This window comes from Ceratotherium simum, chromosome 9, assembly GCF_057802395.1.
Source record: "Ceratotherium simum simum isolate JZ-2026a chromosome 9, ASM5780239v1, whole genome shotgun sequence".
In the NCBI taxonomy this organism is placed as follows: Eukaryota; Metazoa; Chordata; class Mammalia; order Perissodactyla; family Rhinocerotidae; genus Ceratotherium; species Ceratotherium simum.
Genome location: NC_141908.1, coordinates 75,970,721 through 76,042,809, shown reverse-complemented (window position 1 = coordinate 76,042,809; position 72,089 = coordinate 75,970,721). Strand labels below are relative to the sequence as shown.

Genomic DNA, 72,089 nt, shown 5'->3' with positions numbered 1-72,089 from the left:
TTGGGGTCTGCCGCAGCTGGGGATGGGGGGAATGAGGCCCCCTAGGGCCTGAGGTCCAGCACAGGAGCTCCTCTCTCCCAGGTCTAAGGGCCATTCAGAGAGAGAATCAAGGAGTTTGGTTTTACATGTGTCAAGTTTGGGGAGCTGGTGAGAAACCCACGTGGAGATACCCTGCAGGTCTTTAAAAATGTGGATATAAAGTTTGATCAAAGAACCACGAACAGTAGAAACTTGAACATCACTGAGCTAAAGAAATACAACTAAATGGGATTTCCCACATCAGCTGACAGATGGTGGGAAGTTGTTAAAGGCAGCAAAGCTTCGAGTGCCCCTGACATCACCGCTCTGAACACTGCCAAGGTGGTTGCCTCGCCCTCTCTTGGTAAGGCTGTTTTAGTGAGGTATGCCGCTTTCCAGGGGCATTAGGGGCGTTTGAAAGTATCCTGAGATAGATTAGCTTTGACTACAAGTGCCAAAAAAAACAATGGCTTATATAGTGTCAATCCAGGCTTCTATCTTAGTGCCACAATCTTTAGAGGCCCAGGCTCCTTCTGTCAATCTGAAAAATACTTTCAACCTCATGGCTCAAGCTCCAGTCATCACATCCACCTTCCCGCCAGCAGGAAAGAAGAAGAATCAAGTGTATACCTTTCCCTTTGAGGATATTCCTCAGAAGTTATACAGGGCAGTTCTACTTTCATCTCATTGTCCAGAACTTAGACACATGGCCACACCCAAATGCAAGAGGCTAAGAAATATAGAATTTATTCTAGTCAACTAGGATCCCCCCCACATACACCCTAAAAATTAGAGATTCTATTACTAAAGAAGAAGTAGATAATGGAAACTTAGGAACAATTAGCCGACTCTGCCACAGGTTGGAAGAGAAGACATAACAGAATGTGTTGCCTTAGCAACAGCCTCTCTTTGCTTCTGATACACTGAAAAGGGGCATCTTTACGTCCTGGTCCTTCTGCTGCTGTTTAGGAGAGGGTGGAGAAGCCTCCCCAGCTCCCTAGTCCCATTTCTTTTCAAGTAAAGCCTGCAGCAGCAGGCTAGTACCTAGATACTGGCTGAGAGTCACGCCTTAATTTGTCCTTGCACTGCTCATCAAAGGCTGTTTCTCTCTTTGAATGAGCTGTAGCTGTAGCCGTTATTATGCCCAGAAAGGCTGTGAAGTTTCCACGGATCAGCAGTTTTTGTAGTTGACTCTGCCTGATCAGATGTAGAGCAAATCATAAACTATTCAACGTGCAAACACTGAGGATGTGCTCTGCATGGGTAACTCACAAGGGGTTTGGTTTGGCTAAATGGGTCCTGGGAGGGCTTTAATCCAGTCTAGGGGGGGAGGGCGGTTCTAAATCCTATCAGCCCAACGTGGCAAAGTTGGGCAGGGAGAGGGTGTTGAAAAGGGGGAAAGGGATAAAAATAAGGAGCATGGGATCTATTTTCCATAGATGAGTCTCCCTACGAAAGTCTGCCCTCTTCCCTCCTGATCAGCCCCTGTAAGTCAAGGACTTCCTGGGAGGCCCTTGAGGACAGTCTTCTGAACGCGGTCACACAGCAGTCTAGGGAAGGAAAGATGGCATCGCAAGTCCCTTGGAGCACGAGCCGAGCTGCCACCCAGGCTCACTCCTAGCACGAACTTGCCTCACCTGGTGACTCTTTTACCAGAACAGCTCTCACTGATCCGTCCTCTCCACCAGTCACCACTCTCCGAAGGCCAAGGATGGTGGAGCACCATTCTGGCAAATGTGTGAGATTTGGAGCCAGGTGGATGCAGGTTAAAATTCCAGATCTGCTATTCACTAGTTACATAGTCTTAAACACAGTAACATTTTGAGCCTCAATTTTCCTACCTGTGAAGTGAAAGGGAGGGAAAAATATCTCACAGGATTGCTGTGGGACTTAAGCAAGATAATATGCATAAAATCCTAGACCAGCTCTGGCCCGTTCAGGTCCACAAGCTGTAACCTCCTTCCATCTCTCCTTCTCCCCTACTGGAAACACTGAAGCATATGTGGGACCTGCCCAGGAAAACCTGCCACATCTAATGATCCTTGCCCACCCCCTGCCCCCAGCAACACGTCCGCTCTCTTGCTCTTCCCAGCTCTCTGGTTGAGCCTCACCCTCATGCAGTTCTTTGTCACCAGTCACAGAATGTCCTCTCTCAACAGCTGCCTGGCCCCCATCAAGTTCTCCCTGTCCCAGAGACTGATGGAGGAAGTCTTTCATTTCTCCTACCCCCAAAACTGCTTGTTGGCTAAGACGGCCTGGACCTGGCCAGTCCAGGCTGTCAGTCACCCCGCAGCTGTGCAACATGCCGCCCCGCGGCTGAACGTCCCCTGATTTTGAGGGCCCTCCGGAACACCCCCACAGTGACCAAAATCTGCTCTTGGATCAGAGCAGCATGCAAGACTAAATGGAGAGACTGGAACCCCAACCTTGCTTCTTGGCTGTTGCACCTGTTTGCAGTTCAAACCCCCTTATTCGCTTTTCATGTGCCTCTCCGCAGGTGATATTAGCAGCAGCCAGAGGAGCCTGGCCACACTGAGTTCAGTTAACACTGGAGGCCTTAGAGTGGCAGAAATAAATAGCTCACTCCTGGTCCTGACTTGCTTCCTCGATAAGAGAACTTGGTGAGACCTGCATCTGCCTTACCACACTCCTCCTCCTGCCACATGCAAGGTGCCCCCTACAGCCAGCCCTCTGCTTGGGCACAGGCCCCAGTCCTTTATGCTGTCTCCTTGTTATCCCCCCTTTCCTCTTTATTATCAACGCTTCCCTCCGGACTGGATCATTCCCGATACCATACAAACGTACTTCATCATTTCCCAATTAATAAACAAACAAAACAAAACAGAGGCCCTCTCCCCACCCAACATCACCCTCCAACCACTGTCCCATTTCTCAGACCCTCTTAGAAGGACTGCCGGTACTCTCTGTCTCCACTTCTTCACTTTCCTTCCCTCCACACACAATCCAACCTGGCTTCCATTCCCTTCTCTCTGCTGACACCATGATAATGAAGACCTCCAACTGTCTCCATATTGAGAAATCCAGGGGAATGTTTTTTGTCTTCATCTTGCTTGACTTAGCATCAGCTTTCAGCGAAGTTGACCACCATCCTTTTAAGCTGTTCCTCTCTTTCTTCCATAACACCACTGTCTCCTGGTTTTCTTCCCTTCTCACTAATCGCCCTCTCTTTGGCTCCTTTGCTAGCACACCCTCTTCTATCCAACCCCTAAACACTGGAGTAGCTCACTGCTCAGCCCAGAACCTATTTCCTCTTTTTATACTCTATCTTCAATGGCTATATAAGTCTCATCCATTCTTGTGGGTTTAGATCTCTTTAAATACCATTTCTATGCTGGTTACTCAATTCATAAATATTCCCAGACTTCTCTTCTGAAATCCAGACTCAACTTACTACTAGAACTCTCCATTGGATGTCTTCCTAGGTATTTTCAAATGGCCAAAAGGGAACTGTGGATTCCCTTGACCCTCTCTTTCCTCCTCAGCTTTCCTCAACCAAGAAAAAGGCATAACAATTCTACTCAGCTAGTTGCTCCAGTCAGTGATCCCTGTTGAACGTAAGCTCCACAAGGGAGGGAGTCTTTGTCGGTTTTCATTGTTGATGTATCCCAAACAAGTGGAACAGGGACTGACACATTGCAGGCACTCAATATTTAGTTGTTGAATGAATGATTTCCTTAATTTTTCTCATGTCCCACAACCAATCCGTCAAGAAATCTGATTAATTATACTTCCAAACAATATCCCCCACTGGCCACACTTCTTCATCTCGTGGACACCATTCTGATCATCTCTCACTGGATGTCTGAAATAGCCTTTCTTTTTGCCTTGCTGCTTCCACTTTTGCTCCTGGCCAATCTGTTTTCTTTACAGCACCAGATGGTGTCACTCCTTTGCTTAAAATCCTTCAGAGGCGTCCCACTGGGCTTAAAAGGAAATATAAACTCCATTCTTTGGCCTACTAAGCCTTGAATGGCCATTGTCTGACTCTTTAACCTCATTTCATATCCCTTTCAAATCTTCTCATTAAGTTTTAGTCATCAGTTTACTACGAATTCCCAGAAATTTCCAATCTCTTTTCACCCCAGGGCCTTTGCACTCACTGCTCCTTTTTCCTGGGGCATCCTTCCCTTTGCTCTCTGTATGGAGGGTTCTTTCTCAGCTTTTACATTTCAGCTTAAATGTCACTTTCTCAAGAGACTTCATTGACTATCCTACCTAAAATAGCCCATCTTGTTATTTTCTATTACAGTACTCCCATTGTTAACATTGAATAGAATCTATCATTATTTTGGACATTTGTTTGTTTAAGTGTTTATCATTTCTCACCGTCTTTTCTCCTATTCCTCCTACACTAATGTAAACTCCATAAAGTCAGGGACCGTGTCTGTCCTATTCACCATCACATGCCACTTGGTCTGGTGTATAGCATTTGCTCTATATTTATTTATTTATTTTTAAATTTTTATTTATTTATTTTTCCCCCAAAGCCCCAGTAGATAGTTGTATGTCATAGCTGCACATCCTTCTAGTTGCAGTATGTGGGACGTGGCCTCAGCATGGCCAGAGAAACAGTGCGTCGGTGCGTGCCCGGGATCCGAACTTGGGCCGCCAGTAGCAGAGCACGCGCACTTAACCGCTAAGCCACGGGGCCGGCCCTGCTCTATATTTATTGAATGATGAGTAAATCACTCAGATGTACTTCACCCGTCAAGTTACATTTGCATTCTTGAGATACCTGGTCCTACCTTCAAAGTCATTTGAACGTTAAGGAACTCAGATCCCAGCTGAGGTAGCCATTCTTTCAATTTACATAGAGTTGAAAGGAATTCCCTTTCCTGCAAATGTCCAACGCCCTCCTCAGGATGTTTGTGAATTCCCCGTGTCTTCTGTTCTCAAGAGCACTTCTGGCTTTAATTTTCTGCTCCTGTAAATTTTCAATCTCATTCACATCTCTTCTCATGCAGCTGTTCTTAGTTTTCTGCTCCAACATGACTCAGATGAGAAACTGGGCTTCTCTTTCTCATTGGCCCCAAACACCACCCAACCAGGCACTCGATTGAGGACAGAGCAGACCTTCTTGAAGTGTTGACGCAGTGGTCGGGATGGAGAAGAGAAAGCCAGGCAAGAACAGTGTTTACACTATGGCTCTAGGAAACAAACAGCTTTAAATTTCAACACTAAACTTTCCCATCCTGAAAAGTCCTTTAGTCACCTGCACTGCCACACTGCCATCGCTGATTTCTCACTGGTAACATTTTTCGGCCCCTCTTCTCCTTTCCCTCTGAGCTTCCTCTCCTTTCTTTTGGAGAGCAGCTTAATGCTCTCTTCCTGTTCTTTCAAATCAGATGAGCGGGGGCGGGCAGGACGGGAGGTGAAAAGGACACTCGCCTTTCAAATAAACAGAGAGCAATCTACTCCTAGAGAAATAGTCCAGTCCTTTAGAAACAGAGTGACTTCAGGTTGTTGTGGTTTTAAAAAGCACTTTTTTGGGGGCTGGCCCCGTGGCGCAAGCGGCTAAGTGCGCGCGCTCCGCTGCGGCGGCCCAGGTTCTCGGGTTCAGATCCCAGGCGCGCACCGACGCAGTGCTTGTCAGGCCACGCTGAGGCCACGTCCCACATACAGCAACTAGAAGGATGTGCAACTACGACATACAACTATGTACTGGGGCTTTGGGAGGAAAAAAAGGAGAAGAATTGGCAATAGATGTTAGCTCAGAGCCAGTCTTCCTCAGCAAAAAGAGGAGGATTAGCACAGATGTTAGCTCAGGGCTGATCTTCCTCACAAAAAAAAAAAAGCACTTTTTTTACTCCACTTTACTTACACGTTCTGTGCACCAATTAAAGGAAGTATATTTATTGCCTTAAGTGCCTACATTAATAGTGATATACAGAAAGAGATAGAGATATAGAGATAGATAGAGATAGAGAAAGAGAAAGAGATAGAAATAGAGATAGAGAAAGAGATAGAGAGAGAGATTTGGGGCAGTTGTTTTGGTTGTTTTCCAAAGAACTCCTGTGGATAGGCCAGAATCCAGTGGACTTGATTCTCCATGAGTCTCGACTTTGGAGTCTGAGCTAGAAGTCCACTCGACTGGGTCTGTAGCTACCCCTCCCCCAAGCCCTTCATGCTGATACCTGTTACACCTTGGCTCAGGTAGACCAAGTAACCAAGACTGGTAGAGTGAGCTGCAGAAAGGATTTAAAAACATTTACACAAGTTCCAGTTAAGATTGGAGCCAAGGAAGAATAAGAATCCTCATTTGGACGTAAAGTATGTAACACCAGCGGGAATGGTCTCACCTGATTTCCAAAGAACAACTCTGAGCGCATAGGAAACCTCACACATCTCAGAAACAAAAGAAAATGATGAAAGGACTATGTTCCTCTGGTGAAAGAGATTGAAACCATTGTCTCTGGATGAAAACATTTGGAAAGGTCATGTTTAGATTACCCACGGAACACAAGAGCTGACTCCCCAGGGCTCAGGGCAAAGTGCACGCTCAGACTTCAGTCTGGGATTGTAGGTTCTCTTTTGTTCCGAGTACAAGTTGATATATTCTAGGCCATTCAGGTCAAAAACACTTGGTCTCTGTGTACAGCAGAATTCATACTTCAGAGAGAGCTCTGACCCATTGCTGGCTTGCTTAAATTATGGGGAATGGTACTATAAATGAAATGATCTGCATTAATTTTTCTGTGGATTACTAAGATATAGGCCAAATATTCTAGAAAGAGTAGAGGTAGGACTGTCCCGCCATCCATGGCAAAGCAGAGAAACCAGAGGTTATTGCTGTTCCTGTGGCTCTCCTCTTCCCCACCGATGGCACATAGGGCTGATCCTCACCCCCAGCTCACTGTCTTCTCCCAACACGTCTCCAGAGATGGATTCTTTGCCTTTGTTGAAGGAATCTGGGGCTCCATTGCAGGCCAGCTGCAGTCCCTCTGATGTAGACAGCTGCATTCTGGTTCTCTGCGTGGCTTTTACTGCCAGCTCCTCTATCACACCCTTCTTTGCCTCTTGCCTTCTTGAGTCCCAGCTCCCTGGCTTAGGTCAGTGGAATTCACTTGGTCAGAATTAACAACCAGATGAATTCCAGCTCCTTCTCTTCTCCTCCGCCTTCAGGCATAACTCGCTGCGGAGATCCAGAAGTGAGGATTTAGGGGGCTTCCGGCCTGATGTTTTCGGTCAGTAGGTGACCCAGAGTCCTTTTTTTATCCCCTCATTGACTGCTTTTGTGGTACAGGCCTGGATATAATTCCTCCCTTTCCTCAACTTCCTCCGAATTCAATCTATAGGCAAGACATTTAGAGAGACCTCTCAAACCCACCTCCTTGTTTCCGCCCCCTCGCCACCAGCCAGCCCAACCTAGACTGCCGCCCCAGCCCATTCCAGCCTCTTCCTTACCTTCTCTCTTCTCCGTCTGTGTTCTCCACACACCAACCTGAATGATCTTTTAATCAGATGATATCACTGCCCTGCTAAAGCCTCCAACACAGGCAGGTTCAGAATTTCTATATAGGATGGAAAAGGGACTGTTGTGTATCATTTACCTAATATTTCAGAAATAGCAATTAAAGAATGAAGGGAGGAAGGATAGATGGGGATTATGTGGGTGGGGGAGGCCCCAGATCACTTTGAATAAAATCCACTGTTTCCTGGCTCTACAGGACCCATATGGTGTGGCCCTCCCCTTTCTCTCTGCCCTTGGATTGCCCCACTTTCCCTTTGCTCACCGTGAGGTGGCCACCCTGGTCCCTCCCATAAACTGAGCTTGTATTGGCCTGCAGTCCTTTGCACATGTTCTCCCCTTCACCTCTGCTTCTGTGTGACTGGATCCTCCTTGGTCAGAATGTCACCTCCTCAGAGAGGTTTCCTATCTAAACTAAGAACCAGTTCCCATTCTCCCTTCTCCCTCGCTCCCATTATTCTGTATCACCACACTCTGCTTTCTTTATAACACTTTTCTCAACTTTGTCAGTCTTCCTGACTAGACTGTAAGTTCCAAGAATGCAAAAAGCATATCGATGTTATTCATTGCTATTCCCCAGCACCCAGCACAGTGTCTGCCAGAATAGGCACTCAAAAAATATTTGTGAATGAATGAATGAATGAAATGTACACTGGCTGGATGTATTATTTCTTTTCTGGCCAAATTAAGAAGGCAGCAAGGAGGGCGCTCCCTGTGGCTTAGCGGTTGGGTGCGCGCGCTCCGCTACTGGCAGCCCACGTTCAGATCCCAGGCGCGCACTGACGCACTGCTTCTCCGGCCATGCTGAGGCCGCGTCCCACATACAGCAACTAGAAGGACGTGCAACTACGACGTACAACTATCTACTGGGGCTTTGGGGAAAAAAAAAGGAGGAGGATTGGCAATAGATGTTAGCTCAGAGCCGGTCTTCCTCAGCAAAAAGAGGAGGATTAGCATGGATGTTAGCTCAGGGCTGATCTTCCTCACAAAAAAAAAAAAAAAGAAGGCAGCAAAGATTAATAGCAAATTTGGGCTCTGCACATGCAACTTCAACCATTCAGATGCATAATCCTAAAAACAGAAGTTGAAAAATGATATATTATCAAAGAATAGTCTGATGGTGCCTGAACCCAGAGAACAGGTAGCAAGGATCTGGGAAGGCACGTGTAGAGATATGACATTGCTGTATTTAAGTGCATCTAGAATCATATGGTCTAGTGCAGGGTTTCTCACTCTCGAAATTATGGAAATTTGGGGCTGAATAATTCTGTTGTGAGGCGAGGTCGTGTGCCTTGCAGGATGTTTCACAGCATCTCTGGCCTCTATGCACTAGCTGCCAGTAGCACACCACCTCCAGTTGTAAACAACCAAAAACGTCTCCAGAAGTTACCAAATGTGCCTGGGAGACAAAATGATCCTGGTCGAGAACCACTGGTCTAGAGGAACACTTACCGTCTTCAGGCGGATTGCAGTGATCTGAAAAACCTAGGGTACCACAAAAGAAATGAAGGAGAAAACTAGATTGGTAACAGGTTGCTTTTAATTCCTGGTGTGATGACTAGCACAAAGTATTCAAAGGCCAGAATGTGTAATAGATCTAACTTGAGCTTCAGAAATACACAAAAGATCTACAGATTTCCAAAAGAAGAAGGAGGTGAATTAAATATGACTAGATAAAATAATTCATGCAACGGCGACAGGATTTAATTATGGGTGACTGCAGTCTATGAATGTGAATCAAAAAAGTGCCACAGGCACAAAGTGCAATGATGACTGAAATGATGCTCATCATAAATGACTGGCTTATAAACCAGGGCTTGCTGGATGGAACATGTGGAATGAGCTGCATCTGGTAGCGGCCTTCTTAATCAATAGGCAGGTCCAGGTAAGCAGTACAGAAGGCGCTAAATGGATGGTATCATTGCCCATGGCGCTGGAGTAAGAGTGCTTTATAAATCATCTCGACATCAGGCCAAGCACTAGAAAAGCAGAACTGAGGTTTCCAGTCTTAGGTTTGGAAGGATGGGGCATGTGCCCAGATAAATTGAGTGGAGAGAAACGATACGGATGAGACAGAAGTGAAATGAGCTCTACCTGTATGAAATAAATGCCAAAACTATATTGCAGAAATGCAAACGTAGACACAGAGAAGGCGTGAAAACAGTTAAGTGAATCAGCCTTGAAGGAACTTGAAATGGAAAAACGATTACAATACAGAGCCCTCTCCAGGAAAGCAGGAAATGTTGTACGGGGGGAAAAGCACCAAATGTTTCTCAAACAGGCAATCTGACATGCAAGTGGGAACTTGAAAGGAGATACGGAGCCCCAAACTCCCACACGAAGACCCAGTACCCACATAACAGCTGCCTGACGAAGAGCAGAGTCTGTGAATACGTCTTTGAAATTATCAGTGGCAACAGCTGAACAGGACAGAAGCTGTGAAGGCTTCTCTTCTCTGTGAAAAGAGGTTTTTAGAAAAGATCTGGGAGACCACGGACTTCATGATTTCAACAGCAGGGGAAAAATGATGTGAAGCTCTAAGCCACAGCTTGAATGTAAGAATCGTGAAGAAAGTTATGTTTAATTACAAAGAAATCTGCACGAATTTTCAGTGTGGAAACTGTCCTGCAAACCCGTGAGGTTAAACTGCAAAGGAAAATGTTAACGGAAGAAGCAGCCCATCCAAATAATTTAAACATCTTTCCGGAAAGCATTTGACACCATTCTTTATAAAAACCCTAATCTGCAAAAATATATTCTGGCATTTACAAGGCAAGCCATTTTAACCACAATGAGAAAAAGAATCCCTCACATCAATTTCGAGATAGGCTATCTGATTACAGTCAATATTCTGGCATGGCAGGAGGAAGAGTGAGGCTCATTTGAAATACTGTGTGCGGCTCCGATAACAACATAAATGTGGAGGAGGTGGAGCAGAGAGCAACCAGCTGATAAAAAGACTCAAAGGAGACATCCTTCACATTAACACGTATCTTGCGAAATCAGCAACTGCACAGCACTTGGTCAGCAAGGAAGGGGATTTATGAGGGAATTTCATTGAGATGTTAAGGAAAATCTAAAGGGACTACAAATGATAATGCAACAGGGCTGCTAGACTTTCAGTGTAAGACCAGCGTCTGCAAATTCAGGTGAATAAAAATATAAATGAAAAAATTTTTCTGGGCTGTTTGTTTGTTGGAGGAGGGTTTGAGGTTTTTGAGGTGGGGAGAGGGGCCTTGAGCGGTGTTGAATGGGAAAGAGGGACAGTGATGTAATTGTCAGAACTGTGGAAAGGATAAAGAAAGAAGAAAATGAATTTTATAGCATCTTGGACACAAGAGTATAGAATCATGCCACTCTAGACTGGAGAAATCGACGTTTCCTTCTCAGGTCCATCTCATGGTGGATGCTGTGTAATCCTGCTCCATGATGCAGAAGGGAACTTGTTTCCCTGTGATAGAGGATCCAGATCACATTGGGCAGACCTCTTAATATTCTCTCTGGCTTTTCTGTCCTGTTATTTCAAGTCCAAGCCATCCCTCAAGATTCAGTCCAAATTCTTTCCCCTCTGTGAAGTCTTTGCTGCCTTCTCTAGTTGAAAGTGATTTCTTCCCATTCTGAACTCTTCCAGCACGCAGTACCTTTCATGTTCATTTGGCACTGCTTAACTGCCAGGGAGAGGAACCACACTAGATCACAAGAAATATAAAGGCAGGAACAGTATCTTGTATGTTTTGTGAATACCTCTCCCTGTACTTTTTGGGAAAGAGCTTAAACATGAGTTAGGGTTCAGTCAATGGAGTGTACACAAGCATCTTATAACGAGCTTTTTGTGCCTTATTATCCCAGGGCTTGGTTTTCAAGGAGAGCCAGGCAGTGAGGTTCTGTTGTGGTAATAATAATAGCCACCATTTATTGTGCACTTACTGTGTACCTAGCATCAGTTATGTCAAGAGCAAAGAAAAAGATGAAAGAGTTGAGGGGAGAGTATGGCATTTTGAGTGGTGAAAAGAAGCCATTTCAGACTAAAACTGGAGAACTGGGATCTAATTCTAATTAAGATTTGAAAATGGAAGAAATCAGTTTTCTTAGAAAAGAGAAAAAGGACTTTAAAATGCTAATGTATGGTTATATTTATGCTACATAATTTCATTGTTTTCATTAGATGATCAGACTCTGCAATACATGAGTGTGTACATATATGTATGTCAATGTATTTTCTAAAGTTCTGGAGGGACAGACACCAGCTAGTAACTGTGATTTCCTCCAGGGAATGGAGTAACTAAAAGAAAGTAAGGGAATGAAGTAACTAAGTAACTAAGACACTCAGAGGAGACCTAATTTGCATGACCACATCCAGTGTGGAGTGTGAGAAAGGCAGCAGGTGACTGCAGACTTTCCATTTGCCTTTATTTGTGGATTATTTTTATAAATGCATATTCATGTGTGTATCAGCCAGAGTCTCAGTCAGAAGAAATAAACCACTCCAATTAATTTAACAGTGAGAATTTAACCTAAAGAATTTGTAACTAGGTACTAAAGAAGAAACGGCACAAAGAGGACACTGAAGCATCGCAGAGGCAGTAACTGCACAGAGCAACCACCACCTGGGGCTGGGGAATGAAGGGAGGAGATGGGGATTATTAAATTTTAGGAGCTTGGAAGGGAGCCTGGCGGGTGGTGGTGCCTCAGGATCTCGGAGGGTAGATTCAGATCTCTGACAAGGGGGTGTCTGCAAAGGTCGGGAAAGCTGCAGACTGGAATCGACTGCCTCTGGAAGGGTTAGGGTGAAGGGCCATCGCCGGGCAACCAAGACAGGAACAGGAAGCAAACAGGAAGCGCTAGTTCTTCCGCTTCCTTCCACCTTTCTGTCTCCCTTTGGCGCCCCCTAATGGAGACAAATGACCGAGCTTCTTCCTCAGTTCCGGGGGCACGTGGAGCGTTGAACCTTATTTACAGCTTATTGATTAAGCTGTGCTGCAAGCTCTATGATCTTGGTGGATGAAATAAACGGTTCAGCTCTGTCGTAATCATAGGAGTCAGAAATGGCCTCAGAGAAGTCGGAAATGACCCCGTGCTTACGTGTAACTAGTTTCCTCGGGGAGGAACATTGGTTTGGTAGAGAGTACACACAGTTAGGAGCCAACATTTTTTATTCTATTTCCGGCTCTGCCACTACGTGGGCGATCTTATAGAAACCACATAATCTCTTTTAAAATAACGGTAGTAAGAATTAATTCCTGTGTGGCACTTATTATGTGTCAGGCACCAAGGGTTTTACGTATTTTAACTAATTTAATCCTTGCAACAGTTCTATGAGGAATAGGGACGTTAGCTAATTCACCCAAGGTCACAAAATAGGAAGAGGAAGACCGGAGTATCAATGCAGTAGTCTGGTGTACAGATTGTCTCTTCATTACCAAGCTTTGCTGCTTCTCAGACATTTACATGAGGCTTATCACATGCCAGGCACCTTTCTACAGCCTTAAAATATAAAAAAAACCCTCCAGGGTAAGGACTGTCATCCCCATTCTACAATGAGGAAATGAAGCCTAAAGAGGCTACAACTCTCTGGCCTCTGTTTCCTGTCTGTCAAGTGAAGAGGTTGGACCAGCTGACACTGAAGGTTGTTTCTGGAAGATGCTAGGATCCCAACACAAAAGAGCCCAAGGGTCCTGGCTAAAGCACGACTAGAAAGAAAGAGTCCTCTTCCATATTTACAGACCCCCTGATCTCATGAGATTGATAATAGCACAGTCTGGTACATAAGTACAAAAATGGCCAACTCGACACAGGTTATTATTCCCCCTTCTCTACTCTCCTGCTAGAATTAGGTGGGAAATACAAGGAAGAAGATCCACAGCTTTTTAAAAAATTTCATTTAAGATAATCTGTTTCTTGCTTTTGGCAAGTAGATCTGCAGCCATATCCGCATCTGACTGTAACCCTTAATATTAAATTGGGAAGGGGACAACACACACTTTTTATTACTTTGCTTTTTCCCATTTTTATATCCTGTTTGACTTTTACATTTTCAGTCTACCACAGCCTTTGAGATGGGTTAGTATTTTCACAGCGGAAAGGTTCAGAACCCACGGAAGCATGAGAACTTGCCTGACGACACCCACCTGTAAGAACTAAGCTGGGATTTGAACTTGGGATGAGTTTTACCTAAAGCGACAGTGTCAGCACTGCTAAGACTAAAATTGATCTTGCCTTAGAAATCCTATTTTTTAAATAAAAATTCTCCTGTCAGTGTACAATCTTGTAACTCTTGACAAGCCAGGGATAGCGACATGGATAAACTGCCAGCCCCTCAGTCAAGTGACCTGACACCACTGAATCCCTGGCAGCATCACTGTAGCAAGTCACAGGCCAGCAAAGTGCCATGCTGACACCTTCCGGGGTCCACAGGTGTCCAACGTCCCTGGGACCTTCACTCCACACCACAGGGCCTGGAATGTGGAATATGGCAAAACCTGCAAGAGCCTCAAGAATGGGCTGATTTTATGAGGACAGACACCCATTTTCTTCAAAATGTTTCTATGAAAAAGTTGCGCACCTGGGCGAAAGCAAGCCCTCTCTGTTTTCCAACAGATGACTTTAGCCAGCACTTTTATAGCACCACTTTGGGCTTATAAAACTGTTCCTAAGAGCATTTTGGTCTAATTTGCTGGGAAATAGAGGACTTACTGTGGTAACAAGAGGCCTGCCTCAGAGAGAGGTCTTGAGGCCTCATTTGAACATCTGCAGAGCCGCCTGCAATCGTTTGGACAGGAACAAAAGTGAAAGGAGGAGATGGATCCTGGAGTCCAAGTTCCATCTCATTTCCTCCGAGAAGAGCTCAGCAGAAGAGGGTGGAGGGCTGCTCCTGTTTCTCCCTGTCCCTCCTCAGAGAGGCTAGAAGAAGATAGGCTTCCATATGCCTCTTTACAACGCCTACCACCGCTTGTGCCCAATGTCCGCCTCAAACTGGAAAATGAATTACTCTAATCAACTATCAATGTCAACAACTAACTGAATCCAGTATTACTGAAGGGACGTTGGAAGGCATTGGAGTTTCTTAGATCAGGGTTCAAATCCCAGGTCCTCCACCAGCTGTGCAAATCTATGCAGGTTCTTAGCCTCTTTGAGCCCAGTTTTCTTCATTTAACAAATGGGGGTAATACAACCCATCTCACTGCCTGGTATCTTAGTTTCCTGGGGCTGTTGCAACAAAGTACCACAAACTGGGTGGCTTAAAACAGAAATTTTTTCTCTCACAGTTCTGGAGGCTGGAAGTCCAAAATCAAGGTATCAGCAGGGCTACGTTCCCTCTGAAGGCTCTGGGGGAGAATCTGTCCGTGCCTCTTCCAGCTCGTGGTGTCCCAGGCATTCCTTGGCTTACAGCAGCATCATTCCAATCTCTGCCTCATCTTCACATGGCCGCCTTCTCTCTGCGTCTCTGTGTCCTCTCCTTTCTTATAAGGACATCAATCATTAGATTTAGGGCCAACCTTAATTCAGATGATCTCATCTTGACCCTTAACTAATACATCTGCAAAGACCCTATTTCCAAATAATTCTGAGGTTCCAGGTGGACATGAATTTTGGGGGGCACTATCAACCCGTGATAACTGGTGAGGAGTGGTAAATGAGAAGTGCCTCGTACAATACTTGCACATTATGTATATGTCTTTAATAAATGAAGGGGTGATTACTGTTTTTGGTTATTATTACTGCTTTGAGGATCATCGTTGTTTTTCTGAGGAATGAAGAAAAAGGTTTTGATCTGGGAACAAAAGGGCAGGCCTGAGGAGTAGTAGGGGAAGGAGCAGCAGAGAGAAATAGGAGGTTCAGAAAGGGGAGGAGGAGAAAGTACGAAGGTGACGTCATCGTCTGTGCCCTGGGAGGCCAAGGCCTGGGATAAGCTGTCAGAGTCAGGAACACTGGACGCCTCAGCCTGGACCAGGCCGCCATCTCCCCAGTGTGGCCTTCCTTCCTTGAGAGAAAAGAAACAGAAGAATCTGGGGAAAGAAATGTTCTAAGTCCCACTTCTTCCTCTCCTTCTAGAATAGATATTTCAGAATGTTTCTTATGGGAATGGGGGAAGAATTGATTCTGGAAGCGATGCTCCCAGAGTGCTGAGGCTTTCTCACTAAAAAGTAAGAGAATCTCAGTGCTGAGTGTGGAGAGAAACTCCTGTGATTTCAAAAGATTCCTGAGCCCTGGAAGTGGACCAGGCATAACAAAAATGTGAAGTCGAAGGCGGCTGGGAGAGCTAGGCCCCTGCCTCCCCACGGCCGGGAGGACAGGCATTCTAGGTGCTCTAGAATTTAGTCAACACAGTTCTAGATACACCAAAATTTCACTCTCATGTTGTGAACTGTGCACTGCCGAGCATAGGAGCTGACAGCTTTGATATGAGTGGCATGTGTTTATGTCACTGGGAGAGATCGAAGGGCAAGAGGTGAGTCAGGACTCAAAATGATCACATATCAAGATCCCCTCGAGGACTGCCTTTCCTCCGGACACCAGCCTCTCCGCCAGGCCTTCTTACCCTTTTTTTGTACCGTGAACCCTTTGAACAGTTTGGTGAAGTTCACGGGCCTCTTCTCAGAATAATGTTTTAGACTAAATAAAATACATAAGATTGAAAAGCAAACTAGTGACACCCAAAGACAGTTATTAAAATACTAACAACGAAAACAACAAATTTGTAGTATGGCCTCTATGTACTTCTTTATTAATGCATTAAATAACAAGATCTACAGCAGGTCCTCCAGCCACTGTAATTTTGATGTCATGAAGAACATAAATGATATTTCAAGATCTCTGCAGCCACTGTAGCAGGATCTACAAATACCTGTGATTTGTTATACACCTTCATAATTGAAGAAAATGCTAAAGTTCAGTTGAGGTTAGTGAAAATAAACACATTTTTTCCCCGTCCAAGTTCAAAGAATTCTACCCATAGGGACTGGTGGTCTCCAAATTTAGAACCCCTGTTCTAAGGAAACTTTTCAAAGGTACCCAATTTTTGGCGGGGCTCCACCGGCCGGCCTGAGCACTGACTCAGTTACGTTAGCAAAGGAGGCCCCCTGCTGGCCAAAAGCCTCATGCTATTCATCCGAAAACTCATTTAATTGGCCATGTTAGAAAACAATAGGCCAGGCAATTAATTCACTGACGCATATCAAGAAATGGAGCGGGAAGGCTGCTTGTCAGCCAGGCCCCGGGGTATCTAATCAGCACAGATTTAAAAGCCCCATTTGGCTTAATGGGAAAGTGCTGACGGTTTGTGCTGTTGGTCATTAGCGGAGGAGGAGGCGATGCCAGGCTGGCCAGATGTTCTAGGGGGACTGCGCTCCCCCTCCTGGTCAGCAACAACAAAAACCCTGCAGGTTGCTTAAAGGTGAGGTTTCCCGATAGGCTGGTCTGACCAAGGTCTTCATGACCTGCTTTCAGTGCTTGGAGCCAAAGGGAAAGAAAGGAGAGACGAATTCAGGACTTACTATGTGCCAGAAACCAGGCTGAGTGTTGTCACATTCACTATTGCAATCAATTCCTAAAGCAACCCTGCATGGAAATTGATTATGATTATTGATACTGTTGTTATTATTTACAGAGGTAACTGGGGCTTGGAGTGGAAAGTTGTCACTTGCCCATGGTCACTCTGAATGAAGGACTGTGTGGGTTGATGGATGAGGAGCCCATCTGATGCCCAGTCTCTGCCACTAGAGGCAGGACAATGAGAGTCCACCACAGTGCCCACTCCTGTTAGCATGGAGTTCTAGAGCCTGTTGTCCAGTTTGAGTTCTGGGCTTCACCATTTACTAACAGTAAGAACTTAGACAAGTTTACCAATCATTCTGTGCCTCAGTTTCCCTATCTGTAAAATGCTGATAACTAGTACCTGTTATAAGGGTTGTTGTAAAGATTAAATGTAAAACCCACAGAACAGTGCCCAATACCTGTAGGCATTCATTCGATAACTGATAGCTGTTATTACTCTCAGACCATGTCACCTCCCGAATACCAAAGCAGCAATAAGGCAGCCAGCAGCCTAAACTGGTGCTTGTCGACCGCAGGCCATCTTCTTTCCCAGGGGACATTTGACAGCGTCTGAAGACATTTTTGGTTGCCACAACTAGGAGGCGTCGAATGGGCAGAAGCCCAGAGATGTTGTTAAACATCCTACAATGCACAGGACAGCTCCCCACAGTGAGGAATTCCGTGGCCCCACATGTTGATAGTGCTGATGTTGAGAAATTCTGCCCTAAACTGGACCCCAGTGAGGCAGAGAGTATTTTGCCTGATATGATGAGGCGCTAATTTGAAACTGAAAGCTGCCCCCCTAATGGAGGCAGGCCAGACAATAAACAAATAAATAAACAAGAAACTATTAGACGACAATATATGCTGTGATAAAAATAAAACAGGGTGGCAGATAGAGAGGGAGGGAGTGAGGCTGCTTTAGATTGGGTGAGCAGAAAGTCTTCTTAAAGGACGTGGCATTAAACTGGAACCTGAATAATGAGAAGTGACCAGCCATTGAAGATCTGAGCAAAGAGCAGAGTTGACAAAGGGCCGGTTCCTGCAAATGCCCAGGTGGGGACAACCTTGTCTAACTTAACCTCTAAGGGCAAGTTAGGGAGTGGTGGTGGGAGGGAGACAGGGAGTCAAATAAAACTCCAGACAGGCCCCACAGAATGGCTCCCTGTGGGCAATGCTGCTTCTTGATGCATTCTAAGGAAAAAATGCTGCCTGAAAGGGCTTGATGGTAACTCAAATATGTGATTTGATATGTGGTAGAAATTTTAAGTTGGTTCTAAAGTTGTTGTTTCTTTTTTCCTTTAGAAAGTAATAATAAGAAGTCTCTTTCCTAGCAATGAATTAGTTAACAGGTCAATTACTGGATTTGGTTACTTCCGGTTTGAGATAAACCACTTTGTGTCCTCCTGTTCTCTGCAGGCTGGGCACTTATTCAAATACCCTGCGTAACAAAAGGAGGAGACCAAGACACAGTTCCATTTTGCTCCACTGGAGCTTCTCAGCTTCCCTGAGCAGGATGCAATGTTGCAACGCATATTTTGACAATCAACAAGGCCAGGGTGGGGGCGCGGAGGAGGGCAGGCAGGGTGCCCTGCTGAACCCGTACAGCTTTGCCCTCAGCTGCTCTGCACTTACAAGCTCAGAGGCTAAGGAAAAGCTCATAAAAAGAACCTATCATCTAATTCTTCCACTGTTCCTGGCCGATTCCTTTACATGCAAGCCAGGTACGTGTTACAAAAAGTATCATAGGATACTTTGCCTACTTCTCACATCAAACTGAGCCGGAGTTGTAATTTATTCAGCAAACCAATGCAGTAAGTTTTGATAGCGTGTCCAATAGACTGATTGGTTTATAAAATGGGAGGAGGGGGGCAGGCAGGAGGAGGTTTCTATTTTTGAAGATGGGATAAACTGTATCCAGAGTCCCCCAGGCAGGAATGTGTGTGGTGTAATCAACAGGAAGTGAGCCCTCAGAGTCTGGACATCTGACTTGGAGCACCCTTAAACAGCTCTGGAATCAAAAAGTCTTCTCTGGTGCTCATTATGTTTAGCTTTTAAAAGTTAGGTGGGCAATGTTTAGGACTATTACCAGACCCCAGTTAGAAAGCACGTGGGGTCTCTAAAAGCTCACTCTCGGTTCATGAAGCTGGTAAAGCAAGCCTGCCAGCTATTTACCAGAGTCTGCACTGGTTCATGACTCAAGCAGCCAAATTAGGACAAAGTGCTAGTGGCCTCCTCCTCTTCCTTAGTCTTTGGACCCCTAATATTATTTGAGGCAATAAAATGTACCCAGCTAAAAGGCTATATTTTCCAGCTCCACCAAAATTGTGAGTGGCTGTATGACAAATTCCTAGCCAATGAAATTGAGTGGAAGTGTTTTGTGTGACCTCTGGGAAAGCATCTTAAAAGACAGCTGATGTATACCCTTTGCTAGTTCTTTCCTTTCCCCCATTCTGCTGCCTGGAATATTGATATAGTGGCTGGATATACCAGCCATTTTGTACTATGAGGACAAGGGTCATACTCTAAGGAAGGCAGTGGTGACTAGAGGGAGCCTGGATCCCCAAGGACTTTGTGGAGTTGGCATACCAGCCCAAAGTATCCTATCTCTGGACTTCGCTTATGTGTAAGAGAAATCAACTGCTTCTATAATATTTAAGTCATGATTTCAAAAGTTTTTGTTTCATGCAGTCAGAACTAATCCTAAATATACACCAATATTTGCATCATCTTCCCACGTTGTGAGATTGAATGAGCAAGAGTAAATACTCTCATAAAATCTTATTTTATCTGTTTCTTAAAATTATTATTTTATTTTTATTTTATTTATAAATAAACAATTTATAATAAGATTGACATTTTATAGGGTGTTAGCTGACCAATTTTGATTTCATCTGTTGCCCCAATTAATCTAGGGGTGTTGTAATGCACCTTGGTATATCTCATCAAACGAAGAGAATGGAATTCAGATGTTCTATGGTCTTTTTCATTTAAAACTGATTTAAGACATCTGCAATCATTGGTATACAGAAACAGAGACCTTCATCTTCAAGCAGTGTAGTCAATAATTCTCAGCTAATAGTATGTCACCAAAAGCTCTGGGAAGTCCCTCTTTCTCCCAAGCCTCCTGATCCCTCCAATGCAATAGCGTGTGCTGACTGACTCTACAGTAGCCATTCCTAGGGTTCAAACAAGAGAAATAGTTACTTGCAGCATGTGGTAATCATTATCGCTGCTCACCAAATGCTTCTCATTCTCCGTCTTCCAGACACATGATAGAATTTTACTTCCTTGATCTCTGTGGTTGAGTAGGGCCATGTTCTGGCCAATGGACTGTATCACCTCCAAGTTCAGCATTTAATGTTCATGTGAGACCCTTCGGACTTGTACCTTTCATTTGCCATAGTATCAAGTAGTGTGTCATAGTAGTATATTGAGTAGTGTATATAGTAGTGTGTCAAGTTGTGTATCATAGTAGTGTATCATAGTAGTGTATCAAATTGTGTATCATAGTAGTGTATCAAGTTGTGTATCATAGTAGTGTACCATAGTAGTGTATTGAGTAGTGTATCATAGTAGTGTATTGAGTAATGTATCACAGTAGTGTATCATAGTAGCAGCTGCCCATCAGCTGTTTCTGGGAGGGAGGGTGATGCCACCACCGAGCAGAGTCCCCAGACGTCTCTTATTGGACATGCAGTGTGAACAAGAAATATACCTGTTTTGCTTCAATCACCTGAGATCTGGAGACTGTTTGTTATTGCAGCATAATCTATATCATCCTGACTGATACACCACACCATCCAGAAAAAACCTTCTAAGGATGGGGTAATCACAGAGGAACTGGATAATACAGTCTATGGTTCCAGCAACCAGAGAAGAGATGTGGGTAAAAGTTCGCTCTGATTTGACTCATACAATCAACTCTTTTAACATCAAAAAATTCTGCTCATATGGGCCGGCCCCATGGCTTAGTGCTTAGCGTGTGTGCTCCACTACTTGCAGCCCGCGTTCAGATCCCGGGCGCGCACCGACCATGGATGTTAGCTCAGGGCTGATCTTCCTCACAAAAAAAAAAAAAAAAATTCTGCTCATAAAACGTTTTTCTTGAGCAGTTCCCTATAACATATCTATCTACAAAAATCTGCCAGTAAGCGAAGCTATCCTCATTCCTCAGTGACTTTAGACTCTATCAAACCTACTGCCAATCCTGGCATTTAGATTCCATACGCAATTAGCTCCACCGTGTGGTGTTTAGAATAAATGACACTTCTTGTAGGACTATAAAAGCAAGATCACGTACCCAATAACACTACATACTCCTTGAGAGGGAGACTGTGCCTGATGACAGAAGTTGCATCCGGCTCACTGGAACATCAAATCAAAAGCAAGAAGGAAGGTGTTCCCGTCCTGTGAGCCAGGAACCTCAGCAGCAGTGAGGCTCACTCATTTATTTCCTCATTCAGCTAATAATCGCCGAGCTCTAATATGTACCAGATCTTGTTCTAGGCCCTGGGGATTTGGCCATGAAAGGATAGACAAAGTTCCTGCCTGCAGTGGAAAGACAGATGATGGAACAAATCAACAAAGTCACATACACTACAGTGTCAGATGTGAGAGGTGCCGTAAACCAGAATAAATCTGGGTTAGGGCACAGAGAGTGCTGGAGGAGGGGTTATTTGAAATAGGGTTGACAGAAATAAAGGCAAACAGTCCACATTTAGCTCTCCGAAAGTTTCTTTAGATAAACGATCCAAAATCTCAACTATATATAAATATGAACATTCTTTTGCAGACTTAAAATGTTAAAATGCTTCAAGATGCCCAAATCTTGGTTTCTAAACATCATCTTGTCTTAGTTCGTTCAGGCTGCTATAACAAAAATACCATAGACTGGGTGGCTTAAACAACAAACATTTGTTTCTCACAGTTCTGGAGGCTGGGAAGTCTAAGATCAAGGTGCCAGCAGATTTGGTTTCTGGTGAGAGCCCCATTCCTGGTTCATAGACGGCCATCTTCTGACTGTGTCCTCACATGGCAAAAGGAGCAAGGGAGTTCTCTGGGGTCTCTTTTATGAGGGCACTAATCCCACTCATGAGGGTTCTACCCTCATGACTTAATCCCTCCCAAAGGCCTCACCTCCTAATACCATCACATTGGGAGTTAAGATTTGTGTGTGTGTGTGTGTGTGTGTGTGAGGAAGATTGTCCCCGAGCTAACATCTGTTGCCAATTCTCCTCTTTTTGCTGAGGAAGATGGGCCCTAGGCTAACATCCATGCCCATCTTCCTCTATTTTATGTGTGGGACACCTGCCACAGCATGGCTTCATATGTGGTGTGTAGGTCTGCACCCAAGATCCAAACCTGTGAACCCTGGGCCACTGAGGCAGAGGGCACGAACTTACCCACTACACCACTGGGCCAGCCCCAGTGTGGGGGGCTGGAGGGATGTTAGGATTTTAACACATGAATTTGGGAGGATCACAAACTTCAGTCTGTAGCAGTTACTCTGAAAAGAAATCACGAGGCCTTGAAGAAACCACTCATGTTTCAGGTCTGAGGCAGGAAATGGACAAGAAGATCCTGGGACATATTGTTATGGCAGAAAATGCAGAAGCATTCAAAGACTAATAACAGGGTTATGCTAGTCTTTAACCTGTCACAGCAGACAGATTATAGGGGCTTCTACTGCCAAATGGGGGCTATTTAAGTATCAAGAAGGATAATAACTGTAATTGGTAATACTTTGATGATTAAAATTCATGAGTTTGTGGTGATATATTTTTTTAAAAAAGGGAGGGTGACTCTGTTTTATAGAATGTCAATAGAAAATATTATAGAATTAGAGAATCATCATTTTGCAAGCTGTAATGGAATGCTGACTCATGCAAGGATCATCTTGTATATTAATTTTCTGTTGCTGAGGTAACAAATTTACAAACCTAGTGGCTTCAAACAACACAGACTTATTATTTTACAGTTCTGGAGATCAGAAGTCTACAATGGGTCAGCGTGACTGCGTTCCTTCTGCAGGCTGTGGGGAGAGTCTGTTTCTTCCTTTTCTAGTCTCCCGGCGCTCTCTGCACTCCTTGGCTCCTGGGGCCCCACATCCCTCCAGACTCTGTTTCTGTTATTGCATCTCCTTCTCTCTCACTCCGACCTGGCTGCCTCCCTTTTATAAGGACCTTTATGACAGCATTGGGCTCACCTGGATAGTCCAGGGTACTCTCCTCATCGCTAGATCCTTAATCATATCTGCAAAGTCCCATTTTGCTATGTAAGATAACATAGTCACAGGTCCCAGGGATTAGGATGTAGATGTCTCTGGGGACCATAATTCAGCCTACCACAACTTGCATGCATGTGTATATAGATATGCTACATAACATGCGTGTATGTATATCTAAGATGTGTTATATAACATGAAGTACACAAATCACTTATAAAATATTCTTGCCAAAGATGTTTAACTTGAATCTAACCAAGCCTTTAACCCTAAATTCCATCCTATGGAAATGACACCAGAGTAAAATAATCAAACCTTCAGGATATGGGACATGCTGTATGTCTACTAGCCTAGACTCCTCAAAATTACAATGTCATAAAAAAGGATGGGGGATATTCTAAAATTTTAAAAAGGACTTAAGAGACATAATAACCAAATGCAATGTGTGAACCTTGATTGGATCTTTGTTCAAAAAGACATTTTAAAGATTACTGGTAGAATTTTAAATTTGGCTTAAATATTAGATGATATTATGGAATTATTGTTAATATTCTTATGTTTATATAGGTTAATGTCCTTATGTTTTGGAAATGCATGTTGAAATATTTAGAAGCAAAGTATATGATATCTGAAACTTACTTTCATATGGGTTACATAAAAACTGTGTGTGTGTATGTGATATTGCGATTTATAATAAGAAAAATGTATTTGGTCTTCATCTCAGTTTCTGTCACAGAGTTCCTAAAACCCTGGGAATTTCTTAAGTAATAAGAGCGATAGAGGTGTCTTGATATTCATAACAAACCCCTTCCAACCACACTTGAGTTTAGGTGAATGAGGTGACTTTTGGAAGCACCTAAGGATGGGGGCTGGTTACCAGGAGAAACAACCATGTGACTAAAGGGTTGGAACTTTCAGCCCCACTTCCCTGGCTTCCAAGGAGGGGAGATGGGCTGGAGGTTGAATTCATCACCAACGACTAATGATTTAATCAATCATGTCTATGTAATGAAGCCTCCATAAAAACCCAAAAGGCCGGGGTTCGGAGAGCTCCCGGGTTGATGAACTCCTGCAGATGTGAGGAGAGCGGCAGCACAGAGAGGGCATGGAAGCTCCGCGCCCCTTCCCAGATGCATTGCCCTATGCATCTGTTCCATCTGACTGTTCCTAAGTTACATCCTTTTATAATAAATGAGTAATCTAGTAAATAAAATGTTTCTCTGAGTTCTGTGAACCTCTCTAACAAATTAATCAAACCCAAGGAGGGGGTCATTGCAACCTCCAATCTACAGCTGGTTGTCAGAATCCCAGGTGACAACCTGGACTTGCAATTGGCATGGGGTGGTGGGGCAACCTTGTAGGACTGACCCCTTAACGTGTGGAATCCGACACTATCTCTAGGTAAATAGTGTCAGAATTAAGTTGAATTGTAGGACACCCAGCTGGTGTCCCAGAATTGCTTAGTGGTGTAGGGAAACTCCCCCTCAAGACACACATTGGAAGCTGGTACTAGATTAATGTGCCAGGGGGAGGAGAGAAAGAGAGAGAGAGAGATGAAACCATATGGCAAAATATTAACATTTGTTGACTCTAAGTGGGGAGTGTATAGTTGTGCATCATACCTGTGGTGTTTAATTTTATCTGTCAACTTGGCTAGGTCATGGTACTCGGATAGTTGGTCAAACATTATCCTAGATGTTTCCATGAAGGTATTTTTTAGATGAGATTAACATTTAAATCAGCCAACTTTGAGTAAAGCAGATTATCTTCCATCATGTGAGTGGGCCTCATTCAATCAGTTGATGGTCTTAATAGAAAAAAGACTGATCTCCCAGAAGAAGAAGGAATTCTGCCAGTAGACTTGCTTCAGACTTGAACTGCAGCATCAACTCTTCCCTGGGTCTCCAGCCTGCTGGCCTATTCTGTAGATTTGGACACACCAGCCTCCTTGATTTCATGAGCGAACTTCTTCAAGTATTTCTGTCTCTCTCTCTATACATATATATATTTGTGTGTGTGTGTATATATATATATATATATATATGTTTCTCTAATAAAATTCCCTTCTTTCAACTTCCCAGTATGTTTGAAAATTTGTGTAAGGAAAAGTTAGAAAAAAACATTTTAATTTAGGTAAATAAAAGAACACTCCGGAGTTTTAGGTGCATGATTTTGGGGCTTATAGCTATGCTTCTAGGAGAGAAAATTAGTCTTTATGGAGAGTAGTCTGAGGAATCTAGCCAGACTAAAATTACACATCACCTGTCAGTTTGCAAATATTTTTGAGAATTGACTATGTTGGTGACTGCTCAGTGGTGGGGAGAAGGGAGAGGGCCACCTGAGAGCAGCCCTCACCAACCGCTTCCTGCAGCATCGCAGCACCGCACCTGCAGGTCATCGGGACACAGTAGAGCACATCCGACCAGCGCTTGGTCTCAGGAGAGGGCACAGGCTTCGGATCCAGGCTGCTGGTATTGATGACAAAGCCACTTCAGGGAAGCTGGCTCTGAAAGCCAGTCAGCGACAGGTTCATATGGGAGAAGTCAGACAGCCGGCGGTAAATTCACTCCAGTGAACGTGATATAAACTCTTTTCTTCCTCTGTAACCAACAGAAAACATGCTTATAAAGCTTCTATAAAAAAATAGCAAGTTCTGCTTTTGGCCAGGAGACAGCAAAGGGACTATCTTTATCCTGATGCCTTAAACACTAGAAAACTGAACAAATGACATGAAACAACGGCCTCAAACATCGCACAACAGGAAGCACAGTTCTGTCATCCATGGAAGAATGGAAACAAGGCAGGGCCTGCGGTCCCCCTTTGCTGGCCTCAGGGTGAGTCCCCCCTCCTTCCTGGTACCTGCGGGGGAGGGGGTGTCCTAATGTCTGGCTCATGGAGTTGTGGGAGGATGGGCAAGTCACTTGACTGTTCTGTGCCTCAATTTCCCTACCTGAGAGTGGGAATGGTAACAGTACCCATCTCTGAGGGTTGTGAAGAGGACATCCATCAACATGGAAAAATTGCTTAGGACAGCGCCTGGCAAAGAGCAAGTCATTAGCGAAAAGGCCCAGGGGCTACAACTGTGTTTATTTGTCTAAGGCCAACTTTGTGCCAACTCTGTGCCACGGTGAGGCACTGGAGGGGGGTGGTACATCAGGGATGAAGAGGACACAGCCCTACCTTCACAGAAGTGATATTCTGCAGGCTGGGCAGTCATGTCCCTCGGTCACCACTGGGCCTCATGTCTCCAGGACCAGGTGGTCAGATTCTGGAGTTTGTAGCCAGATGCAGCAGAACCTTCCGTGGACAGGAGGTCCTGCTTTCCATCTGGAGGTAAGGCCTCTGGCACGGTACAGGAGCTGGGTCTGTGCAGGTGGCCCTCCCAGGCATCCCACCGTGTCCTCACTAGAGCAGTCACCCCACTAGGCCAGGGCTGTGCTGGACTAGCAAACACAGCAGCCAGGCTTGGGGAGGTGCTGGGGACACGCTGGGAAGCTGCTTTCTTTTCAAAATAAAAATCTTGGGGCCGGCCCCGTGGCTTAGTGGTTAAGTGCGCGCGCTCCACTACTGGGGGGCCCAGGTTCGGATCCCAGGCACGCACCAACGCACCGCTTCTCTGGCCATGCTGAGGCTGTGTCCCACATACAGCAACTAGAAGGATGTGCAACTATGACATACAACTATCTACTGGGGCTTTGGGGGCAAAAAAAGGAGGAGGATTGGCAATAGATGTTGACTCAGGGCCAGTCTTCCTCAGCAAAAAGAGGAGAATTAGTACGGCTATTAGCTCAGGGCTGATCTTCCTCACAAAAAAATAAAAAAAATAAAAATACAAATAAAAATCTTGTTTGCCCAGAGCTGGTTTTCCTCGCAAATTGGCCAACCTTTCACAAGGCAGCTCCCAAAGCTGTTTTGCTCCTTTGTCCAGCTGTGGCTGGTGGCAGAGGCAACGCAAAAATAAAATAAGCACCACCCCGTCCCCCAAACTCTTCTCTCAGACCCCGCAGCCTGCAGTCAGCTTGAGAACTGTGTGTTTTCTCCATCCTGTGCCAAACTGAAGCTTTTAGGGGTGGGGTGTATGCTGGGGGCCTGGGAGCTGACACTCCAACAGGGGGGTGAGGATGGACATGACCTTTCTCTGACCAGCGAGGGTCTCATCTGACCCTGGGCTCACTGTGGTGGGAGTCGCAGACCCCCTGAAGTGGGGAGGGAGCCTTCAGAAGGGGGATGAAGACCCACCCATCCACTTTCTCCAGGCACAGCCTGTGGGGAGGAGGGCAGGAGCCTGTAGGGGACAAGATGGGGAATCCTGTTGGGCAGAGGCCCACAGGATGGAGAAGGCCATGGGCCCCATCCTGGGTGGGAGCTGATGTGGACAGAGATGGTGGAGAAAGCCGCTCCTTGTGAGGCCCGGGAGCTTCCCAGGGGATCGTTGTAGAGACACTTCGGGAGCCGCCAGCCCCTGCAAGGGCCATTACAGCAGTGTGGGGGACCAGTGCTTGAAGCCTAACAAGCAGGGTGTGTCCCAAACCCAGGGAGAGGAAGGGGCAGCCCCCAGTTCTCAGATGGGGGTCGTCCAGGCTCACTGTCTTCCTTCTACTGAGAAAGCGGAGCTGACACCCTCAAGGAGACCCAAACCAAGCAATGGGTGTGCTGAAGCTGAAGGTGTGCTGAAAGATGTATTTTCTGCCCCCATGTTTCTGCTTGGGGGCACTTTCTGGCCCACAAAGCAGGGAGGGGAGTCCCAAGCAGAACATGGTAAACTTGCTGGATTGAGGAGACGGAGACAGAAGGTTAGAGTTTGAAGAGGCTGGAAGATGTAAGGTCAAGTTCCAGAGAGCAGAGAGCTCTGCAGTAAGGAGCTCCAGAAACTTGTGCACGGCTCCTTGAGTTTTTAGAGAATACCAAGTCAGATCACAGGGTGAACCTATGAAGGCAAGCAAAGAGTGACCAGGAGGGAGGAGCTGGCTGATTCCTGGAGATCACATAGGGCTGGAATTTATTTGAACTCTCATCAGCCAGCATGGAGAGTCCTGTCCTGTTTGATACCTCAGGACATCCAGTAGAGACCCCATACAGGCTCTCCTTTAATAATGGGGCTAAACTCTCCATCGAGGAAAGACAATCCTAACAAAGCTTAAAAACAAGCCTCATTAGGATCAAATTAAACCGCATGTGACTCAACTGCCTACCTACCAGAACAAAGCTCAACACTCTTTTCAAGGAAGACAATACCAGATACTCAACCATCTAAAATTCAGGAAGTTCAGCAGCCAATCAAAAATTGCTAGACCAGCCGAGAAGCAGGAAGATGTGATCCATAACCAAAAGAAAAATCAGTTCCTAAAAAGATATGTAAGAATGATAGACATAGTACAATTAGCAGAAGAGAACATTAAAACAACCGTATTATAACTATGTTCAAGAAGTTAAAGGAAAACACAAACTTAAGAGAAAAACAGAAGATATGAAAAAGAACCAAATGGAACGTCTAAAGATGAAAACTACATCTGAAATAAAGCTGACATAAACCCACTCCTGCCTCTTTAACCAACACAACAAACTCTTCCCCCAAAATCCTCTGTAAGATCAGCAGTTTGCTTTGCTCAAACAAAAATTGTCATTACTTAAGTTGGCAATAAATTCAGATTTGGGGTTTTATATTAATTATGAGTGGTGGTCTCATGCTTTGACAGTTCTGAGATTCCACTGATTCTGGTTGTTTTGAAGACCCTAACTTAGCTCACCGGGATGGTGGTGTCCATATTTCATTTATCTATTGGATTTGTTCCAAATTGTTTCTGCCTCAAAAGTGATCTGTGCTCTGACTCTTTCACTGAGCACTAATTGTTAAATTTCTTTTGTTAAATGAGGATTCCTATCTAGATAGACTTCGGGTAGAGTACTTAGAACTTTGGTTTAGATACGCACTCGTTGGTAAACATTTTGGCCGTTAACTTCTTTCTTCTTCAACTGCTTGCTTGTCTTGCTTTTAGTTCATCTATTTGTATAAAGTCTTGGCTCAAGCCTTTTTTTTCTGTTGTTTTGTCTTTGATAGTTTTGTATCTGTTGGACGTGTAAGTGGGCTCGCCACAGGGAACGGGTGGAGGAATAGGTTCATTAAGTTTCCAGCTCAATCCAAGCTGAGTCCAAGGACTCTGAGTCCATAAAATAGCGACAAATTCATGATCAAACTTTGCTTTCTGTTCCCTAAACAACCTTCATGGAGACACTTCCTCTCTTGTCAACTCATGAAAAAAGGTCATTTTGTTTAGTCCATATACCAGGACAAAAATCACCAGGTTACTCATCATACAGCCCCTTCTAGCCTCTGGTTGGTCAGGTAACCTGAGACACCGTTCATTAGCATATGCTTTTAACTGACTGTAATGACTCCTGTCTTGTCATGAATTTTTCTAAATGGAAGCCATATCTCTTTCCTGACAGAACTGCCTCTTACGTAAATTCTCACTATCATACTAGCTTGTGTGCTCACCTTGGCATGACAAAAATAGTTTTCAACTTAAAATGCCAATGGCCACTTTGGGGGACTTCTGATACTCAAAATTAGTACATTTAAGCAGAGCTCTAGAAAAATTGGGAAAAATGATAATATTCACAATTCAGTAGTCAACTTCTTTGGTATGTCGAGCCCTCAAAACAAACACTGATTCCAAGACAGTCTCTCTCAAAGACTCTAGTTTACTATGACTCATCACCTTCTGAAATATCTATCTATATCTATATCTATACCTGTCTCTCTCTCTCTCTCTCTCTCTCTCTCTCTCTATATATATATATATATATAGGTGGAGAATATATACATCAGTGGGGACCAATATATGCAATTGACCATATATGCATGGGTTTATTTCTGGGCTCTCTATTGTATTCCATTGATACATATGTCTTTTTTTATGCCAATACTATATTGTTTTGATTACTATAGTTTTATAATATAGTTTGAAATCAGCAAGTGTGATGCCTCCTGCTTTGTTCTTCTTTCTCAAGACTTCTTTGGCTATTCAGTCTTTTGTAGTTCCATGCAAATTTTAGGGTTTTTTATCAAATTTCTGTGAAAAATGCCTTTGGCATTTTGATAGGGATTGCATTGAATCTGTAGATTGCTTTGGGTAGTACAGACATTTAAACAATATTAATTCTTCCAATCCATAAACACAGAGTATTTTTCCATGTAGTTGTGTCTTCTTCAATTTCTTTCATCAGTGTTTTTTAATTTTCAGTGTACAGATCTTTTACTTCCTTGGTTAAATTTATTCCTAAGTATTTTATTCTTTTTGATGCTATTGTAAATGGAACAGTTTTCTTAATTTCTCTTTCCAGTAGTTCATTGTTAGTGTATAGAAACACAACAGATTCTTTTTATTTCTTTCACTGGCTCTTCTGCTTGCAACATCCACAAGTATCCCTAGCCATAGCATTTTATTCTTAAAGAACAAAAGACCTTTGGTCTTATTTTAGTTTATTTTTGGTGAGGAAGATTGGCCCTGAGCTAACATCTGTGCCAATCTTCCTCTACTGTGCCTATGAGATGCCACCACAGCATAGCTTGATGAGCGGTGTGTAGGTCCACACCTGGGATCTGAACCCTGAACACTGGGCCGCCCAAGCAGAGTGCACGAACCCAACAACTACGCCACTGGGCCAGCCTGTCTTTGGTCTTATTTTAAATTTGGGGCCAGTTATTTTATCTGAAGTGTCATAAGTTTGGTTTGATTTCTAGCTAGTTTACTTTTTAAAGCTCTTTGAAAAAGCTCAGCTACATGTTGGAACTCTCCAAATTGGCAGTTTTCCATTCCATTGTACTTCTTCTGATTAAGTCCCCTTTCAGATCTGAGCCCATTTACAAGAGAGAACAAAGCTCCCTTCATTTCAGGTGCTGGGTCTATTCCAACTGTCTACTCTGTTTAAAAGTTCCCTGAAATTTATTTTTAAAGTCTTTTATTAATTTATTATAACTTCCTTTACAATTTTGAATCTTTGTTCAATTATTCATAAAGGAAAAACAACATGTCCCTACGTAATGTATTTCATATATATATTTTTTTCCCTTTCAAAGCCATTTTCTTTACTTATTCACAGCTGGATGGTTTAAATCTCCTCCTGATGTTTCCCATCCTGTGGCTTTTAACCATTTTTTGCTTTTTGAGAAGCTAGCAATTAAGCAAGCTAACTGTATAAATTAGACAGCACAGGACAATACATATCTAATAAAATCTCAAATTCTGCAGCAAGTTTGTATTGGTCTTACTGATTTTAAAAAAAATTTGTTAGTTATGGCCCTTAAACCAGCTCTAGACTAAGGTTTAAATTCACCTTCTATCAATCTGCTTTCTGGACTAGCAATTTTAAGGGGATATCGTATCATGGCCTTTTCTGAGAAAAACCCTAAGGAAAACAATATGGTACTGGCATAAAAACAAACACATAGGTCAATGGAATACAACAGAAAGCACAGAAATAAACTCGTGCATATATGGTCAATTAATTTTTGACAAAGACTACACAATGGGGAAAGGATAGTCTCTTCAATAAATGGTATTGGGAAAACTGGATATTCACATGCAAAAGAATGAAACTGGGCCCCTACCTTACACCATACACAAAGATCAACTCAAAACGGATTAAAGACTTGAACATAAGACCTGAAACCATATAACTCCTAGAGAAAGCATAGGAAGTAAGCTCCTTGACATTGGTCTTGGCAGTGATTTTTTGGATTTGACACCAAAGCAAAGGCAACCGAAGCAGAAATAAACAGGTGGGACGACATCAAACTAAAAAGCTTCTGCTCAGCAAAGGAAATCATCAACAAAACGAAAAGGCAAGCTATAGAATGGAAGAAGATATTTCCAAACCACATATTTGATAAGGCATTAATATCCAAATATATACAAAGAACTCATGCAATTTAATAGCAAAAAACCCAAATAACCAAATTAAAAAATGGGCAAAGGACCTGAATAGACATTTTTCAAAAAAAGACGTACAAATATGGCCATCAGGTACATGAAAATGTGCTTAACATCACTAATCATCAGGGAAATGCAAATCAAAACCTCACATCTGTTACGATGTCTATTATCAAAAAGTCAAGAGACAACAAACACTGACAAGGATGTGGAGAAAAGGGAACCCTTGTGCACTGTTGGTGGAAATGTAAATTGGCGCAGCCACTATGGAAAACAGTATAGAGGTTCCTCAAGAAATTAAAAATAGAACTACCATATAACCCAGCAATCCTACCTGTGTATATATCTAAGGAAATGAGATCATTATCTCAAAATGATATCTGTACGCCCATGTTCATTGCAGCATTATTCACAATAGCCAAGGTGTGGAAACAACCAAGTCTGCCACCAAATGAATGGATAAACAAGCTGTGGTAGAATGGTGGCAAAAGGGTATGACTTTCAGTCATAAGATGAATTAGGTCTGAGGATCTAATGTATAGCCTGGTGACTACAGTTGATAGTACTGTATTGTGTAACTGAAATTTGCTGAGAGTAGATCTTAAGTGTTCTTACCAAAATAAAAAAAAAGAAAGGTAAATATATGAAGTGATGGGTGTGTTAATTAACTTGATTGTGGGAATCCTCTCACAATGTATATGTACATCAAATCATCATGTTGCACACTTTCAATATTATAATTTTATTTGACAGTTAAACTTCAATAAAGCTGAAACAACAAAAAAACTCCACAGGAAATAACCGGGCTGTAAGATCCATGAGGACAAGAGCTAACCAGGCCAAGACAAATACCCCAGGGCCCCTCCCACATAACCTTAAATGGCCCAAATTTTTGATGAAACAACCTATCACAATAGAAACAAATTAGCCACATTAAATTACACAAATAGAAAATTTTTTCTGGGATAGTGGAAGATATGCCAATTTATATTTTATTTGTAACCTACATAATTTGGGGAAAAAAATTTCAAGACAGGTCAGAGACCAAAAGTGACCCAGTTGCATCCAGCTTTCTGACCATCTCCAATAAGGAGCCAGACATGTGAGTAGAGCCATGTTGAATCCTCCATACCAGCCTGAACATCCCCAAGGGACCCCAATCAATGCAACATGGAGTAGAAAAATTGCTGAGTCAAACTCCACCCAAATTCACAAGTAACATAAGTGATTGTTGTTGTTTTAAGCAACTAAATTTTGGGTTGGTTAAGCAGCAATAAATAACTGGAACAATTTTGCACATGAAAAGCATGATAAATGCTTGGCTTTAAATCCTCATCAATTTTGAGAATAATGAAATGAGTTAGTGTCCTAAAGACCTCCAAAGTTATCCACTGTTGTTTCTGTTTGTTTGTTCAGAGTTTCATTAGGAACTGACTTTTAAAAATATTTGGTTTCAGTCCATGCAGCCATGACTCTACTGATGCTCACATTGTCCCACCTTAGCCAGTGGAAGCCCTTCAAGTTGGCCCCTGTGTCCTTCCAACGTTACTCCAATCACTTTGATAGTGTCCTTGCTTTCTGGCCCAAGAATGTCTCTCAGGCTAATTTTGCTTATTTTCCATGTAGACCTGGAATTGCTTCCAAAGCTTGGTTCCTTTTACTGGGAAACCACATACAAAGACCATAGCTTGGGCACCAGATACTTCTTTTGAAGAAACAAACACTACAGTTACATTCCACTCTCTCCCTCCCCAGATGGTCACCACTATAATGAATTTAGTGCCTTATTAATCTCTTGCATTTTTAACAAGTTTTACAATACATATATTCACAAATGATAAATCATACTGTTTCATTGATTCTAAATCACACATACCCCTTCTATTTTAAATCATTGAATTGGAGATGCATCCTACACTTGATAACAAGTGATAGTTTAGTTGGTTGCATTTTTGTTTTTTAGTAATATGTGCCTTTTTGATCTATTAGCTTATCTAGTTCATCTAAGATATATTTCATCTAAGATTAGCCAAAACACAGATTAGCTTTTTTATACTTTACAAAAATTAAATCATTTGAGCTTACTTTTCTGCAACTTATTTTTCTTGCTAAACATCTTAGCAAACTTTATTTAGGTATAATTTGCATAAAATACATACAATAATTTACATATAATAAAATGAAGCTATTTTAAGTCCAGTTTGATGACTCATAATAATTGTATAAAGCCATGTAATCCCCACCATAATCAAGATATATACAATTTTCATCACCCCCCAAACCTTTGTACACCTTTGCAGTCACAACCCCCCTCTTCCACCACTACCCCCACCTTAGCCCCAGGAAACCACTGTCACTGTAGATTAAACTTTTCTAGAATTTCACAGAAATAGAATTATGCAGTAGGTACTCCTTTGTCCCTGGCCCCCTTCACTCACTTGTCTATCCATTCATCTACTGATAATATTTGGGCTCTTTCCAGTTTGGAGTCATTAAGAAAAAAGCTGTTACGGACATTCACGTACAACCCTTTGTGTGGATGCACGTTTTCACCTCTCTTGGACAAATACCTAGGAAGAGAATTGCTGGGTCCTAGGGGAAGCGTAGGTTTAAATTGATAAGAAACTGCCACAATATCTTCCAAATGGCTGTACCATTTTGCATTACTACTACCAGTGTCTGAGCGTTCCAGTTACCCCTATCTTCACCAACGCTTGGTACTGGCAATTGTTTTCATCATTATTTAAGTCACTCTAGTGGGTTTGCAGTGGTATCTCCATGTGATTTTGTTTTCCTACTGACTAAAAGTGCTGAGCATCTTTTCATGTGTTTATTGACAATTTGAACATTTTTTATGAAGAATTTATTCAACTTCTTTTGCCCAATATTCATTGGGCTGTTTGACTTTTCATTATTGAGCTATAAACATTCCTTACATGTTCTGGCTACAGGTCCTTTGTCAAATATATGCATTGCAAGTATTTTCTCCCAACCTGTGACCTGGATTTTCATTTTCTTACTGCTGTCTTTGAAAGAGTTTTAATTTAAAAAAATTCCAATTTATTAATTTTTTTTCATGATTCATGCTGTCTCCTAAGGAACCTTTGCCTAGCTGAAGACAGCAATTTCTGTTTCCTTGTAGAATTTCTAAAGTTTTAGTTCTTTTTTAAGTCTATGATCCATTTTGCAATCTAAAAATTATGTACAGCGTGAGGCAAGAGTTGAGGTTCTTTATTTCCCACATGAATATATAGTTCCATTAGTTAAAAAGACTATCTTTTCCTCACTGAATTATTTTGGCATCTTTCTCAAAAATCAATTGTCCAATTGAATGTATCGGTCCATTTCTGAACTTTATTCTGTCCATTGGTCCTTAACATTTCTTATAAAACAGGTCTACCGGCACTCATCTTTTCCTTGTCTGAACAAGTCTTTTCTGTAAGATATTTTTGCTGAACCTAGAATTCTAGGTCAACAGGTTTTTTTCTATCAGCACTTTAAAGATGTCGAACCAAGGTCTCCAACTTGCAGTTTGAGAAAAGAAATAGTCATTCTCTGTATGGAATGTGCTTTTTCTCCAGCTGCTTTTACAATTTTCTCTGATTTTCTACAATTTGACGATGATGTACCATAGTGAGGTTTTCTGTGTGTTACCCTGCTTGTCGTATTTCTTGGATCTGTGGGTTTATAATTTTCATCAATTAGGAAAATTTTCAGACACTATTTCTTATATTGTTTTTGTCTCCCCTACCCCAACTTCTGGGACTGGAAGACTGGATATTACCCCACAGGGGCCAAGGCACTGTCCTGGGTTCTTCTCTTTGCGCTTTGGTTAAGCTTCAAGTTCATTGATCTTTAGTTCTGCAGTGACCAATCTCCATGGTTCCCTCCACACCTCCTCATCCAGCTAGTGACCAAAGAGGTAATCAAATAGCAGCAGCTATATTTAAAAATAAATCTTAAACATACTTGAATTATTTGTATATGTATTAACCACAAATAAAATATTTAAGGACTGTTAATTTAGAAATGTGTAAATACTTTTTTCAATACCTTCTTTATTGTGTCCATAAAATTATAGTTTGTGTGTATACACATATAACATTACAATTGCTACTGAACACGGCACCAACAATGTGTTGTAGTTTACTTTGACCTCTTTTATAGAAGGTGACAACAATCTGTGGAAAATGCTTTATTATATCATGCTAATACACTACAAGGAGTATTTCAAAATAATACAAAAGTAATCCACAGACTTCACTAAGTGAAGATCACATGATCCAAAAATTTTTCTTCCTTAGTTTCTCACAGCAATTGCTAACAGTCCAATAAGCTGATTTTTCCGAGAAAGATTATTCTAATAACTTTGAGTGTTCAATCCGTGCAATGGTCCAATCAGGCTTCACTCCTTGTGTAAACTCCCTCTGAAATCTGGGAATAAAATTACAAATAATGTGAATCTTACATCTGTCCAAATACTTCTTGGATAACTACATAATTTGCAAATGTACGTTAGAGACAGTTTTTAGCAACAAGCTAATTGTTAATGGTAAATAAAAATCAAAACCAAAAAAGAGTTTAATCTACCAATTCAATCACAAAATATATACCCACAGAATCAGAAGTACATTCTCAGCTAAAATGAGTATTTTTAATGGACTGATCTACATTCCAACACTTGCCAGGCCTTGATAGAAACTTAGATATTATTCTGTTGTTCAATACTAGCTATACCAGGCCTAATACGAGGAGAAATAAACTGGACTACGGTGCTGCAAACAGTACTTCAGTGGAATTTGGTTTATATACATTAGATCAATCTTGAAAATAACATTGTTTATGAGCTGCCCATGGTCTTAGTAGGGAATATCAGAAGAACCGAAGGTTAGTATTGATTATATTGCTCTTTAATTATAAGTGATGTTTTAAAAAAGAGACAATTCAGTAGATTTAAATAAGTATTTAAATACACTATTTTGGATAATTACAAATAAAGCAAGATTCAAAAAAGAAAAAAGCACATTTCTTTCAAAAAAAGTGAAAAAAATGAGGATATAATTCCCTTTTAGCTTAGTGAAACAATACATTTGCTTTCTTAGGCCATTTCTGGGATTTGTTATTTTAAAGCAAATTTGTTTAACTTTGGTGACATCATAATATTCTCTTTTAAATAAATATTAAATTATGTCTCCACTGACTTGCTTGACTTGTTCACTGTTCTAAATTTTATTAGCAAAAAAATCCATCATAGTGTCGTTTTAAAATAATTCATTAACCTCCCATGAGACAGTACCTCCTTAAGGGCAGGAACCCTTCAATTTTGTATCAGAACCTGCAGCAGGGTATTTGGTAAATAGAAGATGGTCAATAAATGTCTAAAGAATGGATGGTCCATGGGCCAATTATGGCAGATTTTATTTTCCAAAGACAGCCATAACCGTATCTCTCATCCCACGTGCTCTTCTGCAATGTGACCGTGCTGTTGCCCCATGAAGAGGTGGAGTCTCTCCATGCCCTTTCAACTCTGCAGGTCCTGTGCCTGCTTTGACCAGTAAACTACGGCAGAAATGATGTTGTTCCAGTCCTGGGCATAGCCCTTTACTGGTCTAGCATCTTCCATCTTCTGCCTCTTGGAAGCCAACCACCACTGAAACCTGTGACTAGCCTGAAACTACCACAAGCTCAGGCCACGAAGAGAGGCCTTGGAGAATGAGACGTTGTGTGGAGAAGCCAAGGAGCACCAAGGAGCCATTGTGGAAACGAATCCTCCAGCCTCTGCAGCCCCAGGTGATTCCAGGTGAAGCAGAGAAAACTCCAGAGCTGAGCCTCTCCAAACTTCCTGAGCAGTAAGACAGCAGGCAAAATAAATGGCTGACTGAAGGTACTGAGTTTTGGAGTGGGTCGTAATGCAGCAATAGACAGCTGAAACACCGTTTAATTGAATTCAGCAATATTACCTCTTTCTAATTTCTGAACACTCCTGTTTCATGGTCAGTATGTCTTTATGACTTTTTCTCTTCATAAATAACTTGTCAAATTTCAATCCTTTTCTTCCTAAAGCTCCCTTTAGTTTTCATACCTTCACACTACCTTCCATTTTCTGGAGAAAGGAAACAATGAAATGTGGTTAGACTTACTCATAGCTTGCACTAAGAAGTTGTTTAGTTTCCACGTTCTGATCCCCCAACTTAACCTGGAACACACTGGCTCCACTTATAGTTTCACTGGGGATGCTGGCACTGGTTAGATACCAAAAGCACATCAGGATGTTAACAAACTTCCTTCCTTAGAGAAAAAACATACACACACACACAAATATACACATCACAATAATCTATCATCCATATATCCAAAACGAAATCAGAAATTGGCAGTAGTTACACAGTGTAACAGATCAAACTTTGTGCTTATTCTAGTCTAACTTAAGATACCTGTGTTGATACCTTTTTATTTTTAGAAAATTCTCTCAGAGTTTATGACATATTTGCCCTCTTCTCTGCATCGCAGTAATAATAGTCACTATTTACTGAGCATGTACTATTTACTAAGTGTACTACATGGATTATTTTCAATTTGTGGTATTTTCTAAAATTATAATAACAGATATCTGTTGTCAAACCAAAAATGAGAGGGAAAAACACATCTCTTGCTGCTAAGTAATTAACTTAACCCCAACTGCCAGAAAGAAGACAGCCTGTTATCTCACCCTGATTCACTTTGCTATGACTAGTGATTATGACAACGTCCTGTGTAAAAATCAGGTGGTGGCCATGTTTCTAAGATGCAATTTGAAATAATTAGGGGAAAAGAAAATATTGATCACTAAAATACCTCTAAAAATGTTTCAAATTAACATTTGTATGAAAAATTTTTAATTACTAAGAGTCCTATATCAGAACTGCCTTGGGGAGTGTGTAAGCAAAGGCTAAATTTCCTGTGTGCCTGGCACATAATACATATGCAAATATTTGTAGAAGGAATAAGTAAGTCAATAAACGTTCAGGAATGCTATAGAGAAAATGTACGCATTGGACAAAGAGAAGAACCAGATAACCACTAAAGTTCCTTTCAACTCTTCACTGTCTCCAAATAAATCCAATTTAGGGGTTCTGCAGTTAATCCTATTTTCAAAACAGTTTTTAGCTGATATTATTTACTTTTTCTTTTACTCTTTACTCCTTCTATTTAACATATAGCTGGACATTTAAAATGCTCAATTGTTTCCTCCAAGTTAGGAAATCTGAAACACAAATATTTCTAACTTGAGACACGGGAAAGCTTGTCCTAGGCAGACTATGCTCATCAATCTAAGTGATGATGCTTTCTCCTATGAATTAAATAGCAGGAGGGAAAAGTTCTAGACAGAAGGGCATAAGAAACTATTACCATATCTCAACTCTTCCAGAGCTAGGTCTTTAAAGAATGAATATATTATTTTCTTTGAAGTTCTATAAATATCCACTTGTACCAACAAAACCCCGCTATGTCAGGATTATCCACTGGTTTAGCTTAGCTGGACAATTACAGATCATTTACAGCTGACTGCCCCAGCATTACCTTTCTCATCGTAGTAGATGGAGATGTCTCCTGTGGATGTGTACACAATCTCATCGATGTCAGCAGCAAGGGCATGCTTATGGTTGTCAGGTAGTGAAGTAACCTTTTCTTTCAATACATGTAGCACCTAAGTTCGGAAAAAGCAAACCATAATTCACCTATTGAGTTCTCGAAAGCTTTTCAAAAAGTGGAATGAATTCTTCATGGAATGAATTTTTCTGAATCTATTTTTAAATTTACTACCATATTTACTCATCTTCAAAAGGAGTGATTTTTGAAGGCATCTAATTATTCAACTAGATAATTCCTAACAGAACATTCAATATAAAACAAGTGAAAGACATTATATTTACTTACTTATGCCTTAAGTAGCAAGTCATTCTATACTTTTATATGACCCTAAGTACCCAAAAGGAAAGACACAGGAACTCTACTTTGGCTCACAGCACACATACTATTTTTAAGCATAAATAAGGACAATGTATATCATTCTATTGCAAGAGAATAATACATTTATTTTTAAGAAAAATTAAAAGATACTTTACCTCTTTGGCCACAAGTTCTTCCAACAGATCAAATTTACACTGTGACAGCAACTTGGACACATGAGCAAAAGCCTTAAAAAAAAATAGTGGGGGGAGGATGTTGATTACTATTTCAAAATACCATACAACACATAATGCTCATACTTAAATGGCTAAGTGTAACAAAGACTATTGATGACAAAGGCAATAAACAATGCCAAACATTAATATATCAATGTGAAACATGACTGCTTCCAAGTTGGTTGGCTTTTCTTTTCTCAGATGGCCTTCCCACCTGCATAGTAGTAAATGAGCAGGTTGATCATCACGTATCGGCTCTCAGGACCTGGGAAAAGCTAGCTTGTGGTGTACACGCTAGATCCTCAATAAAAATCCTCCTATGTATTTCCTTTTAAAATAATGAAGTGATCAACCATCCTCACTGTTATATCACATCCCTCTTAATCAAGCACAGAGAGCAGGTGGGAAGCAGCAGTCTGGATTGTACTGGGAGTCTGAAGATCTGGGTTGCAGTCTGACCCACATTAAGATAGGTAAGGCAGGTTTGGGAAAGTAGGAGAAAAGACAGTTTACAGTCTAATACAGTGGATCCCAACTTGAAGTATGAGGTCCCATTTTAAAGTGAGGGGGAACTAGCTGCAATCCTCCACATTCCCAGCAGTGAGAAATGAAACTGCATCGACTCTATCTGTCTTCAAGCAGCTTTCAGTCTACTTGAGGAGGGAGGCAAGTAAACTGGTAAGTTAAGAATTATGACAGGGGTAAGAAAAGGATGATTTGGGAGCGTACAGAAGAGCCACTTAAGCCAATCTGGGAAGACCAGAGAGGGCTTCCTAAAGCAAGTAACTTCTAAGATGAAATCTGGAGAACTGGCAGGAGAAAGAAGATGCACACGCATGTCAGACAATACTACCTAATTGTTATGGGCTGGATTTTCTTCCCCCTAAATTCATATGTTGAAGCCCTAACTCCCAGGACTTCAGAAGGTGACTATATTTGGAGACAGGGCCTTTAAAGAGGTGATTAAGTTAAAATGAGGCTGTGAGGGTAGGTCCTACTCCAATCTCATTAGGCATCTTTATAAGAGGAAATTTGGACACACAAACAGACTGAGGGTACATGTGCACAGATGAAAAAAAACGATGTGAGGACACAGCTAGAAGGCAGCCACCCGCAAGCTAAGGAGAGAGGCCTCAGCAGAAACCAAACCTGCCAACACCTTGATCTTGGACTTCTAGCCTCCAGAACTGTGAGAAAATAAAGTTTTGTGGTTTAAGCCACCCAGACTGTGGTATTTTAAGGCAGCCCTGGCAAACTAGGACAATAATGGAGTTGAATTTTGAGAAAATGCATACATCCAATGGATTCAAGAACCCCTTGCAAACACTTAAGAGGCCTTCAGGGTTCAGGGACACTATATGTTTTAGTAAGACTTCATGTGCGGAAGACGGGTGATATTTGGGCAAAAGAAACAAGGCCCATAACCTTCATGTTGAAACCCAACCATTAGACTCTAGTTTGTGTGGTCAAGGAGGATCACGCATGAGCAAATGATTTTATAAGGTAATAACAAACAATTAGGAGGCTGCTCTGATAAGGCTTTGATGACACAGGCGTGACTACCTAAGAGGCTTCTAAGAAATAGCCCTCTTTTTCACTGCATAGGCGAAAATGTGCAAGCAAGAGATAGGAAAAGCAGTATACGACTGATGTGGTTTCACGGCAGTAACAGGGAAGATATCGTATGCACATATCAATGGTGTTATACTGTGTTGTAATAAGAAATATTTAGTCTTCATTCTGGTTCCTAGCACAGAGCTCCTAAAATTCCTAAAATTTCCTGAGTGAAATGGGTGAGAGGAGCATCTTTTGTTATTCAAAATAAGCCCCTTTTAACCATACCTGAGTTTAGGCTAATGAGAAGACTCTTGGAAGATGGGGGATGGTTGTCAGAGGAACCAATTCTGTGATTAGAGGGCTGAAACTTTCAGCCCTACCTCCAGACTTCCAGGGAGGGGAGAGGGGCTGGGGATCTGGCTAGCCACCAACGGCCAATGATTTAATCAACCATGCCTACATAATGGAACTTCCATAACCCTAAACAAAGGGGTCAGGAGAGCTTCTAGGTTGGTGAACACATGGAGGTGTGGCAGAGTGGTGTGCCTGGAGAGGGCACGGAAGCTCCACACTTGTTCCTGCATATCTTGCCCTATGCATCTCTTCCATCTGGCTGTCCTGAGTTGTATCCTTTATAATAAACCAAAATAGCAGATAAAGTGCTTTCCTGAGTTCTATGAGCCATTCTAGCAAATTATCAAACCCAAGGAAGGGGGATGTGGGACCCCCAATTTATAGCTGGTTGGTCAAAAGTATGGGAGGCCTGGACTTGAGATTGGTGTCCGAAGTGAGGGCAGTCTTGTGAGACTGAGCCCTTAACCTGCGCGGGCTGCATTGACAGAGTCAGAACTGTTGTAAGCTGCCCTGAAAATGTCTTGATGGCATTAGGAGTGTCTAATGTAAACAGTATTCCAGGAAATAGCCCTCTTTTTCATAGAAAAGGCTAAAATGTGCAAGCAAGATATAGGAAAACAGGGCCAGCCCCATGGCATAGCAGTTAAGTGCGCGCACTCTGCTGCTGGTGGCCCAGGTTCGGATCCCGGGCGCGCACAGATGCACTGCTTGTCAGGCCATGCTGTGGCGACGTCCCATATAAAGTGGAGGAAGATGGGCACAGATGTTAGCTCAGGGCCAGTCTTCCTCAGCAAAAAGACGAGGATTTGCATGGCTGTTAGCCTAGGGCTGATCTTCCTCACAAAAAAAGAAGAAAAAAAAGATAGGAAAACAAACAGTATATGACTAGTATGGTTTGACGGCAGCAATAGGGAAGATATCATGTCATATGTATGTATCAGTGGAAAGCAGGGTCTGTGGAGCTTTTCCCCTGGCTCACGTGATGAATAAAAACTTGCCTAGATTGTCCTCAATGACCTCAATTTCTAGTGACTCTGGAGGACCAAGACTGCTTGTAGAGTGGGTTTAGGACAGTGCCCCTCAGCATTTACTAGCTATGCATCCTTGAGCCAATCGTTTCACCTTTCTAGAACTTGGTTTTATCATCTAAAAAGGAGGATTAGACTGGAATGATGAGGCCTAAGGTGCCTTTTCGTTTTCGTGTTCTATGATTAAAAAAAGAAATCTTAATGAACATGATCTAATCGATAACTTGATACTCACAATCCAAGATATCTTATTGCTGGGAGCTTAGCCTAAAGAGAAAGGGCAAGTGGGCCCATGAGAGTAGATAAACTAGCTAATGTTTCTGCACCAGATTATTCCCAAGCCCTGGAATTATACTCATGCAAGGGAAGGTACAGTTGCATCATCAGATCTACTAGAGAGGTTTTTTGGCCGTCCTTATAAATCTTAGGTGTTAAAAAACTCATTTGCTCGATCTGAATGGTATGTTAAGTAACCACTGGTTTAAGGGAATCACTAAATATTTGCCATGGATGACTCAACATTCCTTTTGGAAATCAGAATGATTAAATGCACAAAAATGGACTTAGGTGAGGAGAAACTGTATACACACAGGCTGATGAAGGGGTGGAGATATTACTTAACAGCAAGGAGAGGGGCTAAAAATAGCTAACAGCTGGAGGACCTCTAGGACCAGAGAGTGACTAAAGTGTCCCACTCTCCTCCATGTGTTCAGAGGAAATAGGGACTAAGGCCTGATTCTTGCCCAGGTGGGGAGATGATTTCCATTCCTTATTGACACACACATGAGCTGTACAGTCACATACGTGTTATGAGGTGGACAAGCCCATATGGCATCAGCGGACGCTGTGGAGAATAGTAGGATCATGCCAATTTACCCACGTAGGGACAAAAAATTTTGAGAACTGACATGAGCAAAGGTTTACCCCTTATGATGCTATTAATCAAGCTTGCCCTTTGCTTTTGAACTTTTTTATAAACACATAAAGCAGTTAAGAATTGACTCAGGGAGGCATGAAGCAGGAGTTAATATTGACAATTACTAAAACTGAAAACATTTAATTTATAACTGAAAGGTCACAGAAGTAAACAGGCTATGTTTATAGAAATAATCTGAAATAAATTAGAAGTAAAAACATCAGCACAGTATACAATCAATACTGCAAAATGATTACACTGATGTCATAATTTTAAGGCATCTGGCAGTATGAACTGGGAAATAAACTAGATCCCTACCGTTTATCAATAGTTCTGAAATGATTGGAAATAAACTCTTTAGAAGATTCAAAACAAAGTTATAGATGGACTTTCATCCTAGAAAAATGCATGTACACACAAAATCTGCAAATAATCTGAGGACCCAAAGCGACTGTTATGTGGCAAGAGTAAGGCCGGGTATTATCAGCCACTTGGAAAGAGGGACATAACTGTCCGGGTCAGGGCTATGGATCACCAAAGGCTGTTTCTCAGTGTCCAGAGTGCTGTGCACTTCTCAGCGACCAGGTGGTCTCAGTAAATTCTTGCAAAGGGGAAAACTGCTCATTTCTAGGTTATTCTTTAAAGGAGTATGATGGGGAGCGCTGGCGAGGGGAAGGGCAGCAGAGCTCTGTCAAATAGCCGACAGGAAGTTTTCTTTCTACTCAAAACGACATTAAAGCACTTTGGAAATGTTATCTCATTTACTCTTCCACACCATCTTAACCACTCACTCATTCATTCAACCAACATTTATGGAGTGCCTACTACGTGCCAGGCATTGTCTTCTTCATTTTGCAGACAATCACGTCCAGAAAAGATAAAGCCACGTAACTTTTAAGTGGCAGAAATGAGCTTTGAATCCATTTCTTTCTGAGTCAAAACCTGTAGGGAGCAGAGAAGGCAACTGGGGACTTCACCCTGGTGTCTCAATCGAACCCCTCCTCCTCGACGACCGTGCAAACAGACCCAGAAGCTTAATTTAAGCCAAAAGGCGGCCGGCGGGCTCCGCGCCTGGGTCACTCCACACGTTCTGGTAATCTGGGATCCAGCGAGGGCGCCTCCCCGCTGAGCACCTGTGCGTGTAAGAGCTGAAGGCGGGAGAGGCGACAGGTCAACCCGGGGAAATACACACACCTGCTTCGCTCCCTCAGAGAATTCTGCGATGCTGAACTCGCGGTCGAAATAGGCCCAGATAAGGAAGGCGAAAATTCGAGTCCGCACCCAGTTGATGGGGTTGGAGAAGCCCAGGATGATCATCTTGGTCTTCTGGCGCGACTGCGGCTGCTCCTCGGTGCTATAGCTGCGCCCGGGGAGCGCGGAGAGCGCGGGGAGCCCCCGAGCGCCGAGCCGGGGAGGCCGGGGACCGCGAGCAGGCAGCGCCCAGGCCGCCGAGGCCCGAGGGACGCGAGGGAACGGGGCCGCGCCCGAGCCGAGAAGGCGGCGGCAGCAGCAGCAAAGTCCAGCCAACGGCGGCCTCCCCTCGGCTGCATCGGGAGGCCGGGGTCGGGCGGCCCCGCCGGGCAGCGGCCGAGAGAGCAGCAAGCGGGGTAGCAGCCGAACGGCCAGCGCCATCTTTATGACCTTTTACCCCTGTGCTTGCTTGTGCATCCCGAAAGATAGTCGGTGGGAAACCACCTCAGGGGGGTTCGCAGAAAGAGACTGGAGAGTAAAGCCGGCCCGTTGCTGCCGCCTCTGATGAGTCCACCCCATCCCCGCCCTCCGGCACACAGCCCGCGCAGAGGCCTTGGGACCCCCGGCCCAGCGCTCGGAAGCCGCCGCTCTCGCGAGTCCGCCGACCTCGCGGACCTTTTCTCCGCGGGCCATGTTTCCGGGCGGATCGCGCGCTGAGGAACACGTTGGGGCCGAGGTTCGCGGGACTTGAAAGAGGACGGGCGGGAGCCACCATGGCCGGGCAGCGCCTCCCGGTCCCCCGGCTCGACGGCGTTTCGCAGGAGCAGTTCGTGCAGCACCTCTACCCGCAGGTGAGGCCCTCGCGCGGGGTCGGGCCGCGGGGAGCCAGGGAATGCCGTCCCTGCCGCTGGGGCGGCCCCGAACTGCCTTCTTGCGGCCCAGGGCGTGGTGAGGAGGCTGCGGGCGGAGACGGCGGGTGGGCTCCGCGGCTGAGGGAGAGGGCGCGTGGGGGATCGCGACTGGCCCGCCCAGTCTTCCGGAGGGCACAGCGCCGCGTTTCCGGGCAGCAGGGTGAGCGCGGAGAGCTGAGCGCGGGAAGCATCTCGCGTAGTGAGCGCTGCTCGCTGCGGTGACCTCCTGTGCCGGAGCCGCGTGTGCGGTTACCGTGGCAGCGGAGGAAGCTCTCCACCACCCCGCCCCGCCCGCCCGTCTCCCCTGCGGTCTCCTCAGGTTTAGAGGAGGGTTCCCGGCTCCCTGGTGGCCGGTCCACTCGAGTTACTGGTGTGGAGGAGCAGGTTTCTCGTTGCGCTGAGCCGACAGGGGCAGCAGTGGGAATCCCCCAGGAAAGCGCCACTGGTCTTGGATTGTAACTAACCCGCGTTCTGGTTCAGACGTTGGAATCTCTCATATGTGTAATTCGAACTTTAGTTCTTTGAAAGAAAACTCAGAGAAAAATATTAAGGGGGAAAAAAGTGTTTTTGCTTGCAGTGCTTTGCAAGGGAGTCCAGGCTTCGGGAAAACAGAATAAAGAGCCCAGCAGATATTGGAAAAGAAAAAATCACCAAGGTTACCGTTAGTCTGCTTATGGTAGAACCCCCCCCGAGCAATTTTACTTGGTATTTATATCTGTAAGAGTGGCCATAGAGCTACAGTTCTCAGTATTACAAAAGTCAAGGATGAAGTTTTTTCTTTTAGGCGTTAGCAACCTACGGAGGATTCGAGCTTTCGTTTATTTGGGGGACTAGTGCTGGATGGGCTGTTGTTGCCCTCCCCACCCCTCCTCAGGACGTGTTAGTGTAAGATACCTGCAGGGCGGTATCGTGAAGATGGAACGATGCATGCGAAAGTGCTTTGTAAGATGCAATAGCGGAAGGTATTTTGTAGTGTAATCTCCCCAGGCAAAACATAATATGTCACAAAGAAATCATCACTAAATTTCCTAAAGTGGAAAATTACAAACAACGCTGGTCACAATGTAATAAAACTAGGAATTAGTAACAAAATTGCAAAACAAGACTTTTCTACTTGGAAACACTAAACGACAGCTATGAGGGGGCATAGTCCTATCAGATTTTTAAACGTATGTTAATAATTAACACTGTGGTACAGGTGCATGAATAGACAGACCAGAGAAATAGAAGAGAAAGTCTGGAGATTATATATAAATTTCCATTCAGAGGGAAATTTAGTATGTGCTGAACATGACATTTTAAAAATCACTGGGGCAAAGATGAACTTTTAAGTAAATGGTGCTGGGACAATTCTATGGTCATTTAGAAAATGATAAAATGAGATTTATATCTGACACCATACACAAGAGTAATCTCCAAATGGATCAGAGATCTAAATGTAAAAAAATGAAGCTACACAAGTACTGGAAGAAAACATGGGTAAATTCCTCTATAATGTAGGTGTGTGAAAGGGCTTTCTATGACTCAAAATTCGGATGTAATAAAAGATTAAAATTTGAGTACATAAAATACAAACTGGGAGAAAAATATTTGCAACATATATTTCAATAAAGGGCAGTAAAAGGCCATGTTTGTAAAGAACTTTTAAAAATTAAGCAGGGGAGGCCAAAAATGATAAAAAGTGAGCAGTTGACAAAAAGGATAGAAATGGCTTCTAAACATGAAAAGATGTTCAGCTTTACTCATAAGAGAAATTAAAGCTGCATGGAGAGACCATTTCTTATCTGTTATATTGGCAGAAATCAAAAGGCTTTAATAATACACTCTTGGTGAGGCTGTGAGGAAACTGACCCTCTCACACTTTATGCCAAGTGGTACAGCCACATACACTGTGTATGTGTTTACTTTATGATGTAGCAATCCCTCTTTTAGGAATTTACGCTGGGGACACACCTCCAACAATATGAAAATGTCTAAATAGTGTTTATTATACTTGCAAATTATTGCAAATAGTCTAAAAACCAATGCATAGGAGAGTGATTGATTTATTTTAAATAATCCGTTTACACTCTGATGTACTAAGCTGTAAAAAAAGAATGAGGGTGATAATCTGAAAGGATAGTGGTGATTTCCAGGGTATATTTTTATTTTTTTTATTTTTTTTTTTTTTATTTTTTTTTTTTTAAAGATTTTATTTATTTAATTTTTTCCCCCCAAAGCCCCAGTAGATAGTTGTATGTCATAGCTGCACATCCTTCTAGTTGCTGTATGTGGGACTCGGCCTCAGGATGGACGGAGAAGTGGTGCCTTGATGCGCACCCGGGACCCGAACCCGGGCCACCAGCATTGCAGCGCGCGCACTTAACCACCAAGCCACAGGGCCGGCCCTCCAGGGTATATTTTTAAATAAAAAAAAGCAAATTACAAAGGATAATACATAATATACCACTTTTTGTGTAAAAAAGAAGGGGAAATAAGGAAGCATATATGTTTTTGATCACCCTGCAAAAAAGAAATACAGGAATGATAAGCCAGACATTGAGACTAGTTATCTCTAGGGGGTGAGTGAGTATGAGGTAGAAGAATGTGGATGGGATGACCTTTTTGTATAGTTTTGACTTTAGTGATCACATTAATGTTTTACATTCTAAAGTAATAGTAATAATAAAATTAATAGGACAAGTAATGATTTTAAAAAACAAAACTCTTGGGTCCAGCCCCATGGCGTAGCGGTTAAGTGTGTGCACTCTGCTGCTGGCGGCCCGGGTTCGGACCCCGGGCGCACACTGATGCACTGCTTGTCAAGCCATGCTGTGGCGGCGTCCCACATAAAGTGGAGGAAGATGGGCACGGGTGTTAGCTCAGGGCCAGTCTTCCTCAGCAAAAAGAGGAGGATTGCATGGATGTTAGCTCAGGGCTGATCTTCCTCACACAAAAAAAACCAAAATTCTAATATAGAGTATAAAAAAACAAGTGAATGTAAGTACCCATGTCACTTTTGAACGTAGTACTTCAATTATATGTTTTCAGTTTAAAGACAAAAAACTGTAAACAAATACTGAATTCTAGTTAGTAGCCTTGTTTTTTTACAATGGTTTGACTTAGCAATTGTGAAGGTACTTATTGTCAATTCTGGGATTGTGCAGTTGTTTAAGCATTGAGGATGATAGGAACCAGATTTCTCACTGTTAGGGAAGGGAGTTACAAATATATAAACAATAAAGATTAGAATGAATCTTGTGGTATAAGATTGGCATTGGAGGTGTCAACATTGGGGCTATCATGGTTCATATATAGATCCATTAAGTGTGTGTGTGTGTGTATAGTATATATGTATATATGGAGAGAGAGAGAGAAATAGATACAGGTATATGCATATACGGTATGTGTGTGTGTATGTATATATTTGGGGAGAGGGGGAGTGAGTATACACACCCCTTCACATATTTCCTAGCTTCTGGCCTAGAAGTAATGACACCCCAATAACAATGAACACACAGCCCCCAGATCATCATTTCTAAATAGCATTCCTCACTAAGAGAAACCAGAGCTGCTTGAAGAAATGACTGTAGGGCTGGGGCAGGGAAAGTATAAAAGGATGCTGGATTGTGTTATTTGGCCATAAAGTAAGGAAGTGCTCAGGTAAAAAGTTACAAAAACCAGCTTGAAGGGGCTCCTATTGGCAAAATCTGGTATAATTTGAGCATCAAAATTATATTAATAGATTATAACCCAGTGAATAAAATAAATAAATGGGGAAGTTAGAGCTCATTTTGACGTTAGAATGCCAACTAGTGAAAGTAGATGAAGATAAAGTTTTTAAAAAATCATGATTTTTCCACTCACCATAGCAATACTTAATTCAGACAGGAATTAGCAATTGATCAAAATTAATATCACAAATAATAGGGCAAAAGATCCTGTGCCACCTGATGTGTGAGAAGGACCCGACAGTGCTTCTGTGGTACATTCCTTCTCAAAATGCATAACCTGAATCTGATCATGAAGAAATAAGGGCGTTCTATGAAACAATGGGCCTGTCCTCTTCAAAAATGTCAGGTCATGGAAGAAAGAGGCTGAGGTCTCTTCCAGATTCGAAGAGACATGGCAACTAAATGCAATGTGGCATCTCAGAAATAGGTAAAAAAAATAACCATCCAAGACATTATTGGGACAATTAGCAAAATTTGGATAAGGACTGTGGGTTAGATAATAGTATTATAGCAGTGTTAAATATAATTTTGATAATTATCCTGTGGTTATATAAGAGAATGTCTTGGTTCTCAGGAAATTTGTTCAAGTTTTTAAATATAAAAGAGCATGATGTCAGCAACTTACCCTGAAATAGTTCAGAAAAAATTGAATTATCTTTAATAATATGTCCCTGTCTATACACACACAGTGAGAGTGAGATGGTAAGTAAGTGGGGCAAATGTTAAATTAACAGTTGGCAAATCAGGGTAAAGGGTTGATGGGAGTTCTTTGTAATGTTCTTGTAACTGTTCCATAGTTCAAAATGATATGAAAATAAAGTTACAAACAATATTTGACTATAAAGTACAAATTTTAATCATTTATATTTTTTGTCATAACACTATGAAAATTCTTTAAATGATATTCAGATTTCTCTTGTTTCTAAGCTCTTGATGGTACTGCTGCTGTGTTTGATTTTGTTTTCCTAATGTTAAAATTTTGTTCTAAGTATATTACATGAGTCCTCTTCCTATTGTAGTTACAGCCTGAATTGTCCAAAGATTTGAGTTTGAGCATTTTGGGATCAAGAATCATTTCTTATTTGTTTTTGTCCCTTTATTGCGAAATATAACTCCTGGCGTATTGTTGGTTTTCCCTAATTTTTTGTTATATTTTTTTCCCCACTTACAGAGAAAACCTCTGGTGTTGGAAGGAATTGATTTGGGGGCATGTACAAGCAGATGGACAGTGGATTACCTGAGTCAAGCCGGGGGGAGGAAAGAAGTGAAGATTCATGTCGCTGCGGTTGCCCAGATGGACTTCATTAGTAAGAACTTTGTGTATAGGTATTTTCTTCTAAGCTAACTTTTAAAGCCTTTAAAATATTTTTGCATTATTATACAAAGACCATATGGCATTTCATCTTTCAGCTAGCTTGTTATAATCATGGAATAGCTTATTAATTTTTAAAGAATGGCTTTTAAAAGACAAGAATTCTGAGTTTACATAATTATACAAAGACATTTCCAAAGACCTTTTTTTTTTGTGAGGAAGATTAGCCCTGAGCTAACATCTGATGCCAATCCTTCTCTTTTTGCTGAGAAGGATTGGCCCTGGACTAACATCTGTGCCCATCTTCCTCTACTTTATGTGGGATGCCACCACAGCATGGCTCGACGGTCTGCGCCCAGGATCCGAACCTGAGAACCCGGGGCCACTGAAGCAGAGCGTGCGAACTTAACCACTATGTCGCCAGGCTGGCCCCCGAAGACCATTTTTTAAATAGGGTGTATACACTACCTTCTGGAGTCACAGAAGGAAAAGAGACCTAGAGTTAGATTATACCTAAAGTTGGGTGTGCTGTATTCATTCAACACTTCATTAATTAATTGATCCTACCACATTAGTAATTGTTATCTAGAGTAAAAATTTCTAAAGTTTTCCTTCATAACCTATTTTGATTTTTGATGCCCTTATTTTTGGAAGATTTTCTAATTCCAAATTGTTTTTAGGTAAGTATAAGCCCATGTTTTCTTTTTCTGCCCTCTCCAAAAATATAGGACAAGTAGTTGCTATGTTTGGTAGAATCTTTCATCAACTTGGATAACTAGAAAACCATGCTTAATTTTCCCTTTTGACAAAATAATTTTAAATACTTTTAATTTCCCTCATGGCTGTCATTTTATGCTTTGAGATCTCTTAAAAGTAAATAAGAGATAGCTAAAAGCTGCTGAATGTCTAAACTTGAAAGCTTTAAATGCTCTAATCTCATAGATTTAATATGCTATTTATTCCCATGAGTTTATTCTCATGAGTTTCATTTAAAAATGTTAAATTAAAAAACAAATAACTTTCGAATTCTGAGCACATGCAGTTCCCAGCAAATTTAATCTATTGAAAAGCCATGTAGTTCACAAAAGACTAATTTTTCAAGAAAGGTAGCTCCCACTCTTCCTTCCAGAGTTTAGAGATGAGTTAAACAGAGCGGCTAATGTCCAGGCCCTTCCTTTCTCATTAGAGTTTTCCACACTCATTTAGAAGCTTGCCAAAGCATTTCTCAGTTTTTGATCCCTTGAATATTCACCATTATAATTTTGGTTTTTAATAGGCCATGAATTTAATTTAATTGCCATAAGTTTTTCCAAGTGTAAGAACTTTTCATTTTTATTAAATGAAGAAAGTGCTGGAATGATGGGCATATTCCAGCAATTAATGATATTTATTTTCCAGAGAGTCTAAATGCCATAACAAGTGGGTATTGAAACTTCATCTTGAATTGCTTTGCTGTGCTGTCATGTCCTATAAACTTTTCAAAACTTGTTTTTGAAGCACATATATTATGTAATAGTTCCTATCCCAGCTTTCTCGAAGCCTTTCACTAGAGCTACTAAAGAGTTGCAAGATTTTCTTAGTGCAAGAAAGAAAATAGATTTAGTCATTTTTAGCAGTTACGAGGGAGTAGGAAAGAAGGGAGGCATCTAGGCCAAAGGGAGACTAGAAAGTAAGAAGTCCTACACACATCTGTCATTGTCACTTCAGGTGAAGGTTACATTTCTGCTTATTAAACACTGGAAGGTCAATACATTTCCAAGTCTTAGCTTTTACTTCTTTCTTCTTGGTAGCTCTCACTGTTCTTCGAGAGTCAGGATGCTGTGAACAGGAAGAGCCTTGTTTGCTGAAAGGGTATTGTTGGTATTCGTCTGGTCATAGATTTTTTTTAAAAAGTCTGAATCTTATATAAGCTTTGCTTTGCTGCCTCTCCCTACCACATCCTCTAATTCCTGTCATCATCCTGCTCTTATTGTTTATTATATGTTCATCCTGATCTTGATTTTGCAAAGCAGCCTTTGCAAATGGGGAACAGGACAGTGACGATTTTTTTCTTTTTTTGAATGTTGGTAACTACTTGCATGCTGCTAAAGGGTACATTATCATTGTCATTAACCCCACCATCTGTCCTTTATTGAGCACTTACTATGTATCAGGTACTGTGCCAAACATCCTAGATTATATTACTCATTTAAAGGTCAGAACAATCTGTGAAGTAGTTTTTTTTATAATTATACAGATGAGAAAACGGAGGTTTAAAAACTCACCCAAGATCATATAGCTCAAACTGACGGGAGCTGGACTTATAGCCAGATTTGCCTGACTGCATGGAGCCCGGGATCCTAACCCCTCTTTGATACTACCTCCCTTCCTGGTCTGTGTGCCAGTCCAGACAAATGCAGCATCAATAGCACACGCCCTTCTTTATGAAACGTGCACAGAATAGATAAGACCCTGAGGCCAAGGAACTTTCCAATTCATATACTTCACCCCACCCCCTCTCAGCCTGGCTTCTGCAGAAGCTCTGACAGGTAGCACTGCCTAAGGGAGAAGGTTGCTGTGGGCACCCGAGTTCTGCTTCTCTGGACTGAGCTACTCTGTCTGCCCTGTTCTTGTAAAGGTCTGGAAACACTTCTGGGTTCTAGGAAGAAAAGCTAAGCCTGGGCAGCTGTACCAATTACAGAGGTAGCTCTGGGCCAGAGAGGCTTCCACATTATTCTCAAACTCTTCAAAGATACTTTGGTAGGAATGAAGGGTACACAGTGAGGTCAGAGATGGAAAACATTGAATAGGAGGATGCCAAGAAATTTGTTGATATAATTAGTCAGAAACTATAGTAGGAGATTAGTCTGAATAGATGGCAGTCTCCTTTCTTCTCTCTTATAGTGCTCACTCTATGTAATTACTAGCAGTGTCCTCAAGTTCAGATTGACATTCAGGCTCATAGGACCCACTTGTCTATAATCTGGCATCAGATTCACTTAACTTTGCAAAAGGATACAAGGCAGGAAACAGTATTCTAGTGGGGTAGTATCAGGGGGAGTCCTTATACCAATCCAGGAGCCATTTTTTGATTCACTAAGTGAGACCTTGGTGGTGAGGGAACAAGACCATAGAGGTGGGTACAGAAACATCCTAGCTTAGTTAAGTCCCATAGTCCACAGACACCAGTAGCATGAAACAGCCATGAACTTAGCTTCTAGATTCCAAGGGACGTACTCAGTTACAAGAGTTACACTGCACACAGGAAGGCCGAATCCTCTGCTTCCTGACGAGTGTTTATTGTCCACTCACCAGCCTTCTGGTCCAGACGTAGTTCACCAGTCAAGGGTCATTTTTACAATAAACACTGTTACCTGATATCACAGCTGACATTCCATATTTATCTTAACCCAGTGTGTTTCCAGGAAAACACTGCTAGGAGAAGGTAAGCCCAAGGTCATCTTATAAAGGAGAAAGGGTTTTGCTTTCTCCCCACCTCCCCAGTACAGATTTCAAGTGGAAAGATATTTGATATTAAGAGTGAAAAGATTTACAACTCCTCATCAGAGGTTTGGAGGCTGCAGGGCAGTGTGAGGGGAGAGGCAGGGAGAGGCTTTTGACCAAGATGCTTTTGAGGACTTCATTGTCTTGATGTTACTGATAAGGTGTCATCTTCATGTAGGGGGCACTACTTTTGATTCTAGAAGCTTGAAGGGATAGGAAGGGACCCGAAGAAAAGACAGCCCTCCAGGCTTAAGAGTGTGAGGTAGACGAGAAAAACTTTGCTTCTACGATGTTCAGCCCTGTTCACCAGGATGGAAGGAGATAGGCATTTGGGCAGAAATATTGAAGAAGAATAAAACTTGGTCACTTCACTGGAATTCTCCTTGAGCTATCCCTCAGAATCTGTCTTAAAATGACCGAGGGTGGTGCCGGAGGATGAGAGCAGGGTTACAGGCTTCCGTGTTCTGTGGTAGTGCTAAAAGGCAGGCAGATCGGTGAGAGGGACCATTTGGTCATTGGACCATTTGCCTAGTGTCTCCCAAAGTTAGAGTAGTAGTTTGCCCCATTCATCACAAGACTTGTTTTGCCATGACACTTGAAAATAGGTAGCACTAAGAGCTTGAAAGTTTGTGTGTTTCCAAAGGTAACCAGATACCATAGAAACATTTTTCTAATAGTAACTTGGAATAGGAGGATATTGACATATGAGAAGGATCCATCTGTACCATAGATTTAAAAATCTTTAATTTTTGAAATCAAAATTTCAGACAACCTATGTCAATACCACTAAATGAATTTTGGAAATTTAGAACTCCACATAATAAGTTATAATAAAAACTGTGGATATTGTAAAACAGAAGAGCATATCCAACTCCAGCAAGCCTATGTATATAGTGATTAGAGTATTACTAGTTGATTTATTATTATTAAGTCTAAGGATTCTTTTGTGTTTATTTTAGAACATTACCTTTTGACAAGTTGGTTCAGAGAGCAGCTGAAGAAAAGCATGAAGAATTCTTTATTTCAGAGGTAATTGATTTTAACATATTTTCTTTAGAAAGTATTAATATCTATTTCAGATGGATTTTCTTGTAAAAGAACATTGGATATCAAGAGCTGTAGCCTTCTCCAATAGCTATTCTTAAGGTTTGGTTGTATATGCCATAGATCCTAGCTCTATTTATTAGATCTCAAACTTTGGCCAAATTATTTTTCTGTGTCTCTGTCTACTCATCTATAAAGTAGGATTAATAACAGTACCTATTTTATAAGATTTTTCTAACAGTTAGCTAAATAAAGTCTGTAGAGTACTTAGCACAGTGCCTGACATAGTAGAAACTGCTTACTAAATGTTAGCTGTTAACATCACTTCCTTTGAAACTCTGTTGATCTGATATGCCAAGTTCAAATGCTAATGGAGAACTTTATTTTCTTATCTTATTGACTAATAGAGGATTTCTATATTTATTATTGTTAGTTATTATCAATGTGATTTCTGTTGTGTGTATTTGCTATGACATTTCAGGATTAAATACAGAAGAATTCTACTTATTTACATTATAATCTAGCTTTAAATAATTCAATTTAAATATCTTGAGATAAGGTGTTGAGGCTTATACATTTTTAAAAAATACATTTAAAATAAATTCACTGTGTTATCTCAGAAGCACATTTCAAAAATAAACTGCTTTTTGAGCTTTGAGTGAAGCTGTTGTCTGCATTTGAGCCAGTGGGCTGGTGGTCATTTTGACTGTAAAAGGCGGTACGTTTTCACACTTCTCTCCTCAGGTAATGGTTACACTAGATTACCGCCAGGATCCCTACAAACTCTGCAGGTCTGTGATTCTATAGTATGACTGGAATTGTCTACTAAAACTGATTTCATTAGCTGTTCCTGACGGATGTTTTTTAATTTTATAGCCACGCTTTAACACGTATGTTCAGTTGTCCTTTGGTACTTTCCTGTCCAAGGGTAATGAGCCGCACAGATTTAAATAGCTATGAAATGTCAAGTGCAGTAAAAGAAATAAAGAGACAGGACAAAGGAGTAAAGTCTAAAAATTATGGAAAGTATGGAAATAAGATGACTGTGGTCTGTCAGTTTGGTCCTCCATGAATCAGATCCTGAGATGGAATTAGGAGTGCAAAAGGCTGACTGGGGAGTAATACCTGTCAAAGGAATGGGGAGGATTGGGTAGGGGAAGCCATCAGACGGCAAGGCAGATCTGACAGAGTCTCTGCCAGCGCAGCGTGGAACTCTTGAGCAAAGACGGCCTGTTAGAGGAGTCCTGTGTTGGGTAGCAATGTCCAGGCCTTTTGCCATCTTGCTCAGACATTGGTTGAGGCTACTCCAAGAAGAGCATGACCTTGGTTCAAAGGCTGAGGTGGACCTGAAGCAGTTAACAGCTGGCAGCTGGAAGTTAATCTCACTCCTTGCAACTAAGCAATGAATCCTTTCTTGACAGGGTCTGAACAGTGCATTTCTGTATCTGCCGCATGAATTTATTTTTGAAATCCTGAAACATTACAACTGGTAGAAAACTCTTAGAATTTTTAGGAACATATTTTGAAACCTGTTTAGCCAGTAATAAATTTATAGAACTTATCTGATATACTACTAGCTAAAAATATAAAAACAGTGAATCTAAGAGTTTAGTTAAATTTATGATCGTAGATTTATGTTGTTAAGGTAAATAAGATATATTTTGAAGTTTGTGTTATAATAGTCAATGTAGATATAAAAGAGGCAGAATTCTTGAGTTGGATTGTCCCTGTGCTTGACCTGGTATATCTCAATTCTCTAATTCTTCTAGGAAATGCAGGCAACAGTAATGTTTTATAATTCAAACAGTTCCCTATTGTAGCTACTCAGTGAAGTATAATTGACAAGTTTTTAAAATATCAACTTAAATTTACTACCATGAAATGAGAATTTTTATGATCAGGGATAGGCGTAGCTTGATAAAATGCAGTGTTCTAGATTTTTTTTTAATTTATTATTAAAAGTATATTTTGGGGCCAGCCCAGTGGCATATTGGTTGGGTTTGCATGCTCCACTTCGGTGGCCTGGTGTTTGCAGGTTCGGATCCTGGGTGCAGACATACACACCACTTATCAAGTCATGCTGTGGCAGGCGTCCCACATATGAAGTGGAGGAAGATGGGCACAGATGTTAGCCCAGGGCCAGTCTTCCCCAGCAAAGAGAGGAGGATTGGCAACAGATGTTAGCTCAGGGCTAATCTTCCTCACCAAAAAAAGAAAAAGTATATTTTATTTATCTCCTATTCTACATTTGTCTTGTATTAAAGAAGTTTATTGTTGGCCCTCAACAATACCTTGAGATCATGTGTGCAATACAAATGGGAATTCTTTTAAGTCTTAAAACACTGTTGAGAGTCTAAATAATTTGGAGTATAAAGTCTAAATTAAGCATTGTGGATTTATATGTGGGTGTGTGTGCTGCCTTTAGAATCTATTTTCTGTAACGTGTTGTGGACCCAGTCGTTATTACATGCAGCATATAAAGACATTTCTTCAGGTGGCCACCAGAGAGCATTAGCAGAAAGGGTAAGAAAATGGAACTTGTTCAAAAACGACTTGGCTGGGTTAGATTTTAAGACTCGTTTCCTAATGTCTTTACTTTGTAATATTTTTAAGTCAGTACTGATGTTCTTTTTCTTTGGGATGTTTAAGGATGAGAAGTACTACTTACGGTCACTTGGGGAAGACCCTAGAAAGGTAAGAATTCTGAAAGTAAAACAGTTGCTTAAAACCTAAATGGATGTGTATATTTTCACTGGCACTGTAATTTTTATACTTACTGCCTGACATATAACCTGTTATATCCTTTTCCATTCTTTTCTCAATGATTTGTGCCCTTGAATAAATAAGATTATTAAAAGTTGATTAGTTTTCAAGTAGGACCATAGAATCTTAGTGTTTAGAGTCATCTGCTCTAATCTCTACACAATTAAGAAATCCTTGCTGCTGTATATGTTACAGATGGCCATTCAGCTAATAAAATATCTAAAATAATTATAAACATTCTGAATAATTCATTATATAAGCTTTGACATGTATTCAGAGTCAAATTAATATGGCTACAGTGTTAAGGAGTGGTCCCTAAAACGATCAAGATTATATTTTTTCCCTGTATCTCACTATTTACTTCTTTACCTTCTTTTATTCTCCCTCAAACTCACAGATTTTACATAGTTGATAAAGTTCAAGTTGTTGACTCCTAAACTTAAAATAGTTAATATTCGAGTAGATGAGAGTTGTATGATTCTTGCTTAAAGTAGGAAGACCCTTTCTATTCATGAAGCATATTAAGCTTAACAGTAGTGATACTGTTGAACCTGCAGTCTCCTTACAGTCTGTTTTTCCTTCATCTGAAAGATCACGTGTTGGCTGTGGTCACAGCCTAGTGTTTTAAAGCAGTGAACAGAGTTTTGCTCCATTCCTCAATATCATGGGCTCTGAGGGCAGCCTTAGATAAAATAAGCATTATGCCAATATTGTGTTTATTATTAAAATTCTTACTATGTTTCTCTCAATGCAGGATGTTGCAGATATCAGAAAGCAGTTTCCTTTATTGGAAAGAGATATTAAGTTTCCAAAATTCTTCAAAGAGGAGCAGTTCTTTTCCAGTGTTTTTCGAATTAGCTCACCAGGATTACAACTTTGGACCCACTATGATGTATGCTACATAAATGAGAAATCTAAAGCTCTAGTAGATCTTTAGGATTTATAGATTTAATATTCACAGTTTCAACTTTCTTTAGGCTACCCTAAAGGTCTTTGACAGGTAATGTGGGAAACATAAGGTTTGAAAGCAGGTGCTCTGCAAGGCGATGACATGGGAGTGATTATTTAGCTAATGCCAGAGCCTAGTGAGTTCCTCATAGTTACATTTCTGTGTGGTCTTGTTCTTGATTTATCATCATATGTATATATACTAAGTTTTCTGAAGTGATTTTTTTTACATGTGAAAAATGGCCACCAGATGAGAGGGAAAATTGTGAAAGTGAAAAAAGTGATAAGGTTGTGATATGAAGATGTTGAAATGATACACATGATTAGATGGAACTGTTATTCAGGAGAAAGGGAGAAGCTTGTAGAAAGCCATTTCCAATTTTAAGAATCTGATGGTCTTAGGATATATGTCCTTTGAGAATGTCAACTGTCTGCTGTATTTGTTGATCCGCAAGGTGTGTAGAATATTGATCATTTATGGTATTATAATTTTATTTACTTAAATATGTGCCTATAAATATTTTAAAAACATTAAAAATCTAGTATTCTGTATGATTTGGTGTTAGGTGGAGAAATTTAGGCAGTTAAAGCAATACCTAATAGATTTCTAAAGATAAAAGAATTTTTTAGAAAGTTCTAAATCAAACTATATGAAGTTTTATAATTGTGTTTTATAATTCAGCTGAGGACCTCTTGGGAGGGTTTTAACATAGTAACTCTGTAATTAAATGAGATAGACATAAAATCTTGGCATGTTATTTTTTAAAGGTTTTACATGAATGATATGGTGAGAAAATGATATGATAACTCAGATACATTTTTAACTTTATTCTGAGTGTATTTGTGTGTGTGTGAGGAAGATCGGCCCTGAGCTAACATCTGCCAATCCTCCTCTTTTTGCTGAGGAAGACTGGCCCTGGGCTAACATCCATGCCCATCTTCCACCACTTTATATGGGATGCTGCCACAGCATGGCCTGACAAGTGGGGTGTCGGTGCGCACCCGGGATCCGAACCGGCAAGCCCCGGGCCGCTGCAGCAGAGTGCATGCACTTAACTGCTTGCGCCACCGGGCCGGCCCCCTGACTGTATTTTAAATTTTAAGTAGTATCCCTTTTATCTTGAGTTATGATGGAATATTATAAAGTTTTTCTTAAATTAAAAAGAAGTCAAAGGGATGCTAGTTATATAGTTAAGGTTTACATAAGTAAAAGTATTAGTGGTAAAAGGAGAAACATTTAGGTAGAAGTGATATGTAAATAATCACGAATGTATCTTGCTTAGTAAATATTTTAACTCCTTTGCTGAGAATTATGTAGCTCTGCCTTTTAACATTTTTCACAGTCTGTACCAACAAAGTATACCCTTGCACACACAGGAAGAGTCGATTGCTCCATTAATAAGTACATCAAGAAAATTTGCCAGGTTATAGTCCTATAGAAATAATCTAGAAATCAAGATACCTACAGCCAAAGTATGGTTGGCCTTGTGTTAAGAGTTGGGCAGTGGCTGCAGCAGCACCTGGTACTTCCCAACCCCTGACCTTGCTAAGTGCTTTCACTGCTGTCAGATGTGGCCTCACAGCGCACCTTGACACATAAGTAAAGGATAGCTGCTAACCAGGGGAGCCTCAGGTGGGGGTAACTGCCCTCACTGTCCTCATGCTGGGGCAAGGGCAGATAGTTTCCTGATGGCAGAGTTCCTGATGGCTTGCCAATCCTTCCCCTTTTAAGGCAGTGCTGCAGAAATATCTTTAATAAAGGCACAGTTGTATTTGGAATATGAAAGTTTTCATTGTTAGATTAGAATATTATTATAAGAGTTTTAGATAACGTTGAGTCAAGTCTTATTAAAGGATAAGATTTACTGTTAACTGTTCAGAATACCATTGGTTCTATTTATTTGAATTTTAGATACTGCTTATCCATAAGTTCTCATTGGTCTTCAGGTAATGGATAACTTCTTAATACAAGTGACAGGAAAAAAGCGTGTTGTGCTATTCAGTCCTCGAGATGCCCAGTATTTATATTTATCAGGTACTTTTTTTTAAGTTTATATTTCTGAAGTCTATTTTATTCAGTTACTCTTTTTGAGAAATCTCTTTATTCTCATAGAAAAAAATTTGGGGGCTTCTTTCTAATTATGATGTATTGTGTTCTCCATTGTATACATGTAATGATAGGTATATGAAGAATGAGATTTTCAGATTTTCTTAATTATATTACATAGATGTCAATGGTTGTAAATAAAGGGTAGGTCATTGAAAATTGACTGAGGTTTCAGGAGAATAGTAATTGTTCTCACAGTGTAAGCTATAGTAAGTAATTGTACACAAAAGAATAAATTTTCAAATTTATATTTGTGATTACTTTTTAAAAAATGATAACTTTGCTTATTCTATGTTATCCTTTTTTGGAACTTTTCAGGTACTAAATCAGAAGTACTGAATATAGATAACCCAGACTTAGATAAATATCCACTGTTTTCTAAGGCTAGAAGGTATGAATGTTCCCTTAAAGCTGGAGATGTATTATTCATTCCTGGTAAGATTTCTAGACATCAATAATTTGCTGTTTATAAATTCTGTACTCTGTCACTCATCCATTATATGATTTTTTAGTACAAAAGTATATTTGTTATGTGTATCCTGTCCTATACAGAATGATTTTTATACACAACTGTGTGTGTGTATTTAAAGTATGCTTAGGCAAATTCTTATAAAACTACCAGTCTTGTTTTTCAAAGGCAACCTGTAAATATAATATTATTATACTCTAAGTTATTTTATTAGATGAAAGCAAGCAAGATACTTTATATCTTGGAAAAGATTATACTTGGTTGTTCTTTAATCATTTTATTTGGTCACTATGTCACTTAAGTATTTACTAAGAAATGGTCAATATATTTCAAAGCCAAAACACATTAGAGATTTTATTAGATATCAAAATGTTATAATCTTAGCACCTATGATGTCTTTTGTGTACATTACTTTTCTAGTCTGAATTAATGTCACTAAATTTCTTTGTACAATAAATAGGCATTAGTTGTAGTTAGTAATCAATAATGTAATTAACACTGGTAATTATTATTCAGAAGTGAATACCTGAAGATTATAAAAGTCATAATTAAGATTAAAGGGATGCATTAACAAATTCTATTTATGTAAAAGCATCCCTTGAAGATATTGTGTGTTTGGTTCCAGACCATGCAAATAAAGCAAATATTGCAATAAAGTGAGTCACACAAATTTTTTGGTTTCCCAGTGCGTATAAAAGTTACGTTTATGTTATACTGTAGTCTGTTAAGTGTGCAGTAGCATTATATCTAAAAAAAAATGTACATACCTTAATTTAAAAATACTTTATCGCTAAAAAACGCTAACCATCATCTGAGCCTTCAGCGAGTCATAATCTTTTTGCTGGTGGAGGGTCTTGCCTTGATGTTGATGGCTGCTGACTGATCAGGGTGGTGGTTGCTGAAGGTGGGGTGGCTGTGGCAATTTCTTAAAATAACACAACAATGACGTTTGCTGCCTCTATTGACTCTTCCTTTCATGGACGATTTCTCTGTAGCATGTGATGCTGTTTGACAGCTTTTTACCCGCAGTAGAACTTCTTTCAAAATTGGAGTCAGCTCTCTCAAACCCTGCTGCTTTATCAAATAAGTTTATGTAATATTCTAAATCCGTTGTGGTCATTTTAACGATCTTCACGACATCTTCACCAGAAGTAGATTCCGTCTCAAGAAACTACTTTCTTTGCTCACCCATAAGAAGCAACTCCTCATCCATGAAAGTTTTATCATGAGATTGCAGCAATTCAGTCACATCTTCAGGATCCACTTCTAATTCTAGTTCTCTAGCTGTTTCCACCACATCTACAGTTACTTCCTCCTCTGAAGTCTCAAATCCCTCAAAGTCATCCATAAGGGTTGGAATTAACTTCTTCCGTACTCCTGTTAATGTTGATATTTTGACCTCTTCCCACGAATCACATATGTTCTTAATGGCATCAAGAATGGTGAATCCTTTCCAGGAGGTTTTCCATTTGCTTTGCCCAGATCCATCAGAGGAATCACTATCTATGGCAGCTATAGCCTTACGAAATGTATTTCTTAAATCATAGGACTTGAAAGTCAAAATTACTCCTTGATTCATAGGCTGCAGAATGGATGTTGTGTTAGCAGGCATGAAAACAACATTAATCTCATTGTACATCTCCATCAGAACTCTTGGGTGACCAGGTACATTGTCAATAAGCAGTAATATTTTGAAAGGAATCATTTTTTTTCTGAGCAGTATGTCTCAACAGTGGGCTTAAACTATTGCGTAAACCATGTTGTAAACAGATGTTCTGTCATCCAGACTTTGTTTTTCCATTTATAGAGCGCAGGCAGGGTAGATTTAGCATAATTCTTAATTTGCAGATTGGATTTGCAGAATGGTAAATAAGCATTGGCTTCGACTTTAAGTCACCAGCTCATTAGCCCCTAATAAGAGAGTCGGCCTGTCCTTTGAAGCCAGGCATTGACTTCTCGCTAGCTATGAAAGTCCCAGATGGCATCTTCTTCCAAAATAAAGCTGTTTCATCTACATTGAAAATGTGTTGTTTAGTGTAGCCACCTTCATGAATTATCTTAGCTAGATCTTCTCGATCACTTGCTGCAGCTTCTAATCAGCACTTGCTGCTTCCCCTTGCACTTTTGTTATGGAGACAACTTCTTAAACTTCATGAACCAACCTTAGCTAGCTTCAGCCTTTTCTTCTGCAGCTTCCTTACCTCTCGCAGCCTTCATGGAATTGAAGAGTTAGAGTCTTGCTCTGAATTAGGCTTTGGCTTAAGAGAATGTTGTGGCTGGTTTGATCTTCTATCCAGACTACTAAAACTTTCTCCATATCAGCAGTAAGGCTGTTTCACTTTCTTATCATTCGTGTGTTCACTGGAGTAGCACTTTTAATTTCCTTCAAGAACTTTTCCTTTACATTCACAGCTTGGCTAACTGCTTGGTGCAAGAGGCCTAGCTTTCGGCCTGTCTTGACTTTTGACATGTCTTCCTCACTAATTCAATCATTTCTAGCTTTTGATTCAAAGTGAGAGATGTGTGACTTTACTCTCTTAGAGGCCATTGTAGGGTTATTAATTGGCCTAATTTCAATATTGTTGTGTCTCAGGGAATAGGGAGGCCTGAGAAGAGGGAGAGAGATGGGGGAACGGCCAATTGGTGGAACAGTCAGAACACACACATTTATTGATTAAGTTCACTATCTTGTGGGCGCAGTTCATGGTGCCCCCAAACAATTATAATAGTTACATCAAAGATCACTGGTCATAGATCATAATATAATAATAATGAAAAAGTTTTAAATATTGAGAGAATTACCAAAATGTGATACACAGACACGAAGTGAGCACATGCTGTTGGAAAAATGGTGCTGCTAGACTTGCTCAACACGGGGTTGCCACAAACCTTCAATTTGTAAAAAACACAGTATCTGTGAAGCACAAGAAAGTGAGGTATGCCTGTAGTTGTATTTGCCACATCTAAATTCATATAATCATTAATACCTCTTTCCAGTGATAGAATTAAGTAAAAAAGTATTAATAAAAATATGATGCCCTCATTAGGGGCTAGATTATAAATTCCTTGAGGGCAAGGACCATGTTTTGTTAATCTTTGTATTCCCCAAGGGGCCTGATAGTGTCCTTCACATAATTGTCTACAAAAATTTGATACATTAACTTCGTATTCTTATATTCATTCATTGAAAACAACCAGCACACTAGTCTTGAAATTCACTGCCAGTATTTAAATTTTTGGTTTTTGTATGCTCAGAGTATGGTTAAGGACTATGCCATTTTCTCTTATTCTGTATACAACTTAAAGGGAAAAAAAGGAAAAAAAAAAAGCGAGAAATACTGAACATTTGCATATATTTGAAGTAAAAGCAAAAGCCCCATCTTTGGCTTTAAATTTAACAGAATGCTTAGCTTTTTTTCCCTGTTATATTGAATAAGGAAAAAAAAGATTCTGAAAGAAAGAGTAGTTAAGATTAAAACCATGTTTGAAAACTAGTTTTGCAAATCAAAATATTTTAAGCTTTTATTTTTCCTAGAGCACTCTTAGAATGAGTTTGTTTCTAAAATTTAGCATTGTGTAAATCTTCCTTTCTCCCTTTTACAAGATTAAACATTTCTTTGATGTGACTAGTATTTCATCTTTGTTATATTGCTTTAGTATTCTGTATTACCTATATTTTGAAAACGTTTAGACTCAGTTGAAAACAAAAAAGTAAACTTTCTAGTGGAAGTAAAAAATTAATTAGCTGTATAATATGATAAAGTCTACTCATCTTCACCACCACCAAAATATTTGCTCTAGTTTTATATACTTATTGTAAAGGAGCTGAAAGAAATATGAGACAATTATAATTGCATTACCAATATAAAACTGAGGCGGCTACAATGAATGCAAATTTAAGCAAGTTAGAAAACCAAATGCAGCTTGAACAGGAAGTCTTGGAGAGCAAAAGTACTGTACTGAGTCAGAAAAGGTTAAAGATACTCCTCATATAATTGAAATGTTCTGTGTACACAAAATAAACACTTTTGATGTGGTTGTGTGACTCAGGAAGTATAAACAAGTAACACAAACACAGTACCGAATTACAGAACTACGAAACAACTACAACTTTATGATGTCTTTCAAGTTAAAAGGAAAAATTGCTACTTCCAAAGGTTTCAAACGTAGGGTTGTGCTATTGACACTTTAAATTGGTTGGCAATTCATAAAAGTTAACATGATTCTTTTAAAAGCTGGGAGTGTGCTAACGAAGGGATCTAGTTACAAGAATTCTTTCTTACATTGGCTATATGCAATTCGTGATATTTCACTGACATTTTGGTTTTTTTTAAACTGTAGATTTTATTTTTAACTTGTTTTTTTAAACTTTCTCCAGCGTTATGGTTCCATAATGTAATTTCTGAAGAGTTTGGAGTGGGAGTGAATGTCTTTTGGAAGCACCTTCCGTCTGAATGCTATGATAAAACAGATACCTATGGAAACAAAGATCCTACAGCAGCATCAAGAGCTGCACAAATTCTGGACAGAGCCTTAAAAACACTGGCTGAATTACCAGAGGAATACAGGGACTTCTATGCACGGCGAATGGTCTTACACATTCAAGACAAAGCCTACAGCAGAAACTTTGAGTAAATCATGAAGTGAGTGCAATGAATATAAACTTTTAAATACAGTTCAGCTCAAATATTGGAAAAGTATAACAAGATATAAATTATTTTTTTAAAGATTCATTCTTTGTTAAAACCGAAGATAAATCAATCTCAGATTTACAGATTAAATATGAAAAGATGTTTGTGTGGTTTCTACTTAATACAGATTGTTATGGTTGAAAGAATGCTGTACTGGAACCACTCTTGAGGTTTCAGATGCAAATAACTAAAAATTCAACTTAAAATGACTTAACAATAAGAAAATGAATTCAGTCATTATGCATGAAGTCTGTTGATAGAATGGGCTTCAGTATTTGTAATCCAGTGATTCAGCAGTGTCACCAAGAACCTCTGGAGTTTTTTCTCCCGTTTTCAACTGCAGTGTTGGCATCATCCTGCGGCTGGCTACCCTCGTGGTTATGGGATGATTGCCAGTAGCAGTTGGGGCCGTGTGCATCTTCATTTACATGCAGTGGAGAAGTCAGGCTGGATTCCTGGGGTCCTCTCTTAATATGCAAAAGCTTTCCCAGAATTTGCCACCAAATCCTTGGTTCTCATTGATCTAAAGTGGCTTAGACCTGTCTATCCCCAAGCCAGTTACTGGCAGAGTATGGAATAACCCTTAGGCCAGTCAGGTCTATTGGAGCTGGAAGTAGAATCCTCTTCCTCTGAGGCATGGGGTATATATAGGGGCAGAAGACATAATTTTTAAAATTAGGATTCTGATAAGGAAAAAAGGTGGGCAGCCAACAATGTCTACTACATTAATCTTTTGAGCTTAATTTAAAACAGAGGTGCCTGGGCCCCAACTTTGTCAACTTTTTGATTTAGTATGTTTGGGTTTTGGTTTAGGTATCTGTATTTGATTGACCTCACAGGTTATTTTGATGTATAATCAGGATTGAGAACAAGTGCGTAAGATGATAGTAATTTGGATTATTAGTTTTGTGATTGGTCCAAAACATGTTTAATCTGATCCTGGTTTTTCTTGGCACCCTATGTCAGGCTTGTCCCTTTTTTCAGTTTTTGAATGTCAAAATATTCAAATCAGCTTTAATTTATACCTAATTAAAGTTTTCCCCACTAAATGCTTTTCCACTTATCCCTTTTTTTTAAAGAAAAAAATTTTTTTTCAGTAACAAATACATGAGAGATCCCAATAATGTTGTCATCCATGAATACAGTGAGCCATTGTACGTGTATGGATCTGTGCCGTTCTTTGTTTTGCACCTAGTAATTATATTGCAGTGTCATTGAAGAAAGACCAAATATATTTACTGAACACAAATGTGCCCATCTAAAGCAATATGAGTACATCAATTTGGTGCCTTCTAATTACAAAGAAAATAGGGTTCTCTATTGAAAATAATTCATCCACTTACATCCTGTGTTTGGAGTTAGATTAATTTCAGGTACAAAAAGCAAATTATAATAAATAAGAAAGGAAAAGTATATGAAAAATTATTCTGAACTTCCTAGACGTCTTTGGGAAGAGATACAGAAGTTACTTGGGTCAACAAAAGTGAAGAGTCTATCAGAAAAGGAATTGTTATATTAGCCAGATCTAATTATTAGATTTTGATCTTTGGTTGCGTCTCAGGTTAAGCAAAGAACTTCTTGAATGATTCCTTTTCCTTTGGGAAGGAAAAAAAAGACATAATCCTGTTGGTTTGAATAGTATTTATAGTCAGCTTTTTAATAAACTCTCCTTGGTTTTTCTTTTTCTTTTTTTTTAACCTGTAAGAGAATCAGTGCAAAGTATATATCCAGAGTCACATAGAAAACTTGGAAGTAACAATTGTAAAAATTGTAAAAGTAAAAATTGTAAAAATTGTAATTGAGGTTACAATTTGCCCAATGAATACTCATTTTAATTTAGTTTATTTGGGAAGCAACCAGATGACCCTAGGCTAGTTAGTAACAATCTATGAAGCTTACTTTCTTCATCTCTAAAATAGGACTAACTTGTACTTTATAGTGTTGCTGCAGTAGCACAAGGAGGTAGTTCAAGGGCGGGCATGTGGTTGGTGGCTGGTGCTAGCTTCCATTTAATTATATTCCTTTGCTGAGAGATTTAAGGTAACTCCTGTTGCCATATTAAATTATAATATCTAGAAAGGTAGAGGTGAACCCTTTAGGAACTTTTAAAATTATTTCCCTGGTCATAATTTTTAATGTTAGTGTCTATTTATTTCAAATGCAAAGTATTTTAATCTTTTCTGCCTACCTGGTTGAGACCAAATAAGATGTTTTTAATGTATAAAATATTACACAGTATGTTAGCTGCAACTTCTCAGGAATTCCAAATCTTACAATTTATTGCTAAAAGGAATTTTAGAAATCATCTAATCAATCCAGATTGCTTAAACGACAGGCTCACACAGCTGGGTGATAGAAACTGGAATTGCAGTTGTGGTGACCAGATTAGTAATTCTCCATTCTTTCTCCCTTAGATGCAGCTCATCTCAGATACTTGTGAATAGATTATATAGTTATTCTTTGGCAACAGTTTGGGGGCTTGACCTGAGAAAGAAAGGAATTTTTTCTTCTGCCAGCAAAACTTCTGTCTGCACTGCTTGCTACATAGATAAGCGATACAAAAGAAGACTAATGATGAACAGGTAGACAGCAGAGCATAATATAGAAATGGAATACTATAAAGTCAAAGAATGAGGCAGTATATGTATGTACTGGCAAGGAATTTTCCCAAGGTAATTAAATGAGAAAAAGGTTTGAAACTATGGGTATAGTATGCTGCCATTGTGTAAAACAAAGGTATGCTGTACCTAAACATTTATTTGTATATGCATAGAATTATCTCTGCAAGGATACACAAGAAACCGGTGATAGTGATTGCCTCTGAGAAGAGGTTAGACAAGTAGGTGGGTGGACTGGAATCTGTACTTGTGTATTACATGAATTTTTTTTGCCCCTTTATATATCAAAATAAATTTTAAAAATACATATGTAGATTGTAATTATTAGCTTTTCATGAATGTTAATAAAATTTGTCTTGGTTTGGAATTCTATTTATTCAGTAATTAATTTCAAACTTGTCACTTTTATGAAATATCAAAACAAGGGAAACAAAGTCAACAAGGCTTATTTTGTATGTTTCTGTCCTTTTGAACAGCAGCTATGTGAACATTTGGAAAGAACCTTAGTAATGAGGCTTTTCTCTCACTTATCCAAAGTTGCCAACAGACACGGAAGCTGAATTTAAGAAGTTGACAAAAAGAAAAAGGCAGGAAGCTGGAATGCAGGTCTGGATGGAGTTGGAACTGTGCTGCTGTGACTCTTTCCCCACTGCTAAAAAACAGATGCAGTCAAGAGAAACTAATGGAGATTGGCAACCACCCACATATCTCTGGTGTTATCTTGAAACTAATGGAGATTGGCAACCACCCCATATCTCTGGTGTTACCTTCAAGTCTTGTTTCAAGCATACAGGCCATGAGTGGTTATGTGTCTTAACACACCTAAGTTGTACTCTATTTTTTCAAGTTCCATTAAATGGGATACTGAAATGACCATCCTAAGTGACTTTGCCTGTCTCTACCACTAAGACCTGCTAGGCCTTTCTGCCTTTGTAAAGAGCAACCTGAATTTACAGGTGAGGTCTATCTACATGTGTATCCTATCCTCTAAAGCATGATTCTCTTCAAGGCCTTTAAATGAAGTATAACAGAATAGCTCTTTTAAGAATACTACCTTTTGCTTCATATTTTACTTCTTAAACCTTAGTCTGTTACACATTTCCATACTCATATGCTGGGACTGTTTTGAGTATCCTCAGTGCCTAGACCTTCCTTGCCCTTCGTGGGTACTTAGGTATGGTGGGTACTTAGATACATGAATGAAATGAAAAATAGATCACACTATATTCTAACTAAGTCTCTTAAGGACAGCTAAAGGAATACAGATACCTGAGATGATTAGCACAGAAAAGGAAGAACTTATTTTTGAGAGATTTTGTTCTCTAGGAAATCCAACAGAAGAAATGGAATTGATACCAGTTTTTGTGGAGCAATTTAAAGGAGAGGTGTGTTTTTAAAGGAAAGGTACAAAGTTGCTCATGTGAAAAAACATGGAGGTTAATGAAAACATACAAACCCAAACTGGCAAAGTGGAGAGAAATAGCTTCCTTCCAAATAATGATCTGAAGTTTTAACAAACCTAATAACAAAGTACATCCAAACAGACTTCTGTGGATTAAATTTAATACAATTGTACATTCATGCTGTGGCAGTAACAACTCTCACATTATTTGCATGACTACTTTTCTCAGTTGACTCTTTCATGACACAAACACAAAGGCACAATCCAAAAGAATACACTAACATTTAGAATAGTTTTAAACGAAAGTGGAGAAAGAACAAATCTGAAGTATTAAATGAAATATTTGAATATGGATCAACTTGAATCTATTTTCATTCAAGAAAATATTTCTACTTTTCCAAACTGTCTCATTTTGATGCAGTGGCGGTTTCACGTGCCCAGTGAGTTAATATCCATTCAACATGTGACAATTATAATTAAGCATTAACATGACTGGATAGCTAAAGAACCGAGATTTTTAAGTATCTCAGATTTTTTAATGAATCCTTCTGCTACAAGTCCTACTTTTTCCATTTTAGTTAATCCTGTACAAATAAATGCCTTTCCTTCCCCCTTCGTTAGAGCATTCCATAACTTAGCTATTTTACATTAGATACACATGAATTTTAGTGAGGATTATTAAACATATTGAAAGAAGCCATACAATCAATTATGGTGCTTTAAGACAAGGTAATAAATAAAATGCTAGAATCAGGCTGACTTGTTTCCTTGTTGGGAACTTTTGGTCTCAAAAGAAACAGCAGGTATTTAAAGACACAAGCAATATAAAACTACTTTGTCCTAAAAAAAAAAAAAAAAAGACCATTGAGAGATACTAGTAGTTTACAGAATTAAGGGATGTTATTTTTAAGCATTTGGTAATTAAGAATCTTTTCTCCTAAGTCTCTGAATATTTGGAATGTATTTATAGTCATTAAAATATAATTCTGGGGGGCCAGCCTGGTGGCGTAGTGGTTAAGTTCACACGATCTGCTTTAGCAGCCCAAGGTTTGCAGATTCCAATCCTAGGCGTGGACCTATGCATTGCTTCTCAAGCTATGCTGTGGCAGGCGTCCCACATATAAAGTAGAGGAAGATGGGCACAGAAGTTAGCCCAGGGCCAATCTTCCTCAGCAAAAAGAGGAGGATTGGCAATGGATGTTAGCTCAGGGCTAATC

The 72,089-nt window shown here is 40.7% G+C and overlaps 2 protein-coding genes across 7 annotated transcripts; one reads left to right on the top strand and one right to left on the bottom strand.

The window, feature by feature from the left end:
- Positions 1–36,382: 36,382 nt before the first annotated feature.
- MAIP1 (matrix AAA peptidase interacting protein 1) lies at positions 36,383–46,148 on the bottom strand. The gene is made up of 5 exons (XM_004426775.3): positions 45,415–46,148; positions 40,306–40,377; positions 39,761–39,887; positions 38,341–38,488; positions 36,383–36,634 (listed from the first exon to the last, which is right to left on the bottom strand). Exons 1-5 carry the CDS (start codon positions 45,850–45,852, stop codon positions 36,556–36,558), a joined length of 864 nt encoding a protein of 287 aa, XP_004426832.1. The 5' UTR covers positions 45,853–46,148; the 3' UTR covers positions 36,383–36,555.
- TYW5 (tRNA-yW synthesizing protein 5) lies at positions 45,937–70,344 on the top strand. Of its 6 annotated transcripts, none has more exons than XM_087435555.1 (9): positions 45,937–46,262; positions 51,207–51,361; positions 55,790–55,859; positions 58,524–58,568; positions 59,392–59,529; positions 61,533–61,620; positions 62,011–62,127; positions 66,540–66,804; positions 69,947–70,344. In XM_087435555.1, exons 1-8 carry the CDS (start codon positions 46,185–46,187, stop codon positions 66,794–66,796), a joined length of 948 nt encoding a protein of 315 aa, XP_087291681.1. In that variant the 5' UTR covers positions 45,937–46,184; the 3' UTR covers positions 66,797–66,804; positions 69,947–70,344. The 6 variants fall into 6 exon arrangements, 4 of the variants coding, with proteins under 4 accessions (XP_087291681.1, XP_087291680.1, XP_087291679.1 ...); XR_015553249.1 differs by having other exon boundaries at positions 45,939–46,262; positions 66,540–69,434; positions 70,008–70,344; XR_015553248.1 differs by having other exon boundaries at positions 45,939–46,262; positions 66,540–69,524; positions 70,008–70,344.
- Positions 70,345–72,089: the final 1,745 nt, after the last annotated feature.

Excerpts from the sequence above, each read along its gene's own strand:
- MAIP1 (XM_004426775.3), bottom strand. The coding sequence starts at position 45,852 with ATGGCGCTGGCCGTTCGGCTGCTACCCCGCTTGCTGCTCTCTCGGCCG. Across the intron at positions 40,378-45,414 it reads TCTCTGAGGGAGCGAAGCAG|GCTTTTGCTCATGTGTCCAA; the intron begins GTGTGTGTATTT and ends TTTTTTTTTAAG. Across the intron at positions 39,888-40,305 it reads AAGAACTTGTGGCCAAAGAG|GTGCTACATGTATTGAAAGA; the intron begins GTAAAGTATCTT and ends TTCCGAACTTAG.
- TYW5 (XM_087435555.1), top strand. The coding sequence starts at position 46,185 with ATGGCCGGGCAGCGCCTCCCGGTCCCCCGGCTCGACGGCGTTTCGCAG. Across the intron at positions 46,263-51,206 it reads TGCAGCACCTCTACCCGCAG|AGAAAACCTCTGGTGTTGGA; the intron begins GTGAGGCCCTCG and ends CCCCACTTACAG. Across the intron at positions 62,128-66,539 it reads AGATGTATTATTCATTCCTG|CGTTATGGTTCCATAATGTA; the intron begins GTAAGATTTCTA and ends AACTTTCTCCAG.